The sequence below is a fragment of the Musa acuminata genome, chromosome BXJ3-4 (assembly GCF_036884655.1).
Source record: "Musa acuminata AAA Group cultivar baxijiao chromosome BXJ3-4, Cavendish_Baxijiao_AAA, whole genome shotgun sequence".
In the NCBI taxonomy this organism is placed as follows: Eukaryota; Viridiplantae; Streptophyta; class Magnoliopsida; order Zingiberales; family Musaceae; genus Musa; species Musa acuminata.
This window is the reverse complement of record NC_088352.1, coordinates 14,183,161-14,255,249: the sequence shown is the minus strand read 5'-3', so window position 1 is coordinate 14,255,249 and position 72,089 is coordinate 14,183,161. Positions and strand designations below refer to the sequence as shown.

At 40.8% G+C, this 72,089-nt stretch overlaps 1 protein-coding gene across 1 annotated transcript; it reads left to right on the top strand.

Moving 5' to 3' along the window:
• The first annotated feature begins 43,410 nt into the window (after positions 1 to 43,410).
• LOC103974378 (pentatricopeptide repeat-containing protein At5g11310, mitochondrial) lies at positions 43,411 to 45,721 on the top strand. The gene has a single exon (XM_009389192.3). It carries the CDS (start codon positions 43,637 to 43,639, stop codon positions 45,455 to 45,457), a length of 1,821 nt encoding a protein of 606 aa, XP_009387467.2. The 5' UTR covers positions 43,411 to 43,636; the 3' UTR covers positions 45,458 to 45,721.
• The last annotated feature ends 26,368 nt before the right edge of the window (positions 45,722 to 72,089 follow it).

The window sequence follows — 72,089 nt, the reverse complement described above, 5'->3', positions numbered from 1 at the left end:
AATATGGATTAGATCAATTAACCCATCAATTGATTTCATCATCAAAATCCGAGATTCAACAATCTCCCCTTTTTGATGATGACAATCAATTGATGATGGAGTTAAAAATAACTCCCCCTATCTATATGCCATATTATGAGAAGATAAAAAACACTTGAATTCCATCCCTTTGAATTCAAGCATAAACCGATAAGTTCTAACGGTTAAACTTATCGTTATTCTCTTTAAGCATGAGCAAATACAAAACTTCGTATTTCAGCTATGAAAATCATTTTTAAGTCAAATGATAAGAGACAATTTTCACTACGACGAGAGATAAAAATTTTCAACATGAATTTCATGATATAAATGTGAGGCATGATTTCATATGATCAACCAATCTAAGAACTTGCGATATACTCAAATATTTTGCAAGGCATATTAGACATTTGTATTACACAAGCTTTTGCAAATCATATAAGTCATGCTATCGATGCACATAAGATATTTTCATTAAGTCATACTAAGTCATGCTATCGATACACATAAGACATTTTCATTAAGTCATGCTATCGAAATGGTACAAGTCATCACTTCTCCTCCTTTGTCATCAACAAAAAGGAGATGAGACTTGAAGCACACAAATTGTGATCATAAAATCATTAGAAAAAGAATTCAACATCAAGATTAATCATACAAAATTCATCATTCAAAATTAATCTTGTTGAAAATATTTATCCATAATTTATCTTAAAAAATTCAGCATTCATCTAGAACAAATCAGCATTTTTCCAGAATTTAAAAATACATCTCAAAAGAAGCTTTAGTTTTTGTTCAAAAGAAGATGACAAACTTCTAACTTGACATTAAGAGTAAACAGAACAGAATAAGAAGATACATTGATTAATCCTTAGGAGGTAATTCACAGTGCTGATACATGACATCTATTTTTTGATTCATTTGTCGTAGTTCCTTCAAAATTTCAATTTGTTGGATTTGAATTTGTTCTTGCTGCGATTTGAGTTGGTCTTGCTGTGATTTGATCTGATACAATTATGCCATAATGAGTTTTTCGGAGGATGAAATAGGAGCTGAAGTTGTTGCGCCAAAGGGACAAGGAGGAGGAGATTCATTTGCCCTAAGAATTGGTTTTTCGGGGTGTTATACTGGTGGGGGAATTAGATCAGTCCTTCTAGGTTGCCTAACCCATATACCATTGTTAAATGTGCACCTAAGTCTTTTCAGCATATTTCTATTAATAATGTTATATCGATCACTTTGAATTGTTTCTTCATCGGGTGGGATACAAATGTCATGGGTAAGTAGGAATCGAGTGATTAACCCTCCATATGGTAACATAGTGTCTTTAGCTATAATATCCTGCATGTGTTGCCAGATTGAGTATCCAAAACAATTATGTTGACCGATCATAATTCAATACATGGTGCTTATCTCTAATTGACTCATTTCATCAAGATAAAATTGCTTAGGGAATAGTATACTTGTTATGATATGATAAAGAATTTTAGAGTTAAACGATAGTAAGTGCTCGCAACTCTTGGGTATTATGCTGAGGTCCGGATTTGCAAAAATAGTTTCGACAGCTTCGGAGTAAGTTGCTCTGATTGTATTGACATCCCATTTACCTCTAAAATAACAGCCCCTATCCTTTTTAGTGATTCCAATTAGTTCACAGATAGTACTATCAAAAATTCTAATTTGTGTTCCTAGTAGGTAAGTACTTAGGCTATCGTTATCCACATATAAATTTACATAAAATAGCCTAACTAACCTAGGATAAATTGGTTCATTTATTTGTAGGAGAGGTAGGGCATCTAGATGTACAAACCACCTAATGGGTTCTAGGTTTCCTAGTTCATTGAGATCAACGTGTTTACCCTTATGGATACATCTTGTTTCGAAATTTGGAAACTAAGAGCTACTTCTTTGGATCTAAAAAGATCTTGGTCATATGAATCTCCTTCAACCCTTTTCCCTTTTGATCTCTTAGGAGCCATTATCTAGACAAGATGATAGATGAAACTGTAAAGAGTAGGCAAAATAATGAGAAGAGAGGGAAGATTTCAGATTTTACCTTATAGATAATTTCTTAGAAGATGGAGAGCTTGGACCAATAAGAATTCCTCTCTAAGGCTTCTAAAGGTTGGAATGCTGGTTTAGAGAGGTTGTGGGAGAGCTTGAGCCAGTTTCTCATGGGTTGGGGGCAGTGTCACCGTCGGCCCTAACCCTTCGGCTTATAAAGAGGCTCTCAAGCAGTGCCACCGCCAAAACGAGCAGTGCCACCGCTTGGCGCCCGAGCGCTCAGGCGGTGCTACCGCCGGTTCTAGCGGTGCTACTGCCGGTTCTGGCAGTGCCGCCGCTAGCATACCACGGAAGAGAAAAAAATATTCTTTCTTCCCCCCTTTTGTTTTTCAGAGATGTTTGACTCAAGATAGGTTAAGATTGTTGAATCTCGTATTTTGATGATGAAACTACTTGATATATGTTTATGATTTAATCTGCGTTTTGAGTGACGCAGGATGCCTTGATCAGGATGAGACAATTAAAGCAGGAAAATCATGTTGTGCCGGAGGAACATGTCAGAAGATTGGACGTCGGGCCGGTGGATCGGTCGACGTATCGACAGAAGGCTTCGGGCCGTGGACTCGGGCATCGGGCCAAGAAGAGCGGGTATTGTGCTAAGGATATCGGAGTTGCGGAGTCAACTGGCCGATTGGGCAATAGGCCGCAGGAGAGGACGATGCGCCGAAGAATCAGACGAAGCGTCGAGGGACCAATGACATGCCGGACAACTTGGTTAATTGCTTAGGATTAATTGTCTCGATCGAAGTTTTGTTTTAATTGTGCAGGATTAACTATGATAACGATGAAGACATAAAGCGAAACAAAGTGTCGGAGTCAAGCGCGAAGGATTTGTTGCGAGTTTGAGAGTTCGACGGAAGTCCGAAGATTCGTTGGGAGTTCGCGGAGCTCGCCGAGAAAGATCGGAGCTTGCCGAAGAAGCTCGTTGGAACTCGCTAAGAACAAATCGTGAAGTCTAGGAGCTTGCCGGGAGTCCGCAGAATGGTTTCCGAGAGTTCATCGGAAGACCGCCGGAAGTTTGCCGGAAGCTCGCTAGAAGAAGTCTTGACTTACGGACTTTGTAATAGCTTAGAAAATGTCTTTAAATTCATAGTTAGCACGTTAATTAGGGTTAGGATTAGGTGTTAATCCTATAACCCAAGTAGGGGCCAATTAGGCCCAAGTTCGGGCTGGTTTGGACCAAGTTTGGAGCCAAACCAAGTGAGCTGGAATAGTGAAGAGGTGCCACCGCCAGGGTTGGAGGTAGCACCGCCCAGGCTATGTCTTGCTGTGAGGTTGGGAGGTGCAACCGCCCCAGCCAGGAGGTGCAACCGCCAGGGCTGCGAGGCTGGGAGGTGCAACCGCCCCAGCCAAGAGGTGCAACCGCCCAGAGCTCAGTCTTCGAGCTAGACTGGGCGGTGCAACCTCCTCTGCCAAGAGGTAGCACCGCCAGAGCTCAAGTTTCGAGCTCTGCCAGGCGATGCAACCACCGAGCTTAGTCTTCGAGCTCTGGCAGAGAGGAGCATCAGCCTGAGCTCAGTCTCGAGCTCTACCAGGTGATGCAATCACCGAGCTCAGTCTTCGAGCTCTGGCAGAGAGGTGCATCAGCCTGAGCTCAGTTTCGAGCTCTGGCAGGTGATGCAACCACCGAGCTCAGATTTCGAGCTCTGCCAGGTGATGCAACCACCGAGCTCAGTCTTCGAGCTCTGCCAGGTGATGCAACCATCGAGCTCAGTCTTCGAGCTCAGGCAGAGAGGAGCAATCGCCTGAGCTCAGTCTTCGAGCTCTGCCAGGCGGTGCCACCTCTCCAGTCAAGAGGTGCAACCGCCTGATCCCAGAATTCTGGGATTTGATCGATTTGATCATTTTGAGCTCGAATTTTGAATTGGGTTGGGGCCTATAAATACCCCACCCATTCAGCACTGAAAAGAGACAGACCTACACCGAAATCTTGATCTTTTCTGTGATTCTAAGAAGCTCAAAAGTGTTGTAAAGCCTTTAAGTCTCCTCCTTCTGTTCTTCATGTTTTCAATTGTAAAGTGAGGAGAGAAAGGTCTGTAAAGGTTGTCTCCTGAGCCTGTCAAAAGGAGAGAAACTGTAAAAGGGCAGTTAGCCTTCGCCCATTGAAGGAAGGCACCTAGTTGACGTCGGCAACCTCGTCGGTGGAGGGAGCCAAAAGTGGAGTAGGTCAAGGCTGACCGAACCACTCTAAATCTCTGGTTTGCGTTTATTTTCGAGCACTTTATCATTACTGCAAACCTCCTCCATTGCTACTGCTCTCTGCGCTTTCACGAACAAGTTCTAAGTGCTATTCTTCCGAATCTGCATTCTGTTAGGATCAAGAGCACTAAGAGGGGGGGGGTGAATTAGTGCAGCGGAAATCTTATAATAATTTAAAAACCAAAAGCTGCGTTCGTTCAAAAACTATTATGATGCAAAAGCAAATTCTCAGTTTGTATCTAAGTGCAGTTTGCGTCTAAGCGCAGATTGCGTTTAAGCGCAGTTTTGCGTCTAAGCGCAGTTTTGCGTCTAAGCGCAGTTTTGCGTTTAAACTCAGATTTACGTCTAAATGCAGATTTACGTCTAAAAGCAGATTTACGTCTAAACGCAGTTTTACGTCTAAACGTAGTTTTACGTCTAAACGTAGATTTACGTCTAAACGCAGTTTTACGTCTAAACGCAGTTTTACGTCTAATGACTTGCTACCCACTTCTTTTGGGAGCATGACCCTTGTTTGTAAGGATCATGTTTAATGACTTGCTACCAACCTCGAATTTCTTCAAGGTGTCCTTAAGTAGCAAGTTTTCTTTTTGTATAGTTTCTAAATCATGACATTTGATACATGACTTTAAACTATCATGATGTTCGACTTTTAATTTATCAAACTCACAAGTAAGATTATCATGTACCTTTTTTAGCAACTTGTATTTCTTATTTATAGCTTTGCATTCATCAAATAAATCATGGAAGGCATTTAATAATTCATCGAAAGATAAATCAGCATCTAATAAATCCGTTACCTCCTCTTCGATGGCCATAAAGGCGTAATGAGCAACTTGCTCGGTGTTGGACTCCTCTTCCTCAGATGCGCTCGAATCATCCCATGTTGCTTGGAGCGCCTTCTTCTTTGTTGTTCTTTTCTTGACTTGGGGACAATCACTTTTGTAGTGTCCCGGCTTTTTACATTCGTAGCAGATTACTTGGTCCTTCTTGGGTTCAAGTTTATTTTTCACATCGTTTTTAAACTTGTTTCTTTTGAAGAATTTCTTAAACTTTCTTGTCAAAAGTGCCAAGTCATCGTCACAATCCTCATCACTTGAGTTTTCTCTCAAGTGGCATTCAGAAGTTTTAAGTGCCATATCCTTCCTGTTCTTTGGAAGGATGTCTTCTTGCTCTTCATGAGCTTTGCAGGTCATTTCGTAGGTCATTAATGACCCGATTAGTTCTTCAAGAGGGAAATTTCGCAGATCTTTTGCCTCTTGAATGGCGGTGACTTTAGGATCCCAACTCTTAGGAAGGGATCTTAGTATCTTATTAACAAGCTCAAAATCCGAAAAGCTCTTTCCGAGTCCTTTTAGACCGTTGACGACATCCGTGAAATGGGTAAACATGTCGCCAATGGTTTCACTCGGTTTCATTCGGAAAAGTTCAAAAGAATGCAGCAACAGATTGATTTTTGACTCTTTCACTCTACTTGTGCCCTCGTGGGTCACTTCAAGTGTGTGCCAAATATCAAAAGCAGTTTCGCAAGTTGAAACACGATTAAACTCGTTTTTATCAAGTGCGCAAAATAAGGCATTCATAGCCTTTGCATTAAGAGCGAAAGCCTTCTTCTCCAAATCGTTCCAATCGATCATTGGAAGAGAAGATTTTGAAAATCCATTTTCAACAAGGTTCCACAGTTCAAAATCCATAGAAATAAGAAAGATCCTCATTCGGGTCTTCCAGTAAGTGTAGTCCGTTCCACTGAACATGGGTGGACGTGTAATCGAATGCCCCTCTTGGTTTCCGGCGTATGCCATCTCTCTTGGGTTTTAATCCTTTAGAGAGTTAACCTTGCTCTGATACCAATTGTTAGGATCAAGAGCACTAAGAGGGGGGGGGTGAATTAGTGCAGCGGAAATCTTATAATAATTTAAAAACCAAAAGCTGCGTTCGTTCAAAAACTATTATGATGCAAAAGCAAATTCTCAGTTTGTATCTAAGTGCAGTTTGCGTCTAAGCGCAGATTGCGTTTAAGCGCAGTTTTGCGTCTAAGCGCAGTTTTGCGTCTAAGCGCAGTTTTGCGTTTAAACTCAGATTTACGTCTAAACGCAGATTTACGTCTAAACGCAGATTTACGTCTAAACGCAGTTTTACGTCTAAACGCAGTTTTACGTCTAAACGCAGATTTACGTCTAAACGCAGTTTTACGTCTAAACGCAGTTTTACGTCTAAACGCAGTTTTACGTCTAAACGCAGATTTACGTCTAAACGCAGTTTTACGTCTAGACGCAGATTTACGTCTAAACTTTGAAACTCGTTTGTATACTCGCAGAAGGCAGTATGCAGTTGAAATCAAGACGTAAACGTGAACTGAAATCTGATGATTGAGCGAGGAAAGCCGATTTACGTCTGAATGCAGTTTTACGTCTAAATGTTGAAACTCGTTCGTAAAATCGTAGAGGACAGATTGCAGTTATTAATAGGATTAAAATGTAAGCGTAAACTGCAAAGAAGCTCGTTCGTAAAAGCACGGAAAACAGTTCTGCAGAATCAAACGAAAACGTAAACTGTAATGTATGAAAATACGAGTTTACGTCTGAATGCAGATTTGGAAGAACAGCACTTAGAACTTATTCGTGAAAGCGCAGAGAGCAGTAGTGATGAGGGAGGTTTGCAGTAATGATAAAGTGCTCGAAAATAAACGCAAACCAGAGATTTAGAGTGGTTCGGTCAGCCTTGACCTACTCCACTTTTGGCTTCCTCCACCGATGAGGTTGCCGACGTCAACTAGGTGCCTTCCTTCAATGGGCGAAGGCCAAACTTCCCTCTTACAATTTCTCTCCTTTTGACAGGCTTAGGAGACAACCTTTACAGACCTTTCTCTCCTCACTTTACAATTGAAAACTTGAAGAACAGAAGGAGGAGACTTAAAGGCTTTACAACACTTTTGAGCTCTTTAGAATCACAGAAAAGATCAAGATTTCGGTATAGGTCTGTATCTTTTCAGTGCTGAATGGGTGGGGTATTTATAGGCCCCAACCCAATTCAAAATTCGAGCTCAAAACGATCAAATCGATCAAATCCCAGAATTCTGGGATCAGGCGGTTGCACCTCTCGACTGGAGAGGTGGCACCGCCTGGCAGAGCTCGACGACTGAGCTCTGCCGATTGCTTCTCTCTGCCAGAGCTCGAAGACTGAGCTCGATGGTTGCATCACCTGGCAGAGCTCGAAGACTGAGCTTGGTGGTTGCATCACCTGGCAAAGCTCGAAATCTGAGCTCGGTGGTTGCATCACCTGGCAGAGCTCGAAATTGAGCTCAGGCTGATGCACCTCTCTGCCAGAGCTCGAAGACTGAGCTTGGTGAATGCATCACCTGGCAGAGCTCGAGACTGAGCTCAGGCTGATGCACCTATCTGCCAGAGCTCGAAGACTGAGCTTGGTGGTTGCATCGCCTGGCAGAGCTCGGAACTTGAGCTCTGGCGGTGCAACCTCTTGGCTGGGGCGGTTGCACCTCCCAGCCTCGCAGCCCTGGCGGTTGCACCTCCTGGCTGGGGCGGTTGCACCTCCCAACCCCACAGCCCAGGCGGTTGCACCTCCTGACCCCACAGCCCAGGCGGTTGCACCTCCTGGCTGGGGCGGTTGCACCTCTCAACCCCACAGCCTAGGCGGTTGCACCTCCTGGCTGGGGCGGTTGCACCTCCTGGTGCAATCAGGGTCCGAATGGTTCACTCCATTCGGCCCACTTTGAATCTTTTCAGGGGCCCAATTGCCCCAAGATTAAGCTAATGGGATCACCTCCCATTTTCATGCTTAATCATCATGCTAACTACGATTAACTCTAAGACAACTTCTGCAGCTTTGCTCCGATGCGTCAATCGCTTCTTCCGGCGAGTTTCCTGCCAACTTCCGTCGATCAACCGATAACCCTCGGTGATCCTTCTGCGGACATCCGGCATACTCCTGGACTTTGCGACGATCCACTTGGCGAGTTCCGATGAGCTTCGCTTGGCAAGCTTCTGGACTTCTCGGATCTGTTCTCTCTGAACCTCCGACGACCGTCCGAACTTCCGTCGAACTCTCGAACTCCCAACGTGATCATGATCTTGACTCCAGTGCAACTCCTGCTGCTTGTCTTACTCTCATCGTAGTTAATCCTGCACACTTATCTCAACACATAGATTAGATAACAAATGACAATTGACTTCATCATCAAAATCCGAGATTCAACAATCTCCCCCTTTTTGATGATGACAATCAATTGATAAAGGAGTTGTCCTTAACTCCCCCTATCTATATGCCATAGTTGAGATAAGTCAACCTTGAATTCAAGACCTAAGAATTCAAGTGACGTATTGATAAGTTAGATCAGTTAAACTTATCAATGCTCCCATCATGATGCCTATCATGATGTATCTCTTCAAGAATTATGTCAAGGCATGACATATATCATCAAGTTTGTATGATAGTGTTTGTAACCATTCATCATGTAATCATATAAAGCTACGAAGGACTTTTTACATGATGCTCACATTTGAGATTTTCTAGTAATTTTGCATTTTCTTCACAATATCAAATCAAGATATGATGCAAACTATAGTACATGTTCACATATCTCTTGGTGATGCAAGGATGGCATAACATTGTTTATAGCATCACTCAAGTATTTGCAACTATGACATAGATATGATTATGGCAGTTCAGCTATGACATAGTGTTTATCAATTCATATTTTTCTCCCCCTTTGTCATCAACAAAAAGCATGATAGCATTATCAAGCATATAAAGGAAGTCATGACACATATATCTCTTTATTGTTTTTGCTTGACGGAGGAAAGTCATTTTCCAAAGAGTTTTCATAAGAGTGTACGGGAACATCCCATTTTTAGCATACAACCCGAAAAATGAACTTCTTACATGCATTTGGTTAAAAATATTTGTCACATAATTTGCAACATGTTATTTGATCAAGCGTTGTCAAGGCATGTAATAGTAATAACATTCGAAAAATAATTTTGATGTAGTAACACAATTATTTCAAGTGCAGCATTATATCATATTGCATAGCAGGATTTTTATTTCAGTAAGTGCAGCATTGCATCACATGGTAAGATATCAGCTCGTATGATGCAAATTTTTGTTTGATACATGGCATGATAGCAATCATATTAGCAATAGCAACCATATCAATGTCATACTGCTGACTTATCAACTTACATTGGTATGTTGCTTCATATTTTCAAGGCATAGGCTTTTAAACCTTTTTAGTTTCAGTGCAAAAACCGAGATAAACAACAAGAGATGTTTGCAAATATGCTTACACAGACAAAGATAACCATATCAGGGTAACATATGTACAGCATATCAGGTAACCATAAAGACAAAGTCCTTCATGAATAACATAAGGAGTTTACAACATGTCATATCAGATGTTTATACAAGCTTATTCATGAGGTGGAAGATTAAAGTGCCTAAGTAAAGAGTCAAATTGTCGATGGATTTGTTGTAGCTCGGTTAGGATTTGATCTTGTCGAAGTTCAAGCCGTTCTTGTCGTTGCTCAAATCGGTCCATCCGAATCCCGATATCTTCGATGGATGATGTGTGAGTTTGCTTAACCGGATGTGTTTCCTCAAAGGGACAGATCGGAGGAGAGTGGGTACTCCTAAAGACTGGGGTTTCCGGCTCTGGTTCAGGTTCAGGTTGAGGGGGATCAGTTCTTCTAGGCATTCTAACCCAGTTACCGTTTCTATAGTGACATCTTAGTCGGTGAAGTAGATTTTTGTTTATTATGCTGAATCTATCTGATTTCATTACTTCTTCTTCTAGTGGTATTTGAATGTCGTAAGCTTTCATTATTCTAGTAATAATTCCACCATATGGGAGCATCATATCTTTCGTAGATAATTCCAACATGTTTTGTTGGATCAGATAGCCAAGACAAATGTCACGTTCTTTCATAATTAGGTACATAATTCCTAATTCCAATTGACTCACTTCATCATGATGGTATTGCTTAGGAAGAATTATACTAGTCATGATATGATGAAGTATCTTAGTGTTAAAGGGCATTAGATGTTCACAACTTTTAGGAATAGATTCTACGTTAGGATTGGCAAGGATTGTTCCTAAGGCTTCAACATAGGATGTTTCAATAGTTTTTTCATCCCATGATCCTTTGAAGTAAAGTCCTATGCTTTTCATGGGAATACCTATCATATCACAAATGAATCTATCAGTGATTGAGATGTGTTGTCCTAAGAGATAGGTTGATATCCTTTCTTCATCATCTTTTTGCATGTTGTTATAAAACAATCTAACTAGTCTAGGATAAATGGGTTCGTTGATCTGCAAAATGGGAAGTAGATTTAGGTTTGCAAACCAATGGATAGTCTCTACATCTCTTAGTTCATTCAGATCTACGTATTTTCCCTTATTGATGCTTCTTAGTTCGAAGGAGAGAAATTTTTCAGCATGGTTTTTGGAATCAAAAAGAGTGAGATCAAACTCTTCTACTACTCTCCTCTTTCCCTTGTCCCTTGAGGATCTTCTAGATCCCATTACTACTGCTGTTTAGAGGGATGATGATGAGCTAAAGTAAATGAAGAACAAAACAGAATTTAAGAGCTTCTTAGAGAGTACCTTTGTGAAATCTTCAAGAGAAGGAAGGATTCTTGATGTTTTGCTCCGAAATAAGAGGTATTTGGAAGGCTTAGAGGAGTGAAATGGGAATGGAGGAGACTTGGAAGAGTAGAGGAGGAAATGGGGGTGAGTTGGGGTCGGTTCCTCAGCCGGCCCTAGCGTGATTTTAAAGAGCAGAGCTGCTGGCGGTTGCACCTCTGGCTGGAGCGGTGCAACCTCTGGCAACCCGTGATAGCTGGAGGTGCAACCGCCAGCTGGAGAGGTGCCACCGCCTGCAGCAGGTGAGCTCTTAAGATGATTTGATTAGGGAGTCTTTGCCTTGAGGAGAGTTTCAGAGCAATTGATGTTTGTTACATGATTTCGTATGAGTTTTTATTTAAGGAAGAAGCTCTTTGTAAGATAGATCTTTTAACGTGCGTACGTATGTTTGTTTGGTGTCCCTTTTAAGATCATGACATATTTAGTTTCTACAAGAATTAATTCGTAGATGAACAGGTTTTGAAGATCAGGGGGGTATGTGAATTTGGATATGATATATTTCTAATTGTATCGTATTTGTGATTTCATAGCTTCCACTTGTTACTTAAGCGTTGCGAGTCCCTTTTTGATTCTTGGTTTATGACCATTGAGAGTCAAGGAGCAGAACATTATTTCTTGCTCCGGCCTAATGTTTTTATAGGAACGAATGATCTTTAGGAACCCATTTGCTTTTGGGTGCCTCATAAATAGATCTACATTTTCTATCATGTTGCATAGAGTTTATCATGGTTCCTTTAGGAACCCAAATCAATTTGTTTGGACTTATTTTCTTGAATGGACAACAATGTGTCTTGTGTCCAGATTTGCAACAAAAGTTGCACTTGGTTTGGTGTTGAACGTGTAAGATGGGGCCTTTTACAAAGGTAGTTGGATTTCGGTGAGGACTCCTCACAAATCCAATCCCACTTCTTTTGGGAGCATGACCCTTGTTTGTAAGGATCATGTTTAATGACTTGCTACCAACCTCGAATTTCTTCAAGGTGTCCTTAAGTAGCAAGTTTTCTTTTTGTATAGTTTCTAAATCATGACATTTGATACATGACTTTAAACTATCATGATGTTCGACTTTTAATTTATCAAACTCACAAGTAAGATTATCATGTACCTTTTTTAGCAACTTGTATTTCTTATTTATAGCTTTGCATTCATCAAATAAATCATGGAAGGCATTTAATAATTCATCGAAAGATAAATCAGCATCTAATAAATCCGTTACCTCCTCTTCGATGGCCATAAAGGCGTAATGAGCAACTTGCTCGGTGTTGGACTCCTCTTCCTCAGATGCGCTCGAATCATCCCATGTTGCTTGGAGCGCCTTCTTCTTTGTTGTTCTTTTCTTGACTTGGGGACAATCACTTTTGTAGTGTCCCGGCTTTTTACATTCGTAGCAGATTACTTGGTCCTTCTTGGGTTCAAGTTTATTTTTCACATCGTTTTTAAACTTGTTTCTTTTGAAGAATTTCTTAAACTTTCTTGTCAAAAGTGCCAAGTCATCGTCACAATCCTCATCACTTGAGTTTTCTCTCAAGTGGCATTCAGAAGTTTTAAGTGCCATATCCTTCCTGTTCTTTGGAAGGATGTCTTCTTGCTCTTCATGAGCTTTGCAGGTCATTTCGTAGGTCATTAATGACCCGATTAGTTCTTCAAGAGGGAAATTTCGCAGATCTTTTGCCTCTTGAATGGCGGTGACTTTAGGATCCCAACTCTTAGGAAGGGATCTTAGTATCTTATTAACAAGCTCAAAATCCGAAAAGCTCTTTCCGAGTCCTTTTAGACCGTTGACGACATCCGTGAAATGGGTAAACATGTCGCCAATGGTTTCACTCGGTTTCATTCGGAAAAGTTCAAAAGAATGCAGCAACAGATTGATTTTTGACTCTTTCACTCTACTTGTGCCCTCGTGGGTCACTTCAAGTGTGTGCCAAATATCAAAAGCAGTTTCGCAAGTTGAAACACGATTAAACTCGTTTTTATCAAGTGCGCAAAATAAGGCATTCATAGCCTTTGCATTAAGAGCGAAAGCCTTCTTCTCCAAATCGTTCCAATCGATCATTGGAAGAGAAGATTTTGAAAATCCATTTTCAACAAGGTTCCACAGTTCAAAATCCATAGAAATAAGAAAGATCCTCATTCGGGTCTTCCAGTAAGTGTAGTCCGTTCCACTGAACATGGGTGGACGTGTAATCGAATGCCCCTCTTGGTTTCCGGCGTATGCCATCTCTCTTGGGTTTTAATCCTTTAGAGAGTTAACCTTGCTCTGATACCAATTGTTAGGATCAAGAGCACTAAGAGGGGGGGGGTGAATTAGTGCAGCGGAAATCTTATAATAATTTAAAAACCAAAAGCTGCGTTCGTTCAAAAACTATTATGATGCAAAAGCAAATTCTCAGTTTGTATCTAAGTGCAGTTTGCGTCTAAGCGCAGATTGCGTTTAAGCGCAGTTTTGCGTCTAAGCGCAGTTTTGCGTCTAAGCGCAGTTTTGCGTTTAAACTCAGATTTACGTCTAAACGCAGATTTACGTCTAAACGCAGATTTACGTCTAAACGCAGTTTTACGTCTAAACGCAGTTTTACGTCTAAACGCAGATTTACGTCTAAACGCAGTTTTACGTCTAAACGCAGTTTTACGTCTAAACGCAGTTTTACGTCTAAACGCAGATTTACGTCTAAACGCAGTTTTACGTCTAGACGCAGATTTACGTCTAAACTTTGAAACTCGTTTGTATACTCGCAGAAGGCAGTATGCAGTTGAAATCAAGACGTAAACGTGAACTGAAATCTGATGATTGAGCGAGGAAAGCCGATTTACGTCTGAATGCAGTTTTACGTCTAAATGTTGAAACTCGTTCGTAAAATCGTAGAGGACAGATTGCAGTTATTAATAGGATTAAAATGTAAGCGTAAACTGCAAAGAAGCTCGTTCGTAAAAGCACGGAAAACAGTTCTGCAGAATCAAACGAAAACGTAAACTGTAATGTATGAAAATACGAGTTTACGTCTGAATGCAGATTTGGAAGAACAGCACTTAGAACTTGTTCGTGAAAGCGCAGAGAGCAGTAGTGATGAGGGAGGTTTGCAGTAATGATAAAGTGCTCGAAAATAAACGCAAACCAGAGATTTAGAGTGGTTCGGTCAGCCTTGACCTACTCCACTTTTGGCTTCCTCCACCGATGAGGTTGCCGACGTCAACTAGGTGCCTTCCTTCAATGGGCGAAGGCCAAACTTCCCTCTTACAATTTCTCTCCTTTTGACAGGCTTAGGAGACAACCTTTACAGACCTTTCTCTCCTCACTTTACAATTGAAAACTTGAAGAACAGAAGGAGGAGACTTAAAGGCTTTACAACACTTTTGAGCTCTTTAGAATCACAGAAAAGATCAAGATTTCGGTATAGGTCTGTATCTTTTCAGTGCTGAATGGGTGGGGTATTTATAGGCCCCAACCCAATTCAAAATTCGAGCTCAAAACGATCAAATCGATCAAATCCCAGAATTCTGGGATCAGGCGGTTGCACCTCTCGACTGGAGAGGTGGCACCGCCTGGCAGAGCTCGACGACTGAGCTCTGCCGATTGCTTCTCTCTGCCAGAGCTCGAAGACTGAGCTCGATGGTTGCATCACCTGGCAGAGCTCGAAGACTGAGCTTGGTGGTTGCATCACCTGGCAAAGCTCGAAATCTGAGCTCGGTGGTTGCATCACCTGGCAGAGCTCGAAACTGAGCTCAGGCTGATGCACCTCTCTGCCAGAGCTCGAAGACTGAGCTTGGTGAATGCATCACCTGGCAGAGCTCGAGACTGAGCTCAGGCTGATGCACCTATCTGCCAGAGCTCGAAGACTGAGCTTGGTGGTTGCATCGCCTGGCAGAGCTCGGAACTTGAGCTCTGGCGGTGCAACCTCTTGGCTGGGGCGGTTGCACCTCCCAGCCTCGCAGCCCTGGCGGTTGCACCTCCTGGCTGGGGCGGTTGCACCTCCCAACCCCACAGCCCAGGCGGTTGCACCTCCTGACCCCACAGCCCAGGCGGTTGCACCTCCTGGCTGGGGCGGTTGCACCTCTCAACCCCACAGCCCAGGCGGTTGCACCTCCTGGCTGGGGCGGTTGCACCTCCTGGTGCAATCAGGGTCCGAATGGTTCACTCCATTCGGCCCACTTTGAATCATTTCAGGGGCCCAATTGCCCCAAGATTAAGCTAATGGGATCACCTCCCATTTTCATGCTTAATCATCATGCTAACTACGATTAACTCTAAGACAACTTCTGCAGCTTTGCTCCGATGCGTCAATCGCTTCTTCCGGCGAGTTTCCTGCCAACTTCCGTCGATCAACCGATAACCCTCGGTGATCCTTCTGCGGACATCCGGCATACTCCTGGACTTTGCGACGATCCACTTGGCGAGTTCCGATGAGCTTCGCTTGGCAAGCTTCTGGACTTCTCGGATCTGTTCTCTCTGAACCTCCGACGACCGTCCGAACTTCCGTCGAACTCTCGAACTCCCAACGTGATCATGATCTTGACTCCGGCGCAACTCCTGCTGCTTGTCTTACTCTCATCGTAGTTAATCCTGCACACTTATCTCAACACATAGATTAGATAACAAATGACAATTGACTTCGTCATCAAAATCCGAGATTCAACAATCTCCCCCTTTTTGATGATGACAATCAATTGATAAAGGAGTTGTCCTTAACTCCCCCTATCTATATGCCATAGTTGAGATAAGTCAACCTTGAATTCAAGACCTAAGAATTCAAGTGACGTATTGATAAGTTAGATCAGTTAAACTTATCAATGCTCCCATCATGATGCCTATCATGATGTATCTCTTCAAGAATTATGTCAAGGCATGACATATATCATCAAGTTTGTATGATAGTGTTTGTAACCATTCATCATGTAATCATATAAAGCTACGAAGGACTTTTTACATGATGCTCACATTTGAGATTTTCTAGTAATTTTGCATTTTCTTCACAATATCAAATCAAGATATGATGCAAACTATAGTACATGTTCACATATCTCTTGGTGATGCAAGGATGGCATAACATTGTTTATAGCATCACTCAAGTATTTGCAACTATGACATAGATATGATTATGGCAGTTCAGCTATGACATAGTGTTTATCAATTCATATTTTTCTCCCCCTTTGTCATCAACAAAAAGCATGATAGCATTATCAAGCATATAAAGGAAGTCATGACACATATATCTCTTTATTGTTTTTGCTTGACGGAGGAAAGTCATTTTCCAAAGAGTTTTCATAAGAGTGTACGGGAACATCCCATTTTTAGCATACAACCCGAAAAATGAACTTCTTACATGCATTTGGTTAAAAATATTTGTCACATAATTTGCAACATGTTATTTGATCAAGCGTTGTCAAGGCATGTAATAGTAATAACATTCGAAAAATAATTTTGATGTAGTAACACAATTATTTCAAGTGCAGCATTATATCATATTGCATAGCAGGATTTTTATTTCAGTAAGTGCAGCATTGCATCACATGGTAAGATATCAGCTCGTATGATGCAAATTTTTGTTTGATACATGGCATGATAGCAATCATATTAGCAATAGCAACCATATCAATGTCATACTGCTGACTTATCAACTTACATTGGTATGTTGCTTCATATTTTCAAGGCATAGGCTTTTAAACCTTTTTAGTTTCAGTGCAAAAACCGAGATAAACAACAAGAGATGTTTGCAAATATGCTTACACAGACAAAGATAACCATATCAGGGTAACATATGTACAGCATATCAGGTAACCATAAAGACAAAGTCCTTCATGAATAACATAAGGAGTTTACAACATGTCATATCAGATGTTTATACAAGCTTATTCATGAGGTGGAAGATTAAAGTGCCTAAGTAAAGAGTCAAATTGTCGATGGATTTGTTGTAGCTCGGTTAGGATTTGATCTTGTCGAAGTTCAAGCCGTTCTTGTCGTTGCTCAAATCGGTCCATCCGAATCCCGATATCTTCGATGGATGATGTGTGAGTTTGCTTAACCGGATGTGTTTCCTCAAAGGGACAGATCGGAGGAGAGTGGGTACTCCTAAAGACTGGGGTTTCCGGCTCTGGTTCAGGTTCAGGTTGAGGGGGATCAGTTCTTCTAGGCATTCTAACCCAGTTACCGTTTCTATAGTGACATCTTAGTTGGTGAAGTAGATTTTTGTTTATTATGCTGAATCTATCTGATTTCATTACTTCTTCTTCTAGTGGTATTTGAATGTCGTAAGCTTTCATTATTCTAGTAATAATTCCACCATATGGGAGCATCATATCTTTCGTAGATAATTCCAACATGTTTTGTTGGATCAGATAGCCAAGACAAATGTCACGTTCTTTCATAATTAGGTACATAATTCCTAATTCCAATTGACTCACTTCATCATGATGGTATTGCTTAGGAAGAATTATACTAGTCATGATATGATGAAGTATCTTAGTGTTAAAGGGCATTAGATGTTCACAACTTTTAGGAATAGATTCTACGTTAGGATTGGCAAGGATTGTTCCTAAGGCTTCAACATAGGATGTTTCAATAGTTTTTTCATCCCATGATCCTTTGAAGTAAAGTCCTATGCTTTTCATGGGAATACCTATCATATCACAAATGAATCTATCAGTGATTGAGATGTGTTGTCCTAAGAGATAGGTTGATATCCTTTCTTCATCATCTTTTTGCATGTTGTTATAAAACAATCTAACTAGTCTAGGATAAATGGGTTCGTTGATCTGCAAAATGGGAAGTAGATTTAGGTTTGCAAACCAATGGATAGTCTCTACATCTCTTAGTTCATTCAGATCTACGTATTTTCCCTTATTGATGCTTCTTAGTTCGAAGGAGAGAAATTTTTCAGCATGGTTTTTGGAATCAAAAAGAGTGAGATCAAACTCTTCTACTACTCTCCTCTTTCCCTTGTCCCTTGAGGATCTTCTAGATCCCATTACTACTGCTGTTTAGAGGGATGATGATGAGCTAAAGTAAATGAAGAACAAAACAGAATTTAAGAGCTTCTTAGAGAGTACCTTTGTGAAATCTTCAAGAGAAGGAAGGATTCTTGATGTTTTGCTCCGAAATAAGAGGTATTTGGAAGGCTTAGAGGAGTGAAATGGGAATGGAGGAGACTTGGAAGAGTAGAGGAGGAAATGGGGGTGAGTTGGGGTCGGTTCCTCAGCCGGCCCTAGCGTGATTTTAAAGAGCAGAGCTGCTGGCGGTTGCACCTCTGGCTGGAGCGGTGCAACCTCTGGCAACCCGTGATAGCTGGAGGTGCAACCGCCAGCTGGAGAGGTGCCACCGCCTGCAGCAGGTGAGCTCTTAAGATGATTTGATTAGGGAGCCTTTGCCTTGAGGAGAGTTTCAGAGCAATTGATGTTTGTTACATGATTTCGTATGAGTTTTTATTTAAGGAAGAAGCTCTTTGTAAGATAGATCTTTTAACGTGCGTACGTATGTTTGTTTGGTGTCCCTTTTAAGATCATGACATATTTAGTTTCTACAAGAATTAATTCGTAGATGAACAGGTTTTGAAGATCAGGGGGGTATGTGAATTTGGATATGATATATTTCTAATTGTATCGTATTTGTGATTTCATAGCTTCCACTTGTTACTTAAGCGTTGCGAGTCCCTTTTTGATTCTTGGTTTATGACCATTGAGAGTCAAGGAGCAGAACATTATTTCTTGCTCCGGCCTAATGTTTTTATAGGAACGAATGATCTTTAGGAACCCATTTGCTTTTGGGTGCCTCATAAATAGATCTACATTTTCTATCATGTTGCATAGAGTTTATCATGGTTCCTTTAGGAACCCAAATCAATTTGTTTGGACTTATTTTCTTGAATGGACAACAATGTGTCTTGTGTCCAGATTTGCAACAAAAGTTGCACTTGGTTTGGTGTTGAACGTGTAAGATGGGGCCTTTTACAAAGGTAGTTGGATTTCGGTGAGGACTCCTCACAAATCCAATCCCACTTCTTTTGGGAGCATGACCCTTGTTTGTAAGGATCATGTTTAATGACTTGCTACCAACCTCGAATTTCTTCAAGGTGTCCTTAAGTAGCAAGTTTTCTTTTTGTATAGTTTCTAAATCATGACATTTGATACATGACTTTAAACTATCATGATGTTCGACTTTTAATTTATCAAACTCACAAGTAAGATTATCATGTACCTTTTTTAGCAACTTGTATTTCTTATTTATAGCTTTGCATTCATCAAATAAATCATGGAAGGCATTTAATAATTCATCGAAAGATAAATCAGCATCTAATAAATCCGTTACCTCCTCTTCGATGGCCATAAAGGCGTAATGAGCAACTTGCTCGGTGTTGGACTCCTCTTCCTCAGATGCGCTCGAATCATCCCATGTTGCTTGGAGCGCCTTCTTCTTTGTTGTTCTTTTCTTGACTTGGGGACAATCACTTTTGTAGTGTCCCGGCTTTTTACATTCGTAGCAGATTACTTGGTCCTTCTTGGGTTCAAGTTTATTTTTCACATCGTTTTTAAACTTGTTTCTTTTGAAGAATTTCTTAAACTTTCTTGTCAAAAGTGCCAAGTCATCGTCACAATCCTCATCACTTGAGTTTTCTCTCAAGTGGCATTCAGAAGTTTTAAGTGCCATATCCTTCCTGTTCTTTGGAAGGATGTCTTCTTGCTCTTCATGAGCTTTGCAGGTCATTTCGTAGGTCATTAATGACCCGATTAGTTCTTCAAGAGGGAAATTTCGCAGATCTTTTGCCTCTTGAATGGCGGTGACTTTAGGATCCCAACTCTTAGGAAGGGATCTTAGTATCTTATTAACAAGCTCAAAATCCGAAAAGCTCTTTCCGAGTCCTTTTAGACCGTTGACGACATCCGTGAAATGGGTAAACATGTCGCCAATGGTTTCACTCGGTTTCATTCGGAAAAGTTCAAAAGAATGCAGCAACAGATTGATTTTTGACTCTTTCACTCTACTTGTGCCCTCGTGGGTCACTTCAAGTGTGTGCCAAATATCAAAAGCAGTTTCGCAAGTTGAAACACGATTAAACTCGTTTTTATCAAGTGCGCAAAATAAGGCATTCATAGCCTTTGCATTAAGAGCGAAAGCCTTCTTCTCCAAATCGTTCCAATCGATCATTGGAAGAGAAGATTTTGAAAATCCATTTTCAACAAGGTTCCACAGTTCAAAATCCATAGAAATAAGAAAGATCCTCATTCGGGTCTTCCAGTAAGTGTAGTCCGTTCCACTGAACATGGGTGGACGTGTAATCGAATGCCCCTCTTGGTTTCCGGCGTATGCCATCTCTCTTGGGTTTTAATCCTTTAGAGAGTTAACCTTGCTCTGATACCAATTGTTAGGATCAAGAGCACTAAGAGGGGGGGGGTGAATTAGTGCAGCGGAAATCTTATAATAATTTAAAAACCAAAAGCTGCGTTCGTTCAAAAACTCTTATGATGCAAAAGCAAATTCTCAGTTTGTATCTAAGTGCAGTTTGCGTCTAAGCGCAGATTGCGTTTAAGCGCAGTTTTGCGTCTAAGCGCAGTTTTGCGTCTAAGCGCAGTTTTGCGTTTAAACTCAGATTTACGTCTAAACGCAGATTTACGTCTAAACGTAGATTTACGTCTAAACGCAGTTTTACGTCTAAACGCAGATTTACGTCTAAACGCAGTTTTACGTCTAAACGCAGTTTTACGTCTAAACGCAGTTTTACGTCTAAACGCAGATTTACGTCTAAACGCAGTTTTACGTCTAGACGCAGATTTACGTCTAAACTTTGAAACTCGTTTGTATACTCGCAGAAGGCAGTATGCAGTTGAAATCAAGACGTAAACGTGAACTGAAATCTGATGATTGAGCGAGGAAAGCCGATTTACGTCTGAATGCAGTTTTACGTCTAAATGTTGAAACTCGTTCGTAAAATCGTAGAGGACAGATTGCAGTTATTAATAGGATTAAAATGTAAGCGTAAACTGCAAAGAAGCTCGTTCGTAAAAGCACGGAAAACAGTTCTGCAGAATCAAACGAAAACGTAAACTGTAATGTATGAAAATACGAGTTTACGTCTGAATGCAGATTTGGAAGAACAGCACTTAGAACTTGTTCGTGAAAGCGCAGAGAGCAGTAGTGATGAGGGAGGTTTGCAGTAATGATAAAGTGCTCGAAAATAAACGCAAACCAGAGATTTAGAGTGGTTCGGTCAGCCTTGACCTACTCCACTTTTGGCTTCCTCCACCGATGAGGTTGCCGACGTCAACTAGGTGCCTTCCTTCAATGGGCGAAGGCCAAACTTCCCTCTTACAATTTCTCTCCTTTTGACAGGCTTAGGAGACAACCTTTACAGACCTTTCTCTCCTCACTTTACAATTGAAAACTTGAAGAACAGAAGGAGGAGACTTAAAGGCTTTACAACACTTTTGAGCTCTTTAGAATCACAGAAAAGATCAAGATTTCGGTATAGGTCTGTATCTTTTCAGTGCTGAATGGGTGGGGTATTTATAGGCCCCAACCCAATTCAAAATTCGAGCTCAAAACGATCAAATCGATCAAATCCCAGAATTCTGGGATCAGGCGGTTGCACCTCTCGACTGGAGAGGTGGCACCGCCTGGCAGAGCTCGACGACTGAGCTCTGCCGATTGCTTCTCTCTGCCAGAGCTCGAAGACTGAGCTCGATGGTTGCATCACCTGGCAGAGCTCGAAGACTGAGCTTGGTGGTTGCATCACCTGGCAAAGCTCGAAATCTGAGCTCGGTGGTTGCATCACCTGGCAGAGCTCGAAACTGAGCTCAGGCTGATGCACCTCTCTGCCAGAGCTCGAAGACTGAGCTTGGTGAATGCATCACCTGGCAGAGCTCGAGACTGAGCTCAGGCTGATGCACCTATCTGCCAGAGCTCGAAGACTGAGCTTGGTGGTTGCATCGCCTGGCAGAGCTCGGAACTTGAGCTCTGGCGGTGCAACCTCTTGGCTGGGGCGGTTGCACCTCCCAGCCTCGCAGCCCTGGCGGTTGCACCTCCTGGCTGGGGCGGTTGCACCTCCCAACCCCACAGCCCAGGTGGTTGCTCCTCCTGACCCCACAGCCCAGGCGGTTGCACCTCCTGGCTGGGGCGGTTGCACCTCTCAACCCCACAGCCCAGGCGGTTGCACCTCCTGGCTGGGGCGGTTGCACCTCCTGGTGCAATCAGGGTCCGAATGGTTCACTCCATTCGGCCCACTTTGAATCTTTTCAGGGGCCCAATTGCCCCAAGATTAAGCTAATGGGATCACCTCCCATTTTCATGCTTAATCATCATGCTAACTACGATTAACTCTAAGACAACTTCTGCAGCTTTGCTCCGATGCGTCAATCGCTTCTTCCGGCGAGTTTCCTGCCAACTTCCGTCGATCAACCGATAACCCTCGGTGATCCTTCTGCGGACATCCGGCATACTCCTGGACTTTGCGACGATCCACTTGGCGAGTTTCGACGAGCTTCGCTTGGCAAGCTTCTGGACTTCTCGGATCTGTTCTCTCTGAACCTCCGACGACCGTCCGAACTTCCGTCGAACTCTCGAACTCCCAACGTGATCATGATCTTGACTCCGGCGCAACTCCTGCTGCTTGTCTTACTCTCATCGTAGTTAATCCTGCACACTTATCTCAACACATAGATTAGATAACAAATGACAATTGACTTCATCATCAAAATCCGAGATTCAACACATTCAGACGTAAATTCGTATTTTCATACATTACTGTTTACGTTTACGTTTGATTCTGCAGAACTGTCTTCCGTGCTTTTACGAACGAGCTTCTTTGCAGTTTACACTTACATTTTGATCCTATTGATAACTGCAAACTTTCCCCTACGATTTTACGAACGAGTTTCAACATTTAGACGTAAAACTGCATTCAGACGTAAATCGGCTTTCCTCGCTCAATCATCAGATTTCAGTTCACGTTTACGTCTTGATTTCAACTGCATACTGCCTTCTGCGAGTATACAAACAAGTTTCAAAGTTTAGACGTAAATCTGCGTCTAGACGTAAAACTGCGTTTAGACGTAAATCTGCGTTTAGACGTAAATCTGAGTTTAAGACGTAAATCTGAGTTTAGACGTAAATCTGCGTTTAGACGTAAAACTGCGTTTAGACGTAAATCTACGTTTAGACGTAAATCTGCGTTTAGACGTAAATCTGCATTTAGACGTAAAACTGCGTTTAGACGTAAATCTGAGTTTAGACGTAAACTGCGCTTAGACGCAAAACTGCGCTTAGACGCAATCTGCGCTTAGACGCAAACTGCACTTAGATACAAACTGAGAATTTGCTTTTGCATCATAATAGTTTTTGAACGAACGCAGCTTTTGGTTTTTAATCGCTGTAAGATTTCCGCTGCACTAATTCACCCCCCCCCTCTTAGTGCTCTCGATCCTAACAATTGGTATCAGAGCGGGGTATTTCTCATTTCGGATTTACACCCGAGAGAAATGACTTTTCAAGAGGGCTGTTCGGTCTTTCGTCCACCGTTCTTTAACGGATTGGACTACACTTATTGGAAAACTCGAATGAGAGTTTTCTTAATTTCTCTAAATCTGGATTTATGGAATATCATTGAAAACGGTTTTCAACTTCCCTCCAAACCGATGAACGAATGGTCGGTTTTGGAGAAGAAGAATTTTTCTTTAAACGCAAAGGCTATGAATGCCTTATTTTGCGCATTGGACAAAAATGAGTTCAATCGGATTTCTACGTGTGAAACGGCTTTCGATATTTGGCGCACTCTTGAAATCACGCACGAGGGAACTAGTAGAGTCAAAGACTCGAAAGTTAATATTCTACTGCTTGATTTCGAGCTTTTTCATATGAAACCAAGCGAAACCGTTGTTGACATGTACACCCGTTTTACGGATGTCGTCAATGGTTTAAAATCACTTGGTAAAAGCTTTTCGGATTTTGAACTCGTTAACAAAGTTTTGCGCTCACTTTCTAAAACTTGGGATTCAAAAGTAACTGCTATTCAAGAATCGAAAAACTTGAACCATTTTCCACTTGAAGAACTAATTGGTTCATTGATCACATATGAAATGACGTGCAATGCACGTGAAGAACTTGAGAACCACCTTCCAAAGAACAGGAAGGATTTGGAACTCTGGACAAATGAATGCCACTTGAGCGATGACTCAAGTGATGAGGACAATGATGAACAAACCAACCTTCCAAAGAACAGGAAGGATTTGGGACATAGAACATTTGAAGACCACTCGAGCATAAGCTAAAGTGATGGTGAACTTAAACTACAAATGAAACGAAAATTAAAAAGCAAAAAGAATCAAACTACTTGCTTTAAACGCAAGAAGAAGAACAAAAATTGGGATGAATCGAGCTCCTCCGAAGAAGAGAAAGTCAACAAAAGCAAGGCGGCAAACTACGCCTTAACAGCCTACAATGATGAGGTAATCGAAATCCCCCTTATTTACTTCGAAATTACATGATGCTTTTCATGATGCATTTTTCTTTTTCTTTAAATTTTCTTGAAAATTATATTTTTAATAATTTAATAATGAAAATGCAAAAATATGATCATGCTTGTAATCTTGAAAATGATAATGAAAATTGCATGTCTTATGTTAATGCAAGATAGAAATCTAATGATTTTACACCTAGTGAGATTAATCTTATTTATGTGCTTGAGAAGCAAGAATGTATATTTTGATGATTTTCATATTGCTTTTCAATGACGATACATGGCTTTTGTCTGGAAGGCTTGATATTTTTCATTGTCTTTGTTTATGAAATATAATGTATGGTTTTGACATAAAAATAAAGATTTGAGCATGCTATTATAAAGTCAATCATAGATTAAAACTAAAGAGGTTTTAGGCATCTATAAGAATCATTCAAAATTATGTTCAATGAAACCTTGCTTAATGTTGCAATGAAAATATTAAAGTTATACTTGATGATTTCAGATTTGACAAATGCTACACTTTAAATATGAATCATTCTTCAATCAGATTAAATGCTTCAATCATTTTCTATCTCTAAGAGTTCTCGATTTTGGTGAAATACAAGTGATAAATTCATTTATGATATCTTGTAAATCACTTGAATTATGAATGAGTTTTTCTTTTTTATGATGTGTTAAAAGAATCACTTAAAAAGAAAATGTTTTTCCCATTTTATCGAGATTAATGATTTCATGATATTATGTGAATCTCGAAACTGATTTTGATGAAATAGTAATAACGTTATTCATGTTATGAATCTTAAAAATGATAATATGCTTCATGTGATAATATGAATACATGAAACACTTATGATATTCTGTGTATTCATAAAATATTTATCTCATCATCCAATAACTCTTCTTGATATTCCTTATGAGATGAAATGAAATAATGCATGAAATACAAATGAGGAGTTAATGATCATGCATAATAGGATGTAATGAATTCTAGATATCATCATTTGAATATCTATGATCATGCTGCCAAAATGATATATCATGAATGCTTGAATATCATGTTTGATATGCTCATGATGATGATTGATTTTTCAGTATCATGCATAAATTTTTTGAAATGTAATGTTAATGAATTTGTGCATTGAAACTATAATGATGCACAAATAAGAATGATTACTTACCTTTGTCATGATTTAGAAATTGATGTAAAGGGTTTTTCCCTTGTTGACAATGACAAAGGGGGAGATAGCTAGTTTGCACAAGTCAAGAAGATGCAAAAACTTGATTGCCAGCTTGCCTATCGTAAGTAGCAAAGATTGCTAACTTGCTTATTTCAAGAAGCAAAAGTTGTCTTCTTGAACATCACCATCTTGAATATCTCAAGAAGCAAGACTTGCAACTTGCACATTACAATAGGAAGCAATAATCATGAGCCTACACAAGAAAGTTATCTTGCATTTGCTTTCAAAGTTTTTTGCTAGCTTGTATATTGTGAAACTTGTACATCGTAAAAATTGCTAGCTCGTAGTCTAAAGAGAAGCGAAAAGCTGCTATCTCAAAAGAAGCAAATGTGCTATCTTGCCTATCTCAAGAGGCAAAAATGCTAACTTGCACTTCTAGCAAAACTTGACAAATTTGCATATATCAAGAAGCAAGAGTTGCTTTCTTGAACATCTCTAGTTTGCTAGCTTGCATGATATAGAACTTGCTATCTTGAACATTACCAAAAGTGCTATCTTATATGTTATAAAACTTGAATATCTAAAACTTGATAGCATGAATGTCCTAAGCATGATATAACACCTGCTAAATCTTCTAGCTCCAAGATTGCATGATGATAAAACTTGATACTATGTTTTTCATGCAAAGAGAAGAACCAATATCACACACAAACACTTGATTATAGTACTTCTCCTTTTTGTTGATGACAAAGGGGGAGAAGTATGTTGATGACATGACATGTGATGCATAAGTTTATGCATAAGTTCATGTTGACGTGTTGCAAGTATTCATGATGAATATTGCAATGACTTGAATTCAGTTTGAATTCAAGGTTCTATCAATATGGCATATTGATAGGGGGAGTTTGTTTAAACTCCGGGAGTTAAGGTTAACTCCGTCATCAAGTAGTTGTCATCATCAAAAAGGGGGAGATTGTTGAATCTCGTATTTTGATGATGAAACTACTTGATATATGTTTATGATTTAATCTGCGTTTTGAGTGACGCAGGATGCCTTGATCAGGATGAGACAATTAAAGCAGGAAAATCATGTTGTGCCGGAGGAACATGTCAGAAGATTGGACGTCGGGCCGGTGGATCGGTCGACGTATCGACAGAAGGCTTCGGGCCGTGGACTCGGGCATCGGGCCAAGAAGAGCGGGTATTGTGCTAAGGATATCGGAGTTGCGGAGTCAACTGGCCGATTGGGCAATAGGCCGCAGGAGAGGACGATGCGCCGAAGAATCAGACGAAGCGTCGAGGGACCAATGACATGCCGGACAACTTGGTTAATTGCTTAGGATTAATTGTCTCGATCGAAGTTTTGTTTTAATTGTGCAGGATTAACTATGATAACGATGAAGACATAAAGCGAAACAAAGTGTCGGAGTCAAGCGCGAAGGATTTGTTGCGAGTTCGAGAGTTCGACGGAAGTCCGAAGATTCGTTGGGAGTTCGCGGAGCTCGCCGAGAAAGATCGGAGCTTGCCGAAGAAGCTCGTTGGAACTCGCTAAGAACAAATCGTGAAGTCTAGGAGCTTGCCGGGAGTCCGCAGAATGGTTTCCGAGAGTTCATCGGAAGACCGCCGGAAGTTTGCCGGAAGCTCGCTAGAAGAAGTCTTGACTTACGGACTTTGTAATAGCTTAGAAAATGTCTTTAAATTCATAGTTAGCACGTTAATTAGGGTTAGGATTAGGTGTTAATCCTATAACCCAAGTAGGGGCCAATTAGGCCCAAGTTCGGGCTGGTTTGGACCAAGTTTGGAGCCAAACCAAGTGAGCTGGAATAGTGAAGAGGTGCCACCGCCAGGGTTGGAGGTAGCACCGCCCAGGCTATGTCTTGCTGTGAGATTGGGAGGTGCAACCGCCCCAGCCAGGAGGTGCAACCGCCAGGGCTGCGAGGCTGGGAGGTGCAACCGCCCCAGCCAAGAGGTGCAACCGCCCAGAGCTCAGTCTTCGAGCTAGACTGGGCGGTGCAACCTCCTCTGCCAAGAGGTAGCACCGCCAGAGCTCAAGTTTCGAGCTCTGCCAGGCGATGCAACCACCGAGCTCAGTCTTCGAGCTCTGGCAGAGAGGAGCATCAGCCTGAGCTCAGTCTCGAGCTCTACCAGGTGATGCAATCACCGAGCTCAGTCTTCGAGCTCTGGCAGAGAGGTGCATCAGCCTGAGCTCAGTTTCGAGCTCTGGCAGGTGATGCAACCACCGAGCTCAGATTTCGAGCTCTGCTAGGTGATGCAACCACCGAGCTCAGTCTTCGAGCTCTGCCAGGTGATGCAACCATCGAGCTCAGTCTTCGAGCTCAGGCAGAGAGGAGCAATCGCCTGAGCTCAGTCTTCGAGCTCTGCCAGGCGGTGCCACCTCTCCAGTCAAGAGGTGCAACCGCCTGATCCCAGAATTCTGGGATTTGATCGATTTGATCGTTTTGAGCTCGAATTTTGAATTGGGTTGGGGCCTATAAATACCCCACCCATTCAGCACTGAAAAGAGACAGACCTACACCGAAATCTTGATCTTTTCTGTGATTCTAAGAAGCTCAAAAGTGTTGTAAAGCCTTTAAGTCTCCTCCTTCTGTTCTTCAAGTTTTCAATTGTAAAGTGAGGAGAGAAAGGTCTGTAAAGGTTGTCTCCTGAGCCTGTCAAAAGGAGAGAAACTGTAAAAGGGCAGTTAGCCTTCGCCCATTGAAGGAAGGCACCTAGTTGACGTCGGCAACCTCGTCGGTGGAGGGAGCCAAAAGTGGAGTAGGTCAAGGCTGACCGAACCACTCTAAATCTCTGGTTTGCGTTTATTTTCGAGCACTTTATCATTACTACAAACCTCCTCCATTGCTACTGCTCTCTGCGCTTTCACGAACAAGTTCTAAGTGCTATTCTTCCGAATCTGCATTCAGACGTAAATTCGTATTTTCATACATTACTGTTTACGTTTACGTTTGATTCTGCAGAACTATCTTCCGTGCTTTTACGAACGAGCTTCTTTGCAGTTTACACTTACATTTTGATCCTATTGATAACTGCAAACTTTCCTCTACGATTTTACGAACGAGTTTCAACATTTAGACGTAAAACTGCATTCAGACGTAAATCGGCTTTCCTCGCTCAATCATCAGATTTCAGTTCACGTTTACGTCTTGATTTCAACTGCATACTGCCTTCTGCGAGTATACAAACAAGTTTCAAAGTTTAGACGTAAATCTGCGTCTAGACGTAAAACTGCGTTTAGACGTAAATCTGCGTTTAGACGTAAATCTGAGTTTAAGACGTAAATCTGAGTTTAGACGTAAATCTGCGTTTAGACGTAAAACTGCGTTTAGACGTAAATCTACGTTTAGACGTAAATCTGCGTTTAGACGTAAATCTGCATTTAGACGTAAAACTGCGTTTAGACGTAAATCTGAGTTTAGACGTAAACTGCGCTTAGACGCAAAACTGCGCTTAGACGCAATCTGCGCTTAGACGCAAACTGCACTTAGATACAAACTGAGAATTTGCTTTTACATCATAATAGTTTTTGAACGAACGCAGCTTTTGGTTTTTAATCGCTGTAAGATTTCCGCTGCACTAATTCACCCCCCCCCTCTTAGTGCTCTCGATCCTAACAAAGATATTGGGTTGTACTTTAATATATCATTTGGAATCAAAAGAGAAGGATGAAATCAAATCCACAAAAGAACGGAACAAGGATGAGACATTTTTTGGAAAATACATTCAAACAAGCTTATTTTTAGGGACAATTTAACATGCCTAGTTCCCTTCTAATGAATTCAAATTGGTCTTTATTTAAGGCTTTTGTAAAAATGTCTGCTAATTAATATTTTGTGTCAATAAATTCTAGAACGACATTATTATTAAGGACATAATCGCGTATGAAATTATGCCTAATATTGATATGCTTGGTTCTACAATGCTGAATTGGATTTTTGATAAGACATATGGCACTTGTATTATCACATTTTATGGGAATATTTTTCAAGTGAATTCCATAGTCTTCTAATTTATTTTTCATCCAAACAACTTGTGCACAGCATGCACTTGTAGCAATGTATTCGGCTTCCACCGTAGATAGTGCAACTGAATTTTGTTTCTTGGAAGTCCAAGAAACAAGTGTATGTCCTAAAAATTGGCATGTTTTGGATGTACTTTTTCTATCTATCCTGCATCCGCCAAAATCAGCATCTGCATAAGCTATTAAATCGAATTTATCAGATTTTGGATACCATAATCCTAAATTTGGAGTTTATTTAATATATCAAAATATTCTTTTAACACTCTTAAGATGAGATAATTTAAGATTAGATTGAAATCTAGCGCAAAGTCCTACACTAAACATGATATCCGGTCTAGTTGCGGTGAGGTAGAGTAGACTACCTATCATTCCCCTATATGTTTTTTGATCAAAATTTTCACTATTTTCATCCATATCTAACTTAGTCGAAGTACTCATAGGGGTGTTTATCACTTTTGAATTATTCATGTTAAATCATTTTAACAATTCTAATGTATATTTAGATTGGTTAAGAAATATACCATCACTAAGTTGTTTGATTTGTAATCCTAAAAAGAAGGTTAATTCACCCAATAAACTCATTTCAAATTCATGACTCATACATTTGGCAAATGATTCATATAGTGATTCATCCGAAGAAACAAAAATAATATCGTCAACATAAATTTGCACAATAAGAAAATTGTTTTCAAAGTGTTTGATAAACAATGTAGTATGAACCTTGCCTTTGGTTAAATTATTTAAAATAAGAAAGGAACTAAGCCTTTCATACCAAGCTCTAGGAGCTTATTTCAAGCCATAGAGAGCCTTAGTCAATTTGAATACATGATTAGGAAGAAGAGAGTTTTCAAATCTGGGAGGTTGTTCGACATATACTTCTTCGAAAATAAAACCATTCAAGAAGGAACTTTTGACATCCATTTGAAATAGTTTAAAATTATTACTACTAGCATAGACAAGGAGCATCCTTATGGCTTCTAATCTTGCCACAGGAACGAAGGTTTCTTAGTAGTCGATACCTTCTTCTTGGTTGAAACCTTTGGCCACTAATTTAGCCTTGTTTCTAATCACGATACCGCATTCGTCTTACTTGTTTCTAAAGACCCATTTAGTACCAATGACTAAATGGTCACTAGGTCTAAGAACAAGCTTCCATACCTCATTCCTCTCAAATTGGTTCAATTCTTCTTGTATTGTAATGACCCAAAAATCATCTTTTAAGGCCTTGTCAATACATTTAGGTTCGATTTGAGAAAGGAAGGCGGTGTTAGCACAAAAATTCTTGAAATAAGGTCAAGTTTGAACCCCTTTTGATGTATCTCCTATAATTAGCTCCTTTGGATGAGCATCTATATACTTCCATTCCTTGGGTAAGGAATTTTCGGAAGAAGATGCATCCAAGTTGTTATTTTGAGGAGGGGGTTCATTTAAATTCAAATTATCAAAACCAAAATCATCATCAAAATCATTTTTCTTTAAATAAAAAATTTCATTAAAAACTACATGAATAGACTCTTCTATAACTAAGGTTCTCTTATTAAAAACACGAAAAGCTTTAGAAACGGAAGAGTAACCAAGAAAGATGCCTTCATCAGATTTAGCATCAAATTTTCCTAAGGCATCCTTTTCATTCAAAATAAAGCATTTGCAACTGAAAACTTTAAAATAAGAAACATTTAATTTTTTATTATTCTATAATTCATAGGGAGTTTTTGATGAAGACGGTCTTATTAGAACCCTATTCATGATGTAGCAAGTCGTATTCATGGCTTTGGCCCAAAAGTACTTGGGTAGACTATGTTCATTTAACATAGTTCTTGTCATTTCTTGTAGGTTTCTATTTTTTCTTTCAACTACTCCATTTTGTTGAGGATTTCTTATAGTGGAGAAGTTGTGATTGTATCCATTAACTTCACAAAGATTTTGAAAATCACAGTTTTGAAATTCGCCACCGTGATCACTCTGAATTGATGAAATCATGAAGCCTTTTTCGTTTTGAGTGAGTTTACAAAATTTAAAGAAACACTTGAAACAATCACTTTTGTGAACTAAGAAATAGGTCCAAGTGTACCTAGTATAGTCATCCACAATTACAAAAGCCTATTTGCTTCCTCCTAGATTTGTCGTGTCAATTGGTCCAAATAAGTCCAAATAGATCAATTGTAATGGTCTAGTGGTGCTAATTTGATTTTTTGGTTTGAAACTAGTTTTTATTTGTTTACCTAGTTGACATGCATCGCATACTTTGTCCTTAATAAACTTCATATTTGGAATCCCTCGTACTAATTCTCTAGATGAGATTTTAGATATTAGTTTCATGCTTGCATGGCCTAATCTCTTATGCCAAAGCCAAGCATCATCATTTAGAACAGAGAAGCACATTTCATTACTTAGTTCATCAAGATTAATGGTATAGATATTATTTTGTTTTAATGCAATCATAGTCATGTTATTGTTTGGTTTTTCAATAATACACATATTTGATTCAAATCAAACGATATAACCTTTATCGTATAATTGACTAATACTCAAGAGATTGTTTCAATCCATCAACTAGTAATATATTATTAATAGAAAAACTTAATTTGTTACCTATGGTTCCCTTGCCAATGATTTTGCCTTTGTTGTTGTCTCCGAAGGTGACGTACCCTTCTTCTTTGCTAGTGAGCATAGAAAAATGAGATGGATCTCCAGTCATATGTCTTGAGCATCCACTATCGAGATACCATCTCTTGCTCCTAACTTGTGGGTTTGTCTACAAAAGAGGATGATTTTTTGGTGCCCATTTGATTTTGGGTGCCTCAAAAATTGATCCACTAATTTTGTTATTCATTATTGAATTATTTATAGTTCCTTTAGGAACCCATATTAATTTATGTGGACTAACTTTCCTAAACGGACATTTGTAGGTAATATGTTCGGATTTGCAACAAAAGTTGCATTTCATATAGGATGAAACATGCAATGTGGGTCCTTTTATGAAAGTGGTAGGATTTTGATGTGATCCTTTTACAAATCTAATTCCACTTCTATTTGCGACGTGACCCTTGTTTGGAAGGATCATGTCTAATCCTTTGCTACCGCTTGTTTAAGGTTTCTTTAAGTAGCAAATTTTCATTTTTTATTGCTTCTAAATGCTCACACTTAGAGCATGGAGGATTTTGAAGACTATCAAACTTATTTTGTAGTAAGACATGCTCTTTCTTTAAGATATTTAACTTCTTACTAATAGTTCTACGTTCATCAAATAATTCATGAAAAGCGATAGAGATCTTCAAAAGATAAATCTTCATTAATTAAATCACATACCTCTTCTCCTAAAGCCATTAGCGTGAAGTTTGCCTCCTCTTTGTTGCTAGCTTCTTCACTTTCGGAATCACTTGAATCGTCCCAAGTTGCTTTTAGAGCTTTCTTCTTCTTCGGTTGCTTCTTCTTGGCTTGGGGGCGTTCATTTTTTAAATGCCCCAGCTTCTTGCATTCATAGCATATCACTTGGTCCTTTTTATATTCAAGTCTATTTTTTATGTTATTTTTAAATTTGTTCTTTCTTCAAATAATTTTAAATTTTTGAGTAAAAAGTGTAATGTCATTTTCACTGTCCTCATCACTTGATGTTCCTTTCAAGTGATCTTCTTGTGATGTGAGTGCCATATCCTTCCTGTTCTTTGGAAGGGGGTTCTCGAGCTCATCATGATCTTAACACGTCATTTCGTAGGTCATTAGAGACCCAATAAGTTTTTCAAGAGGGAATGTTTTAAAGCCCTTGGCCTCTTGAATGGCCGTAACTTTTGGATCCCAACTTTTAGGAAGGGATCATAAGATTTTATTTACTAGTTCAAAGTTAGAAAAATCTTTACTAAGAGCTTTAAGTCCATTAATGACATTCGTGAAATGGGTGTACGTGTCTCCGATAGACTCACTTGGTTTCATTCGGAAAAGTTCATAAGAGTGCACAAGGATGTTGATTTTGGACTCTTTCACTCGGCTAGTGCCTTCATGAGTGACCTCAAGAGTTCTCCAAATATCAAAAGCTGAATCACAAATTGAAACACGATTAAACTCATTTTTGTTTAGTGCACAAAATAAGGCATTTATAGCCCTTGCATTTAAAGCAAAAACCTTCTTCTCCGATTCATTCCATTCGCTCATCGGAAGAGAAGAATTTTGAAATCCGTTTTCGACAATAGTCCAAACCTCGAAATCCATAGAAATGAGGAAGATCCTCATACGAGTCTTCCAATACGTGTAGTCCGACCCATTAAACATAGGTGGACGTATGATAGAATGACCCTCATGTATGCCGAAGTAAGCCATCTCTCTTGGGTATTAAACCAAATATGAGAGTGAGCCTTGCTCTGATAACAATTGTTAGGATCGGAGCGGCACTAAGAGGGGGGGGGGTGAATTAGTGCAATGGATTAAAACTTGTAAGTTCGAAAATGATTCCGTAAAATGTAAGGAGATTTCGCTTTGATTGTAACTTGAGTAAAGTAAAGACCGGAAACTTGCGGTTGTGTAGATAACGATTGCAGAAAAGTAAGTACTCACACATTAATGAACACGCCAATTTAAAATAGTTCGGTCTAATGACCTATATCCACTTACGAAGCCTTCTTCAACGAGGCTCCCAACTTCTACTAGCAAATCTCTTTGAAGGGGAAGGACAAATACCCCTCTTACAACCTTTTACAAGTGGTTCACACTCTTACAATTTTTGAAGAGGAAAACAGAGGTGAACACTCAAGCAATTTAAGACAAGACTTGCTAAAGACTTTTCTAAGACCTTTTTCTCAATCTATTGCTTTCACAAAAGTTGTAATCTCAACTGAGAATTGAGGGGTATTTATAGGCCCCAAGATGATTCAAATTTGGGCTCCAAATTTTGAATTCTCTTGGGTTTCCAAGGCTGGCGGTGCCACCGCCTATCAATGTCTGACACTGACAGTATACTAGCGGTGCCACCGCCGGACCTCTCGGGTGCTGGGTAGTGCCACCGCTCAGTCCAGTGGTGCCACCACTCAGTTCTCGGGTTCTGGGCGGTGCCACCGCATAATCTGGCGGTGCCACCGCCTATATCATTTCAGCTCACTGGTTGGGCTCCAAACTTGGCCCAAACTAGTCCAAACTCGGGCCCAATTGGCCCCTACTTGGGTTATAGGATTAACGCCTAATCCTAACCCTAATTAACATGCTAACTACGAATTTAAAGACAATTCCTTAGCTATTACAAAGTCCGAAAGTCAAGACTTCTTCCAGCGAGCTTCCGGCGAACTTCCGGTGGTCTTCCGATAAACTCTCGGAAAACATTATGCGGACTCCCGGCAGGTTCCTAGACTTCACGATTTGATCTTGGCGAGTCCCGACGAGCTTCTTCGGCAAGCTACGATCTTTCTCGGTGAGCTTTATGAACTTCCGACGTACCTTCCGGCGAGCTTCCGAAAACCCTTCGGCAAGCTCCCTACTCATTTTCAGCTAGTTCCGGCAACATTCCTGACGAATCTTCGGACTCTCAAACATCCATCAAACTTGACTCCGGTATCCTTGCTTTATATTTTCAAGCTATCATAGTTAATCCTGCACACTTAACTTCAATACTATGGATTAGATCAATTAACCCATCAATTGATTTCATCATCAAAATCCGAGATTCAACAGATAGTGCAACCGAGTTTTGTTTCTTGGATGACCCGGAAACAAAGGCATGTCCCAAAAATTGACATGTTCTTGATGTACTTGTTGAATCTTGGATTTTGATGATGAAACTAATTGATTGTGTTTATATGTTTAACTACATTTTGAGTGATACAGGTCTACTCGATTAGGATTAGACAGTTAACGCAGGAGGAATTGATGTTGCGCCGGAGGAGATCACGTTAGGATATTGGATGGCAGAAGGCTTCGGACCTCAGGCATTGGGCCAAGAGCGGAATTGCGCCAAGGATACCGGGGTTGCAGAGGTCAACCGCCGATTGGGCAACAAGCCGCAAGAGAGGACAATACGCTGAAGAATCGGACGAAGCGCCAACCAATGACGTACCGGGCAATAAAATGTCATTTCACGTTGTAATAATTGTCTAAATCGTAGTAGAGTTTTGGCTTGTGTGTGCAGTATTAACTACGATAACGATTAAGACATAAAGCAAAACAAAGTGTTGAAGTCAAGCACAAAGGATTTGTTGCGAGTTCGAGAGTTCGATGGAAGTCCGAAGGTTCGTCGGGAATGTTGTCGGAACTAGCCGAGAATGAGTAGGGAGCTTGCCGAAGGATTTTTCGGAAGCTCGCCGGAAGGTTCGTTGGAAGTTCGCGGAGCTCACCGAGAAAGATCGGAGCTTGCTGAAGAAGCTCATTGGAACTCGCCAAGATCAAATCGTGAAGTCTAGGAGTTTGTCGGGAGTCCATAGAATGGTTTCTGAGAGTTTATCGGAAGACCGTCGAAAGTTCGCCGGAAGCTCACTGGAAGAAGTCTTGAATTATGGACTTTGTAATAGCTTAGGAAATGTCTTTAAATTCATATTTAGCACGTTAATTAGGGTTAGGATTAGGTGTTAATCCTATAACCCAAGTAGGGGCCAATTGGGTCCGAGTTCGAACTAGTTTGGGCCAAGTTTGGAGCCCAACCAGTGAGCTGAAATAGTGTAGGTGATGGCACCGCTAGATTAGATAGTGGCACCGCCTATAACCCGAGAACTGAGCGGTGGCACCACTGGACTGAGCGGTGGCACCACCCAGAACCCGAGAGGTCAAGCGGTGGCACCGCCAGCCTCGGGAACCCAAGAGAATTCAAAATTTGGAGCCCAAATTTAAATCCTCGTGGGGCCTATAAATACCCCTCAATTCTTAGTTGAGATTAGAACCTTTGAGAACCATTAGATTGAGACAAAAGCCTTTGTAAAGTTTTTGGCAAGCCTTGTTTTCAATTGCTTGAGTGTTCACCTCCTTCCTTTTCGTTGAAGATTTGTAAGAGTGTGAACCATTTGTAAAAAGGTTGTAAGAGGGGTATTTGTCCTTCCCCTTCAAAGTGATTTGCTAGTAGAAGTTGAGAGCCTCATTGAAGAAGGCTTCGCAAGTGGATGTAGGTCATTTTAACTGAACCACTTTAAATTGGTGCGTTCCTTGAATGTGTGAGTATTTACCTTCCTGAAATTGTCATCTACACTACTGCTAGCTTTCGGATTTCATTTTCTCATTTTACTCAAGTTACTATCAAAATGAAATCTCCTCATATTTATGAATTTATTTTCAAACTTACGAGTTTTAATCCGCTACACTAATTCATCCCCCCTCTTAGTGCCGCTCCGATCCTAACAGTACTTTTTCTATCTAGTCTACACCCAACAAAATCCGCATCAGCATAAGCAATTAACTCAAAATTCTCAAATTTTGGATATCATAATCCTAGATTTGTGGTACCTTTAAGATATCTAAGTATTCTTTTAACTGCATTGAGATGAGATATCTTAGGGTTCGATTGAAACCTAGCACAAAGTCCTACATTGAACATGATATTTGGTCTAGTTGTAGTGAGATAAAGTAAACTTTCTATCATACCCGTATAAGTCTTTTGATCGAAGCTCTATCCACTTTCATCAATTTCTAACTTAGTGGAGGTGCAAATAAGAGTGTTGATAGCTTTTGAGCTATCCATATTAAATCTTTTTAGCAAATCTAAAGCATATTTAGTTTGACTAATAAAGATGTCATTGCTTAGTTATTTAATTTATAAGCCGAGGAAGAAGGTTAATTCTCCCATCAAACTCATTTCAAATTCAAGGCTGATAGTTTTAGCAAAAGATTCACAAATGATTCGTTCGTAGAACTGAAGAAAATATCATTAATATAAATCTAGACAATGAGAAAATTAATTTTAAAATTCTTGATAAACAATGTAGTATCGACCTTGCATTTTAAAAAATTATTTTCAATAAGAAAAGAACTAAGTCTCTCATACCAAGCCCTTGGGGCTTGTTTTAAACTATAAAGAGCTTTAGTTAATTTAAACAAATGATTAGGGAGGCTATTATTTTTAAATCCAAGAGGTTGTTCAACATAAACTTCTTTGGAAATAAAGCCATTAAGAAAAGCACTTTTGACATCCATTTGAAACAACTTGAAATTATTACTACTAGCATAGGTAAGGAGCATCCTTATAACTTCTAATCGAGCCACAGGATCGAAGGTTTCTTCATAATCGATACATTCTTTTTGGTTAAAACCTTTGGCCACTAATCTAGCCTTATTTCTAACCACGATACCAGATTCATCTTGCTTGTTTCTAAAGACCCATTTAGTACCAATAACTAAATAGTCATTTGGCCTAGGAACAAGCTTCCACACCTCATTTCTCTTAAATTGATTTAACAAATCTTGCATTGCGATAATCAATGAATTATCTTTTATTGCTTTATCAATACATTTAGGTCCAATTTGGGAGAGAAAAGCAGCGTTGGCACAAAATTTTTTAAGAGAAGAACATATTTGAACCCCCTTAAATGTGTCTCCTAAGATTAGCTCCTTAGTATAAGGATCTACATACTTCCAATCCTTGGGTAAGGATATTTCGGAAGTGGATGCATCTAAGTTACTAGTTAGAGAAGGGGTTTCATTTAAATTCAAAGAATCGAAATTAATATCATTGTCAAAATCATTTTTCTTGATTTCTGAAATCTCATTGAAAACAACATGAATGAATTTTTCAATCATTAAAGTTCTTTTATTGAAGATATAAAATGCAAATCAAAGAATAACAAAGAAAAATTCTCTCATCCGATTTAACATCAAACTTTCCTAAGGCATCGTTTTCATTCAAGATAAAACACTTACATTCAAAAACTTTAAAATATCAAACATTGAGCTTTTTGTTGTTCTATAACTCATAGGGAGTTTTGGTGAGTAAGGGTCTTACTAGAACTCTATTCAAAATATAGTATATAGTGTTTACGACTTCAGCCTAAAAATATTTGAGTAGGCTATGTTCATTCAACATGGTTCTTGCCATTTTTTGTAAATTTCTATTTTTCCTTTCTACTACTCCATTTTGTTGAGGATTTCTTGGAGTAGAGAAGTTGTGATTGTATCCATTCAATTCATAAAATTCTTAGAAATCATGGTTTTGAAATTCACCATCGTGATCACTTCTAATTGATGAAATCATAGAACCCTTTTTATTTTGAACAAGTTTACAAAACTTGGTGAAATATCTAAAGCATTCATTTTTGTGTTGCAAGAAATAGGTCCATGTGTATCTACTATAATCATCTACAATAACAAAGGCGTATTTGTTACCTCCTAGGCTTGATGTAGAGATTGGTCCGAATAAATCAATATGGATCAATTGCAAGGGTCTAGAGGTGCTTATTTGATTCTTAGATTTAAAGCTACCCTTAATTTATTTTCCTAATTAACAAGCATCACACACATTATCTTTGATGAACTTGATATAAGGAATTCCTCTTACAAGTTCTTTGGATGAAATTTGAATGATTAGTTCTATGCTAGCATGACCTAATCTCCTATGCCAAAGCCAAGTATTGTCATTCAAAACCAAGAAACATATTTCATTGAAAAGATCATTGATGTCAATGGTATATACATTATTTTATTTTAATGCAATCATAGATGTATTTTTGTGTGGTTTTTCAATGATGCACGCATTAGATTCGAATTTGACAATATATTATTTATCACACAATTGACTAATGCTCAAGAGGTTATGTTTTAAACCATCTAACTAACAAAACATCTTCAATAAAGAAGTTGGATTTGTTACCTATGGTTCCTTTCCCAATAATTTTACCCTTATTGTCTCCAAAGGTGACATAGTCTTCGTCTATACTAGTGAGCTTAGAGAATTGAGATGGATCTCTGGTCATATACCTTGAGAATCCACTATCAAGGTACCATCTCTTGCTCCTAGCTTGTGATGGTATATGTTTATATAAGAAAGGATGATTTTTAGGTACCCATTTAATCTTTGGTGCCTCAAAAACTGATCTAAATTGTTTGTCATGTTGCATGAAATGTATCATGGTTCCTTTAGGAACCCAAATCAATTTGTTCAGACTTATTTTCTTGAATGGATAATGATAAGTTCTATGTCCATATTTGCAACAAAAGTTGCACTTGTTTTGGTCCGAAACATGCAAGATAGGACCTTTAATGGAAATGGTTGGATTTTGGTAAGGACTTCTCACAAATCCAATTCCACTTTGTTTAGGAATGTGACCCTTATTTGTAAAGATCATATTCAAATACTTGCTACCAACCTCGAATTTCTTCAAGGTGTCTTTAAGTAGCAAGTTCTCCTTTTAGAGAGTTTTTATATCATGACATTTCATACATAGAGCTAAACTATCATTATGTTCAGTTTTAAATTTATCAAAATTACTGATAAGAATATAATGCTCCTTTTTTAATAATATATATTTTCTACTAATTATTTTATATTCATTAAATAAGTCATGGAAAGTATTTAATAATTTATTAAATGATAAATCTATATCAATTAAATTTGTTACCTCCTCTTCGATGGCCATTAGGGCGTAGTGAGTAACTTGCTCGGTGTTGGACTCCTCTTCTTCAGACGTGCTTGAATCATCCCATATTGCTTTGAGCGCCTTGTTTTTTGGTGTTCTCTTCTTGGCTTGGGGACAATCACTTTTGTGGTGTCCCGACTTCTTATATTCGTAGCAAATAACTTGGTCCTTTTTGGGTTCAAATTTATTTTTAGTGTCATTTTTAAATTTATTTCTTTTAATGAATTTTTTTTAATTTCCTTGTTAGAAGTGCCAAGTCATTGTTAAAGTCCTCATCACATGAGGTTTCTCTCAAGTGGTCTTCTAGAGTTCTAAGTGTCATATCCTTCCAGTTCTTTGGAAGGATGTCTTCTTGCTCTTCATGAGCTTTGCAAGTCATTCCGTAGATCATTAATGACCAGATTAATTCTTTAATAGAGAAGTTGTTTAAATCTTTAACCTCTTGAATAGTAGTGACTTTAGGGTCCCAACTCTTTGGAAGGGATCTTAGAATTTTATTGACGAGCTCAAAATCTGAAAAACTTTTACCAAGTCCTTTTAGACCATTGATGACATCCGTGAAACGGGTGAACATGTCACCTATGGTCTCGCTCGGTTTCATTCGAAAAAGTTCATAAGAATGTACTAAAAGATTGATTTTTGACTCTTTCACTCTACTTGTGCCTTTGTGAGTCATTTCGAGTGTATGCCAAATATCAAATGCAGTTTTACAAATCGAAATACGATTGAACTCATTTTTATCAAGTGCACAAAATAAGGCATTCATAGCCTTTGCATTAAGAGCGAAAGTCTTCTTCTCCAATTCATTCCAATTGATCATTGAAAGAGAAGACTTCGAAAATCTATTTTCAACAATATTCCAAAGTTTAAAATCCATGGAAATAAGGAAGATCCTCATTCGGGTCTTCCAATAGGTGTAGTTCGTCCCATTGAACATGGGCGGACATGTAATAGAGTGGCCCTCTTGGTTTCCGGCGTATACCATATTTTTTGGGTTCTAATTCGATTGAGAGTTAACCCCGCTCTGATACCAATTGTTATGATCAAAAGCACTAAGAGGGGGAGAGGGGGGGGGGGGTGGGGGTGAATTAGTACAGCGAAAAACTTTCGTCGATTAAAACGACGTTCGTACGATGAAATCGTTTTCGATGAAAACTGTTTCGAAAAGTTCTTCAACTTAAGAGTAAACGGAAGTATAGTTGACGTAAAGCAACAGAGGCAGTTTGTAGTTAAGATAGAGAACAGAATGTAAATGCAAATTGAGATTTAGAGTGGTTCGATCAATCTTGACCTACATCCACTTTTGGCTTCCTCCTCCAATGTGGTCACCAACGTCCACTAGAGTTCCTTCAATAGGCGAAGGCCAACCACCCTTTTATAGCTTTACTCCTTTTGACGGGCTTAGGAGACAACCCTTACATATTTCCACTCCTCTCTTGAATGATCAAAACTTAGAAAGAGGGAGAAGAACTTCTAGCCTTTTACAATACTTTTAAGCTCTCAAATTTTCAGAATAAATGTAAGCTTTCGGTGCCCTTTCATACAGGAAAGGGTAGGGTGTATATAGGCCCCAATTGGTTTGAATTTGAACTCAAAAGTATCATCTCCCAGATTTCCGGGGTCCTAGCGGTACCACCGTCATAACTAGGCAGTACTACCGCCTGGCATCTGACACTGGGCGGTACTATCGCTCAATCTGGGTGATACCACCGCTTGGCAGAGCTCGGAGACCGAGCTCTGGCGATACCACTACTTGATTGGGGTGGTACCATCGCCTGATAGGGGCGGTACCACCGTCCAGAACTCCTAGGAAACCAAGTCTCCTGGGTGGTGCCACCGTTGGCCAGAAATTCTAGGTCTGAATAGGCTGATCCATTCGGCCCAATTTGGGTCTGATTAGGGTCCGGTTGGCCCCAGATTAAGTTAATAGGATCACCTCCCAATTCTAACTTAATCTACCTGCTAACTACGACACTTAAGATATTAATGCTGCAAATCGTGTTCCGGTGCATCAATCGCTTCTTCCGACGAGCTTCCAACGAACTTCCAACGAACATCCGACGAAGCCTCGGCGATGCTCTAGCGGACTTCCGACAAACTTCTGGACTTGCGACGATCCTCTTGGCGAGTTCCGATGAGCTTCTTTGGCAAGCTTATGGACTTCTCGGATTGTTCTTGTAGAACATTCGACGACCGTCCGGACTTTCGATAAACTCTCGAACCCCCAACGTGATCTTGGTCTTGACTCCCGCTCAACACCTGCTGCATGTCTTATTGCCATCGTAGTTAATCCTACACACTTATCTCAACATATGGATTAGATAACCAAATGATAATTGACTTCATCATCAAAATCCGAGATTCAATAGTCAAAGCGGCCTAGGGGAAGACTCCTCTCGATCTGGATGGTCGCGCCTCGATGGGTGACCACTCTCCTACACAGAAGGCCCTCATCGGGTGGTTATTGACTTTGGCCCCTCGATGAGTAAGTTAGTGCTTGGTTCTCGATTTTTTCATGCCTCTCTCTGGTCAGGTGTCGATCATGGGTTTTTATACTATTGTATGAGGTTGGTCATACGCAGGTTTGGTGTGGTGACCGATCATCGAGGGGTGAGGAGGTACCTTTGTGCATTCGCCGTCCTGGAACACGCGGAACGGCACCATACGACATCGTCCCGAGCTTTCCGGGATGGGACGTACTGAGGAATGCCTCGGTACGGATCCCGGCTCGACGTGTGGGAATTCTCCTCTTGCTGACCTAGCAAAGACGTGGCGTGCATCGATCGTGACATGGCCAGAACCCAAAATATATCTTATCAAGTGTAACTCAACATAACTCTGTTTGACAGTATAGAACGCAAACTATTCAAATATTATTTCTATACCTTGCAATTGTAATGTATTCTCTAGTTTTGTAAAACTTAATTGAACAAGTACACGTTGGGCCAACTTAAATTTGGATTTAGCTAAAATGAGAAAATTTTCAAATTGAGGATGCATGGGTTGCGAAACTATAGTGTGGCGTTGGATCTTGATTGACCTCGACCACAAATAAATCTGGCTCAGCTGTTGCCGGACAATTCCATGCGTCATGTTTTGTTGCAATTGTTAGAATATGAAGGGAGTAGAGATATGGAATTCGATTCGTCATGTATCTGGTTCGCAATTGGATTGACCCAACGAATGGATTGACCCAACGAACAGACCAATGCAGATCCAAATTAGATGTGGTTCGACCGCAAACTTGAAGGAATTGAACATTAATTTCTTTGTCGAACAATATACGAGTAATGCGTGCAAAATGGACCGACTGAGGGCGAGGGCGAGGGCGAGGGCGTAATGTCGAGGCGCATTTGTTGACGCAGCTCGGCCGCCTCCGTCGCGGCCCCTTAGGATCAGAGCATGCTGCATTTCTCCACCCGGTACGCTTAGTAAAACCCAACCTGGGAGGGGGAAGCGCTTTGCTGGTCCCAGTGGGTGGTATTCGGCAAAATCAACACGATCCAAGTATGTTTCCCTGCCTGCTCCGGCGAGCCATCATCGCCACCACCGCCACAACTAACAGCCGGAGCATTCTCCTCCGCTCCCTTTCGGCCGCCTCTGGTTCTCCCTCCTCCTCGTGGCTCTCCATCCCGGGCAATCCTCTCATGCGCTGGCCTTCTCCGCCAGACCTCAAACCCGGGCCTGCGGCGTTAAATTTTCCTTGCCAATCGCCAAATCCACCTCCGTCGTGGGCCTCCTTCGGACAAGAAGAATGCGAAGATGATATCGCCGCTACCGCCACTGCCATCGCCCACCTCCTCCGGACTGCAACCAATACCTACCACCTGGACTCCGCCCTCCTTCGCTGCGGCATCTCCCCCTCCGCCCCCATCATCGCCGCCCTCCTCCGCGACGGCGACCTTCCTTCGGCCGCCCTCGTCGTCCTCTCCCGTTGGGCCCGCCTCCACCTCACCCCTTCCCTCCTCGTCTCCCTCGTGGACCTCCTCGCCAAGTCCCGCGCTTTCGACTCCGCCTGGTCTCTCCTCCTCGACGTCGCCCCCGCCCCCCTCTCGGCCTTTGCTGCGCTCTTCCGCCGCTACGCACGCGCCGGAATGCCCTCTGCAGCCATCCGCACCTTCCAATACATCCGCCGCCATCCAGAAGCCATCACCCCGGAGGAGGAAAACGGGGAATCCTTTGAGCTCGTCATCGACGCCCTTTGCAAAGAAGGTCACCCTAGAGCAGCCGCGGAGTTTGTCGACCGCACAAGAAAGGAGGCCGCTGCTCCTTCCATCCGGGTCTACAACATGCTCCTTCACGGCTGGTTTCGATCTCGGAGGCTCCGCGAGGCCGAGCGCATATGGAACCGGATGAAGCGTGAGGGTGTGCGCCCCACCGTCGTCACTTATGGAACTCTCATCGAGGGCCTCTGCCGGATGCGTCGCCCCGATCAGGCGGTCAACCTGCTGGAAGAGATGAAGGCTGCTGGGATCGAGGCCAACGCTCTCACTTGTAATCCCATAGTCGACGCGCTCTCGGAGGGCGGTAGGTTCAAGGAGGCCCTTGGCATGCTGGAAAAGTTCCCTCTTTATGGTGTGTCTCCCAATATCTCCACCTTCAACTCTCTCGTGAAAGGCCTCTGCAAGAACGGGGACCTCGTGGGCGCAAGTAGGGTTCTGAAGATGATGGTGGGAAGGAGCATTCTTCCCACGCCGAGCACCTATAATTATTTCTTCAGGTTTTTCTCCAAGTTTGGAAAGATTGAAGAAGCAATGAATCTCTACACCAAGATGATTCATTTGGGATATTTCCCTGATCGACTCACGTACCAGCTACTGATCAAAATGTTATGCGAGAAAGAGAAGTTGGATTTGGCCGTGCAACTGATCAGGGAGATGAACAGGAACGGTTTTGATCTGGACTTAGATACTTGCACTATGTTGGTGCATTTGCTTTGTCGAACGCACAGGTTTGAGGAGGCCTCTGTGGAGTTTGAGAGCATGATCAAGAGAGGGATTGTGCCCCAGTACGTCACGTATCAAATGCTTGTGAAAGAACTAAATAGCTTGGGGATGCTAGAACTGGAGAGGAAAGTTTCGAATCTGATGAACACAGTGCTGCATTCTACAAAGTTGCCAGATACTTATAGAGAAAGGGAATATGATCAGACTGTTGAGCAGCAGAAGTCTATCTTAAGGAAGGCTGAAATGATGTCTGATGCTTTGAAATCATATAAAGATTCAAAGGAGTTCAGTAATTTAAGGAGCTCAAATGAGATAGCTGTCGAGAGTGCAAGTATGTTAATAACTGATATTAGAAGAAGAGTGTATGCTATGCAAAGTGAATAGTATATTTGATTACTCATTAGGGGCCAAGTTATATTTATAGTGATATGCAAGCAGATCCTTTTCTTAGTCTGGTGGTTTCTTTGTGGCATCGATTGGTCCAAATAGTTTTCAGAAACTGAATTATTTGAGTGTTTCAGTCATCACTGATAAGGTGAAGTGACCTTTTTATTCCCTTCAGACATGTATTCCTGTTGTAAATGTTGGTGATTGCTTACTTGACGACTTTCTTCCTATGAAATGCTCCATTCATAGTATTGTATCCAATTTAGCTAATTCACACTGATGTACACTTTGAATTTGTTAGCTGCCATACCTCTGCACATATTTTGTGTTATATTTCTTTTGACCATCTGTGGAGAGTTCTATATGAGAATGTCAATCTTTCACAGTAACAAAAAATAGTATGAGAATTAAGCTTCTATGACATGTATAACATTGGCCACTGATAAAACATATTGTTGGAATTGTAAAGGAAAAAAGGATGTTATATGATCTATTTGGATCCAGGAGACTGTTGAAGTTTATTGTCAGAAGCTCTTTTCACTAATCAAGCACATCAGTTATCATAGTTTCCCTAAAGAAATTATGCAGCAGGTCATTAAACTGCATGTGAAAAAAATCTCTAGCATGGAAATTTTAATAGAGCAAGAGCTCTCTTTTGTATGTATTCAGATATTTCTCTTCTTGTGTGACATTATCTGCTGATTTAAGACCCACAGGCCGTTCCTGGAATTGCCATTGCACTGACTAGACTAAGTTTGTGAACTTTTTGCTTCATGATCCTGACATCTAGATATTGACATAGCATCAAGCTTTGAATTGGCTCACAAATACTACTGGTCTTCATATGAATAATACAAGACGCTGGTTAAAGCAAGAAACTGTAGTAGGCCACTGCTTTCAATAGAAGAACCTAGCTTAAGTGGATAGGATCCATCTTGTATATTTAAGTGAAAACCAGAATGATTTGCTACCTTTAATTATTATTATTTTTTTCCATACGTGGGCATCTTGATCTGGTTACAGTAAGGTCTCTTTGGGATATTGTTCTTATTGGCATGTTATTGGACCTTGCAAGCCTCGGAGTTCAAATTCTCCAAAAAGTACTATGTTTTCGGGGTGTATATTGACATATCTATATAATAGTATTCTGATGCATAAGCTTCATGTGCTTAGCCATTTCATATAAATTTTCTTACCCACATTTTTTTGTGCTCTTAAATTTCTATAGCTTATGGTTCAGAGGTAGATAAGATAGTCAAATTCTGAAGCCACTATAAAATTTTTGACTTAGCATATCCTAAAACCTAGAATTTATTGGTTTATCGTAAGAAAGATTATTTTATTACAAAAAATATATGCTTGCATGTCTAGCAAATAATAATTATTGGTGAAATATCTTCAAATTATTTTACAGAATATTTATCTCAGGTCTGTAAATTTTCATGGATTTGGGCTCCTGAAATGGAGATCTATCACTTGATATGTTTTTTGTAGAGAATGAAGTACAAAAGATTTTTGTCCAGTTCATTTGTTTTGTTTATTTATGAATACAAAATATCTATCAAGTATCTCTGATACTTTAGGATTATCAATTTTGTTAGGATATTTTTGCTTTGTGTGCCTGTATCCAATCCTTTCATCTGCATGTGCACTCATATTAGCTCATTTTACGTCTTCTTGACATTTAGGAAAACTTGTTTGTATTTGAAAGTTGGAGGTAATGGCATAGTGGTATAATGGTTACAAAACATTTTAATCTTTTATTACTTAATTTATATTTGATTAGGGTGAGCCTTGGTATAATGGTTAGGTTGTGCCTTTCTAATTTGGGTGACCAGGATTCTAGCTATGAAAATAGCCTCTATTTGTTGCTAGGGATAAATCATGTACATTGACCCGTCAACCTGGTGGATTATATTTGCTTTGTTAGTAGACCACGTTATAGTGAAATACATTTTTATTCAAGAGATTCAATTTTGTCAGCATAATATGTGTTGATAATGTGCCAGCATGACATCTGAGTTGGCATGCATTAGCATTGAGTTCATTCTGATCGACACAATCACTGTGCCCACTAACAAGTGCAATGATATGCCCTTAACATGATAGCGTCTGGTGCTATACTTCCAGTCACTTAATGTGCAACCTTATCTGACTATTGAAGTCTGATATTTAACTTATGGAACATCATCCAATTATTTTTTATTGCCTGTTTTGGCCAGTGGCCACAATTAAAAATGACATTGGAGTGGAGAAATTTAGTGGTACTTGAGTGGAGAAATAAAAATTATCTGGTTCCTGAAGTAGGGCACTCTTGAGAAGCTGGAAATACAAGAAGCATCACTTCAAGGAAAGGTAATGATAGCTCATCTTCAACGAAGTATTTGGAGTGAGATTATCATGAGTGTTTTTAAAAGATAACCTATGACCAGTCATCTTTATATTTTTCTGATCCACTTGATGATGCAGTTAATTTCTTATAGTTATGTTGGTGGACAGTTACATGAAGATATAAAGGGGATACGAACAGAGTTACAAACAATACCACAGAATCAATTTTTCTGTGTGTACCGATTGCTTGTGTCCACCATTTATCACACCAGAATGATATGATAATCTTCTAATTTCTTATAGTTATTGGGGCCATGGGGACCCATTTGTCCACCATCAGAAAGTCCCAAGGTTGAATGCTCTGAGCCATCATAGTCTATGGCTCCTCCTTCATGGCCCGTAGTTCTGATAACCAGAGAAAGACTTCTCAACCTTGGGCCGATTCCCAAGGTTTAATGGTATCAGAGCTTTATTCATCCTGTGTGTTTTAGTCTATCTTGTTGCTAGATTCTACCCACAACTTAGAATCAATTGAGAAAGCCTAAATAGCTGTCAAAATATCTTTGCTTATAACCTGACTATGATTGTCAACAGACGTAAGGTGTAATTGGGCAAGAAGTCCCTAAAGAAACACTGAAAAGGTGAGACAATCTAAGAAAGAAATAAGCAAGGGGAAACCTGATGGTTAGAAAGGCCTAAGATTGATGTCTGAAAAATGGGAAGAGTCTATACAACAATGGTATATTAACTCTCACACCTCTAAGTTAGATTACCTAGACCTTACCGAAAGCAAGAATCCAACTCGGAAAGAACTAGCCCAGAACCTTGCTGTCATTTATGACTGAACCTGCCTATCAAGTAGAGTTCATCTGAAAAACTTCAAAATTCTGATAGAAAAGAACCAGTCTCTCGAAAAAGAAATCAAAGCACTAAAATCCTCAGTCGAGATACTTTCAGCCTTGCTCTCCGAAAACAACCCAATATCAAGACAGGAGATAAAAGGCCTGATAATAGAACTATCAAAGGAATTTCAAGAAAGAGGACTCAACCAGAAACTCTCAAAAATAGAAACTCTCCTAACAAAAATAGAGAGGCAGATCTGCGGATGAGCCACTTATTCACTAGGAGTACCGAGTCCTACAGAGAAGCACTCAAAGCCACAGAATCTATTGATTCTCCATCCCTTGGATTCCTGAAATCTGACGATTACCCAGGAACCCAAAGCCATCAGGCAGCCATAATCAAACAGCATAATACCCAAATACAGCTACTAGTACAAATCGCTGAAGATATAAAGGGGATACGAACAGAGTTACAAACAATACGAGAAATCCAGCAGCAAAAGACTAGACCTACTCAGGGTCTTCCAGAAGACTTGATCACCAAATTATCAAATCTAAGCCTAGGATCTTCGGAAAGACCTAAAGAAGCTCAAGGAAGAATCCTTGTGTTCAAGGATCCTATTCAAATCCTCAAGCAAGTTCAACAATGATGACCCGAACCTCTAGGCAAGAAGCGTCAACATCTGCCCCTCTCGTCGAGGACCAGATCCGCGATTACAGGAGGAGCCATAGAAGGCTATTCAACGCGCAACAAGCGACAAGGAGAATCGGGCAAAGACTACTGGGAGGACCAACCATTTCCCAGCAAGTACTTGAGCAACAGATAAACCCCCAAGTACAACTGAGGCTCTCCATGAGGGAAAGGGCAACAATAGCACCTGCAGAGGTGTTATACCACTCCAGATGTGATGATGCCCACCATCGCTTGTACACACACCGATCGGAAGAAGCCATGCTGGTTACTAACAACCAGGAAGATAGAGCTTTCATTATGGAAGAAAGCTACGATCAATTGCAGAGAAGCCATATGCAATACATCCACTTGGGAATACTACAAGTCAGGGTGCAAACCCTTCACAGACAGGAGGAAGGGACACTAGCACTACTGGTGTTCAGGGACAACGGATGGACAGATGACAGATCCATCATAGCCACCATGGAAGTAGACTTAACTCGAGGCAGCCAACTGGTCTACGTGATCCCAGATATAATGATGACAATTAGGGATTTTTTTCACAACATCCAACTATCAATCCTCGCTAGAGGCTACGACACATGGCGGGATGGTGAAGCAAATCTGCTAATCACACGAGGCATGGTGGGGCGACTTTCAAATACCCCGAATGTCGCCTTCGCGCACGAAATATCAGGGATGGTGGACTACCTAACAAGCCACGGTGTCCGGGCACTCCCCGGAAGAAGGTACTCCACAGCTGAGCTACGTGGCAGAGACTGGGTTATTCGACCAACCCAGATTATGGTACCAATGCAGCCTGCAGAAATAAGGAGTCGCAACCTTATTGATGGAAGGATATCCATAAGTTTTGACACCTACAAAGCTGCATCAACATCCAGCCGAATCAACTATAATAACGCAGACGACGAGGCACTCAGTGATGAAGAAGAAATTCAGAACCACACCATAGCCGTCAGCATTCAACTATATGATGACAGCGAAGATGAAGCTAATGAATTACGTCAATATCTAAATTCTTATCAGGAAGTTGATGTTTCTGAAGATGGAGGGGAATTACCATACCCTCAAAAATACCAAAAGGAAGTGGTTGCAGCCGGATTGGAAGAAGATCTAGAGATGGAATACCCCCACCTGGCTAGATTATCTCAACAGGTATATGCATCGTCGGTAGTATCAAAATTACAGACCACCCATCGACTCAACAATGGGACCAGCCAACTACCCCCTAGCTGTAAACATAGAATCAACAAGCCAGAAGCCTGCGTACGAAGGCTACTCCAGGCAGCCAAGGTTTAAATCAAAAGACCTGTCTGAAGCATGGAATCTCCCATCAGCATTTCAACAGCAAGGGGCGATGTTCATAATCCCATCCCAACTTGGGATGTTTGAGGAGGTATTTATGAGATGGGAGTCAATAACAAAGAATTTGGTCTCCCTACAAGGATTCACCGATCCCCAAGCCAAAATGGAGTTTATCGAAAATCTGCTTGGTGAAGCAGAAAAACTAGCATGGATCCAATGGCGGATGGCGTACCCTGAAGAATACCAGTTATTAATGACCAACGCGGATGGTTCAGGAGGAACACAAAACATCCTCTCACAACTGAGGACAATTTTTATTTTAGAAGACCCCTTCCAAGGATCCACCACAGCACAAGAAGAGGCCTACCGGGACCTTGAAAGGTTATCTATCATGCACAAACCTCAAACATATTATCCAATTCCTAAATGACTATATGAGGCTTGCATCAAAAACAGGAAGGCTATTCACAAGCCCAGAACTCTCAGAGAAATTATGGTAAAAAATGCCTGGAGAACTAGGCAAAAGGATCAAGGAGGCATTCGAAACAAAATACAGGGGAAACACAATTGGGGTAATCCCAAGAGTATTATTTTCCTACAAATACCTAGAGGCTGAATGCAAGGACGCGGCTTTCAGAAGGGCCCTTAAAGATCTATCCTTTTGCAGTGAAATTCCCATTCCAGGATACTACAATAAACCAGAAAGAAGGTATGGCGTAAGGAGATCAACAACCTACAAAGGAAAACCACACTCCTCCCATTCTAGAATTGAGAAAAGGAAGCACTTGATTAGAAACAAGAAGTGCAAATGCTACCTATGCGGGGAAGAAGGGCACTTTGCAAGGGAATGCCCCAATGATCGCAAAAATATTAAAAGGGTAGCCATGTTCGAACAGCTTGACCTCCCAGATGATTATGAAATCCTATCAGTACAAGAAGGAGAGAATCAAAGCGATGCAATTTACTCCATCTCTGAGGGAGAAGACGTGGAAAGTCTACATCATGGTATCCATTCCTTTACTCATAGAATATTTGCCCTCATTGAAGATAGCAGAACCTGGTGGATCGGGCCTGACACGGGATATAGGGCCCGGGTGCAAGTCTCCCAAACACAAGCCGAATGCAAACATATATGGGAAATTAACACGGAACTACCAGCCAGCATGGAAATATGTAATTGCTGCAAAAGGACAACCCAAAGGAAGCATAGGAGGCACTGCCCTCTATGTGAAATTACTTCATGCGGAATGTGCAGCATCTATTATTTCAGAAAAAGAACCCCAGTAATGACCGAGGAACCACCGAGGTATGAGCCCAAGAATTTGCTTCAACAACAGCAAGATTACTTTAACCATTGTGAAGCAGAAATTAGAAGACTGAAGATGGCTGTAGAATCTGAACAACAGAAGGCAAAGGAATTAGAAGAAATACAAATACAAGCCATAGCAACCGCCCAAGAAAACCTCCGGTTACAGCATGAGATATGCGAATGGAAGAAAAGGTATGATCAGCTGGAAGGAGAGGCAATGGAAATTGATCGACTAAGGTTAGAGAAAGCTGATTTACTAAAAGAAATGCAAGAATTTAGGACAAAAGAAGCAGAGGAAAATGAAGAAATGTTCGTCCTACTGGCCGAAGAAACACAGAAGGCTTTATCTATAGAAACAAAGGAAACAGGAGGACCCAGAAAAGCCAAAAACATGCTCAACCTAGAGGTACGAATTGAAATCCCAAGTATCCCCTCCTTTAAGATAAATGCCATATTAGACACAGGAGCCACGACCTGCTGTATAGATGAAAATTCCATACGAAAAGCAACAATGGAGGAAAATCCCTACATTGTACATTTCAGCGGGATAACATCCAAGACAACGGCCAACCAAAAACTAAAAGGTGGCAAGATGACTATAGGGGATAACACATTCAGGATCCCCTATACATATGCTTTCACAATGAAGCTGGGAGATGATATCCAAATGATAATAGGGTGCAACTTCATACGGGCCATGCAAGGAGGAGTAAGGATAGAAGGTAACACCGTTACTTTCTACAAAAATCTTACTACAGTCAACACGCTACCCTATGTCCCAGTATCAGCAGCAATAGAAGAACTGGATCTTGAAGAGGATGAGTATATCCAGATCCAGGAATCTGTCCTCTTCTCTGCAGCTCAGCAAGGCAGTAACCTGATCAAAGAAAGGTTCGGAGGCCTACTGAATCAGCTGAAGGCCCAGGGATACATAGGGGAAGACCCCCTAAAACACTGGGAAAAGAATAAAATTATATGCAAACTAGAGATTAAAAACCCAGACTTCGTAGTAGAAGACAAGCCCCTTAAGCATCTTACACCACGAGCAAAGGAGGCTTTCTCTAAACACATAGACGCCCTTCTAAAGATTGGAGTAATAAGGCCAAGCAAGAGCAGACATCGCACAACTGCCATAATAGTCAACTCCGGAACAACAGTAGACCCAGACACCGGAGTGGAAAAAAAGGGCAAGGAAAGGATGGTATTCAATTACCAAAGGCTGAATGACATCACGGAAAAGGACCAGTATAGCCTACCAGGGATAAACACCATCCTACGAAAGGTCAGTAATAGCAAAATTTACTCAAAATTTGACCTCAAATCAGGATTTCACCAGGTAGCCATGCATCCTGACTCAATTGAGTGGACCGCCTTTTGGGTTCCCGACGGACTATATGAATGGCTAGCAATGCCATTCGGATTAAAAAACGCACCCGCAGTATTTCAGAGAAAAATGGACGAATGTTTCAAAGGTACGAGAGAATTTATCGCAATATACATTGACGATATTCTAGTATTCTCGAAAAACGAGAAAGACCACGCCAGGCACCTGGCCCAAATGTTGGAAATCTGTTAGAAACATTGCCTGGTACTTAGCCCATCAAAGATGAAGGTGGCGGTCAAAGAGATAGAATTCTTTGGGCAATCTTGGGAAACTCAAAAATTAAGCTACAGCCCCACATCATCAAAAGAATCACAGAGTACCAAGAGGAAAATCTCACCACAAAGAAAGGTCTAAGATCGTGGCTAGGCATACTAAATTACGCCCGTAATTATATCCCTAATCTGGGAAAACTCCTAGGACCACTTCATGCCAAAACAAGCCCGACTGGTGAGAAGAGGTTTAACGAGCAAGATTGGGAGCTGATCCGAAAGAGCAAAAGCTTGGTTAAAAATCTTCCAGACCTAGAAGTACCACCAGAGGAATATTTTATCATTCTAGAAACGGATGGCTGCATGGAAGGATGGGGGGGGATCTGCAAGTGGAAGAAAATGAAGAACGACCCCCGGAATACTGAGAAAATCTGTGCCTATGCAAGTGGAAAATTCAACCCCATCAAGTCCACTATTGATGCAGAAATGCATGCAGTAATGAAGACTTTGGAAAGCCTGAAGATCTACTTTCTGGATAAGGAGGAAGTCATAATCAGGACAGAGTGTCAAGCCATCATAAGGTAGGATGGTGGCTTATTTCTTTCAGTGTGATAAAGCTCTCCAATTATCTCTGATACCAAACACACAGGATGAATTGAGAAAGCCGTCAGCATTCAACTATGGCCTGGATATATAAACCAACATCTGTCCGGAGAAAAATGGACGAATGTTTCAAAGGTACGGGAGAATTATCGCAATATACATTGACGATATGCTTAAGGGGCTTGTCTTCTACTACGAAGTCTGGGTTTTTAATCTCTAGTTTGCATATAATTTTGTTCTTTTCCCAGTGTTTTAGGGGGTCTTCCCCTATGTATCCCTGGGCCTTCAGCTGATTCAGTAGGCCTCCGAACCTTTCTTTGATCAGGTTACTGCCTTGCTGAGCTGCGGAGAAGAGGACAGATTCCTGGATCTGGATATACTCATCCTCTTCAAGATCTAGTTCTTCTATTGCTGCTGATACTGGGACAAAGGGTAGCGTGTTGACTGTAGTAAGATTTTTGTAGAAAGTAACAGTGTTACCTTCTATCCTTACTCCTCCTTGCATGGCCCGTATGAAGTTGCACCCTATTATCATTTGGATATCGTCTCCCAGCTTCATTGTGAAAGCATATGTATAGGGGATCCTGAATGTGTTATCCCCTATAGTCATCTTGCCACCTTTTCGTTTTTTGTTTGCCGTTGTCTTGGATGTTATCCCGCTGAAATGTACAATGTAGGGATTTTCCTCCATTGCTACTTTTGGTATGGAATTTTTATCTATGCAGCAGGTCGTGGCTCCTGTGTCTAATATGGCATTTATCTTAAAGGAGGGGATACTTGGGATTTCAATTCGTACCTCTAGGTTGAAGAGCATGTTTTTGGCTTTTCTGGATCCTCCTGTAACCTTTGTTTCTATAGATAAAGCCTTCTGTGTTTCTTCGGCCAGTAGGACGAACATTTCTTCATTTTCCTCCGCTTCTTTTGTCCTAAGTTCTTGCATTTCTTTTAGTAAATCAGCTTTCTCTAACCTTAGTCGATCAATTTCCATTGCCTCTCCTTCCAGCTGATCAAACCTTTTCTTCCATTCGCATATCTCATGCTGTAACCGGAGGTTTTCTTGGGCAGTTGCTATGGCTTGTATTTGTATTTCTTCTAATTCCTTTGCCTTCTGTTGTTCAGATTCTACAGCCATCTTCAGTCTTCTGATTTCTGCTTCACAATGGATAATGTAATCTTGCTGTTGTTGAAGCAAATTCTTGGGCTCATACCTCGGTAGTTCCTCGGTCATTACTGGGGTTCTTTTTCTGAAATAATAGGTGCTGGACATTCCACATGAAGTAATTTCACATAGAGGGCAGTGCCTCCTATGCTTCCTTTGGGTTGTCCTTTTGCAGCAATTACATATTTCCATGCTGGCTGGTAGTTCCGGGTTAATTTCCCATATATGTTTGCATTCGGCTTGTGTTTGGGAGACTTGCACCCGGGCCCTATATCCCGTGTCAGGCCCGATCCACCAGGTTCTGCTATCTTCAATGAGGGCAAATATTCTATGAGTAAAGGAATGGATACCATGCTGTAGACTTTCCACGTCTTCTCCCTCAGAGATGGAGTAAAGTGCATCGCTTTGATTCTCTCCTTCTTGTACTGATAGGATTTCATAATCATTTGGGAGGTCAAGCTGTTCGAACATGGCTACCCTTTTAATATTTTTGCGATCATTGGGGCATTCCCTTGCAAAGTGCCCGTCTTCCCTGCATAGGTAGCATTTGCACTTCTTGTTTCTAATCAAGTGCTTCCTTTTCTCAATTCTAGCATGGGTGGAGTGTGGTTTTCCTTTGTAGGTTGTTGATCTCCTTACGCCATACCTTCTTTCTGGTTTATTGTAGTATCCTGGAATGGGAATTTCACTACAAAAGGATAGATCTTTAAGGGCCCTTCTGAAAGCCGCGTCCTTGCATTCAACCTCTAGGTATTTGTAGGAAAATAATACTCTTGGGATTACCCCTATTATGTTTCCCCTGTATTTTGTTTCGAATGCCTCCTTGATCCTTTTGCCTAGTTCTCCAGGCATTTTAGACCATAATTTCTCTGAGAGTTCTGGGCTTGTGAATAGCCTTCCTGTTTTTGATGCAAGCCTCATATACTCATTCAGGAATTGGATAGTATGTATGAGGTTTGTGCATGATAACCTTTCAAGGTCCCGGTAGGCCTCTTCTTGTGCTGTGGTGGATCCTTGGAAGGGGTCTTCTAAAATAAAAATTGTCCTCAATTGTGAGAGGATGTTTTGTATTCCTCCTGAACCATCCGCGTTGGTCATTAATAACTGGTATTCTTCAGGGTACGCCATCCGCCATTGGATTCATGCTAGTTTTTCTGCTTCACCAAGCAGATTTTCGATAAACTCGATTTTGGCTTGGGGATCGGTGAATCCTTGTAGGGAGACCAAATTCTTTGTTATTGACTCCCATCTCATAAATACCTCCTCAAACATCCCAAGTTGGGATGTGATTATGAACATCGCCCCTTGCTGTTGAAATGCTGATGGGACATTCCATGCTTCAGACATGTCTTTTGATTTAAACCTTGGCTGCCTGGAGTAGCCTTCGTACGCAGGCTTCTAGCTTGTTGATTCTATGTTTACTGCTGGGGGGTAGTTGGCTGGTCCCATTGTTGAGTCGGTGGGTGGTCTATAATTTGATACTGCCGACGATGCATATACCTGTTGAGATAATCTAGCCAGGTGGGGGTATTCCATCTCTAGATCTTCTTCCAATCCGGCTGCAACCACTTCCTTTTGGTATTTTTGAGGGTATGGTAATACCCCTCCATCTTCAGAAACGTCAACTTCCTGATAAGAATTTAGATATTGACGTAATTCATTAGCTTCATCTTCGCTGTCGTCAGATAGTTGAATGCTGACGGCTATGGTGTGGTTCCGAATTTCTTCTTCATCACTGAGTGCTTGTCGTCTGCGTTATTATAGTTGATTCGGCTGGATGTTGATGCAGCTTTGTAGGTGTCGAAACTTATGGATATCCTTCCATCAATAAGGTTGCGACTCCTTATTTCTACAGGCTGCATTGGTACCATAATCTGGGTTGGTCGAATAACCCAGTCTCTGCCACGTAACTCAGCTGTGGAGTACCTTCTTCCGGGGAGTGCCCGGACACCGTGGCTTGTTAGGTAGTCCACCACCCCTGATATTTCGTGCGCGAAGGCGACATTCGGGGTATTTGAAAGTCGCCCCACCATGCCTCGTGTGATTAGCAGATTTGCTTCACCATCCCGCCATGTGTCGTAGCCTCTAGCGAGGATTGATAGTTGGATATTGTGAAAAAAATCCCTAATTGTCATCATTATATCTGGGAACACGTAGACCAGTTGGCTGCCTCGAGTTAAGTCTACTTCCATGGTGGCTATGATGGATCTGTCATATGTCCATCTATTGTCCCTGAACACCAGTAGTGTTAGTGTCCCTTCCTCCTGTCTGTGAAGGGTTTGCACCCTGACTTGTAGTATTCCCAAGTGGATGTATTGCATATGGCTTCTCTGCAATTGATCGTAGCTTTCTTCCATAATGAAAGCTCTATCTTCCTGGTTGTTAGTAACCAGCATGGCTTCTTCCGATCGGTGTGTGTACACGCGATGGTGGGCATCATCACGTCTGGAGTGGTATAACACCTCTGCAGGTGCTATTGTTGCCCTTTCCCTCATGGAGAGCCTCAATTGTACTTGGGGGTTTATCTGTTGCTCAAGTACTTGTTGGGAAATGGTTGGTCCTCCCAGCAGTCTTTGCCCGATTCACCTTGTCGCTTGTTGCGCGTTGAATAGCCTTCTATGGCTCCTCCTGTAATCGCGGATCTGGTCGTCGACGAGAGGGGCAGATGTTGACGCTTCTTGCCTAGAGGTTCAGGTCGTCATTGTTGAACTTGCTTGAGGATTTGAATAGGGAATCGTCATAACCATATAGGGGTTTGGATAATAAATGCCTAATCAAGTCAAGGCGACATTCGGGGTATTTGAAAGTTAATTGTTGGATATTCGGGGTATTCCTTTTAATGGTAATGGCAAGCCCTTCTGGTGTGTTAATACGAGCACTATAAACCATATACGGTCACTAAAAACCATATACGGTCAGCCCAATTAACCTTTTATTGGTTAATTAAACTTGGGAATTCCACATAAGGATATGTTTAAATTGTAGGATATTCGGGGTATTTAATAGAACATATTTGAAATGCCTTTAAATAGAACAATCGTATTAATTAAACTTGACCGTATTAAATAGAACGACACACTATTTGAAATGCCTTTAAATATGTTTATAATGCACGCTTTCCTCGTCGTCTGATCATTATCCATATCATATCATAATCATGCCTAATCATTAACCTAATAGGGAATCGGCCACTATTAGGCTTTCTCAATTGATTCTAAGTTGTGGGTAGAATCTAGCAACAAGATAGACTAAAACACACAGGATGAATAAAGCTCTGATACCATTAAACCTTGGGAATCGACCCAAGGTTGAGAAGTCTTTCTCTGGTTATCAGAACTACGGGCCATGAAGAAGGAGCCATAGACTATGATGGCTCAGAGCATTCAACCTTTGGACTTTCATGATGGTGGACAGATGGGTCCCCATGGCCCCAATAACCAAAAAAAAAAGATAGCTGACTGATATGGTGCACTATTTGGTTGTCTTGTGTCATTCTATGATTCTGGATGAAGAAATAATCTAATTTTGATCAACCTGGAAAATGTAACATTGGTACTGTATGTCTTAATTTATATTTAAGGTCTATGTAGTTGTTTCTCTTGCTTTGGAAGTTCAAATTCTCCTGTGATGATGATTTTTCCAGTACATACATCAATAAAGTATTACTTTCTTTCCTGGTCCTTGGCATGCATAATGCCATAATCTATCAAAATGTTTGTACACAATTTTGTATATATCTAGGTTTTTTAGTATGCAATCCACAATATTTCTTGTGGCCTATGGGTTTCCACAAGAGGGTTATTCTAAATTCCTTTGGACCGCTTTGAACTTCAGTTTCATTGACGTATCCAAGTACAGGTGATGTTCTGCTCATTGTGTTTCTCTGGCTTTGGTTTCTGAAAGTGATTAGTGGTAATCATTTGGATTTCTGTACGTATCCAAGTACAGAACAAACATATGGCATTTCAATATGCCTTTCCCTATTTAAACACACAGAACAAACATCCGAGTTAAGTCAAAAGTATGAATAAAGCTCTAATACCATTAAAAGGAAAGGAAAGCGTGCTTCAAGATTTAAAGGCAGAGATATGGTATTAAGAACTAGTAAGAAACTTACAGACTCTGGATTAAAACCTTTGAAAGACTTCTCAAAGTAGAACTTCAGAATTTTTCTGTGTGTCCTGCAATGAGAGATGCAGTTGTTTATATAGAGAACTGAAGGCATAGGGTCGGGTGATCTCTGGTCCCCATCGACAACCTTTATCCAGCCGTTCCCTTTAAAAACCAGGGGCGCCCTTTTGTGGGTGCCGACGCTAAAAACCAAGGGCGCCCTTCTGTGGGCCGACGCTAGACTCCAGATTTTTTAAAAGGCGAAGAACGCCGACGCTAGACTCCAAGCTTTGCACGGCTCCCCGGGGCTCAGTGCGACAGCTAGTGACCTAAAAATGCCATAACTATTAAAAGTTGAAGCTTTCCAGCCTGTGGGCAGCATCTTGTGTTAGTGTGAGGGCCCTCTCTAATTGCTGCTGCTGCTGAAGGACAGCTGGTAGCCAGTCTTTGTACCAATTGTCTTTTCCTCCACTCCTCCTTTGGTATTCTTCCGTCTTTGCTGAGTGGATGCTGAGGAGGCACCGTAGTGTGACGCAGGTTTGTCGTGCGGCCTCTCTTTGAATAATTTTGAGCTCTTTTTCAACAGTTTCGAGATCTCGAAGGGGGATTCCTGATCAGAATCCTGCCCTGAGCTTGGCGATCCCCTTTAGGTATTGTTCTGCCAGGTCGTCACGAATTGGTTGAGGTAGGCTGCAGCTCTTGGGCTTGGTTTCGCTTGGACCTCCTTGGTAGCCTCCAGCATTAGGATTGCTTGCTCGTCCGGCCATCCTGCGACTAGAATATTTATTAGTCTAGATAGGGAATCGGCGAGAATGTTACTGGTTCCATCGATGTGCTCGAATTTCACTTCAACGCCGCATCCGGTTATATAGTCGACGAAGGCCATCCACCGGACCCTAGAAGGTTTGTACTGGGCAGACTTGATGAAGAAGCTTATGATGGCTTGACAGTCTGTCCTGATTATGACTTCCTCCTTATCCAGAAAGTAGATCTTCAGGCTTTCCAAAGTCTTCATTACTGCATGCATTTCTGCATCAATAGTGGACTTGATGGGGTTGAATTTTCCACTTGCATAGGCACAGATTTTCTCAGTATTCCGGGGGTCGTTCTTCATTTTCTTCCACTTGCAGATCCCCCCCCCATCCTTCCATGCAGCCATCCGTTTCTAGAATGATAAAATATTCCTCTGGTGGTACTTCTAGGTCTGGAAGATTTTTAACCAAGCTTTTGATCTTTCGGATCAGCTCCCAGTCTTGCTCGTTAAACCTCTTCTCACCAGTCGGGCTTGTTTTGGCATGCAGTGGTCCCAGGAGTTTTCCCAGATTAGGGATATAATTACGGGCGTAATTTAGTATGCCTAGCCACGATCTTAGACCTTTCTTTGTGGTGAGATTTTCCTCTTGGTACTCTGTGATTCTTTTGATGATGTGGGGCTGTAGCTTAATTTTTGAGTTTCCCAAGATTGCCCCAAGAATTCTATCTCTTTGACCGCAACCTTCATCTTTGATGGGCTTAGTACCAGGCCATGTTTCTGACATATTTCCAACATTTGGGCTAGGTGCCTGGCGTGGTCTTTCTCGTTTTTCGAGAATACTAGAATATCGTCAATGTATATTACGATAAATTCTCCCGTACCTTTGAAACATTCGTCCATTTTTCTCTGTAATACTGCGGGTGCGTTTTTTAATCTGAATGGCATTGCTAGCCATTCATATAGTCCGTCGGGAACCCAAAAGGCGGTCCACTCAATTGAGTCAGGATGCATGGCTACCTGGTGAAATCCTGATATGAGGTCAAATTTTGAGTAAATTTTGCTATTACTGACCTTTCGTAGGATGGTGTTTATCCCTGGTAGGCTATACTGGTCCTTTTCCGTGATGTCATTCAGCCTTATGTAAATGAATACCATCCTTTCCTTGCCCTTTTTTTTCCACTCCGGTGTCTGGGTCTACTGTTGTTCCGAAGTTGACTATTATGGCAGTTGTGCGATGTCTGCTCTTGCTTGGCCTTATTACTCCAATCTTTAGAAGGGCGTCTATGTGTTTACAGAAAGCCTCCTTTGCTCGTGGTGTAAGATGCTTAAGGGGCTTGTCTTCTACTACGAAGTTTGGGTTTTTAATCTCTAGTTTGCATATAATTTTGTTCTTTTCCCAGTGTTTTAGGGGGTCTTCCCCTATGTATCCCTGGGCCTTCAGCTGATTCAGTAGGCCTCCGAACCTTTCTTTGATCAGGTTACTGCCTTGCTGAGCTGCGGAGAAGAGGATAGATTCCTGGATCTAGATATACTCATCCTCTTCAAGATCCAGTTCTTCTATTGCTGCTGATACTGGGACATAGAGTAGCGTGTTGACTGTAGTAAGATTTTTGTAGAAAGTAACGGTGTTACCTTCTATCCTTACTCCTCCTTGCATGGCCCGTATGAAGTTGCACCCTATTATCATTTGGATATCGTCTCCCAGCTTCATTGTGAAAGCATTTGTATAGGGGATCCTGAATGTGTTATCCCCTATAGTCATCTTGCCACCTTTTAGTTTTTTGTTGGCCGTTGTCTTGGATGTTATCCCGCTGAAATGTACAATGTAGGGATTTTCCTCCATTGCTGCTTTTGGTATGGAATTTTCATCTATGCAGCAGGTCGTGGCTCCTGTGTCTAATATGGCATTTATCTTAAAGGAGGGGATACTTGGGATTTCAATTCGTACCTCTAGGTTGAAGAGCATGTTTTTGGCTTTTCTGGATCCTCCTGTTTCCTTTGTTTCTATAGATAAAGCCTTCTGTGTTTCTTCGGCCAGTAGGACGAACATTTCTTCATTTTCCTCCGCTTCGTTTGTCCTAAGTTCTTGCATTTCTTTTAGTAAATCAGCTTTCTCTAACCTTAGTCGATCAATTTCCATTGCCTCTCCTACCAGCTGATCACACCTTTTCTTCCATTCGCATATCTCATGTTGTAACCGGAGGTTTTCTTGGGCAGTTGCTATGGCTTGTATTTGTATTTCTTCTAATTCCTTTGCCTTCTGTTGTTCAGATTCTACAGCCATCTTCAGTCTTCTGATTTCTGCTTCACAATGGTTAATGTAATCTTGCTGTTGTTGAAGCAAATTCTTGGGCTCATACCTCGGTGGTTCCTCGGTCATTACTAGGGTTCTTTTTCTGAAATAATAGATGCTGGACATTCCGCATGAAGTAATTTCACATAGAGGGCAGTGCCTCCTATGCTTCCTTTGGGTTGTCCTTTTGCAGCAATTACATATTTCCATGCTGGCTGGTAGTTCCGTGTTAATTTCCCATATATGTTTGCATTCGGCTTGTGTTTGGGAGACTTGCACCCGGGCCCTATATCCCGTGTCAGGCCCGATCCACCAGGTTCTGCTATCTTCAATGAGGGCAAATATTCTATGAGTAAAGGAATGGATACCATGCTATAGACTTTCCACGTCTTCTCCCTCAGAGATGGAGTAAATTGCATCGCTTTGATTCTCTCCTTCTTGTACTGATAGGATTTCATAATCATCTTGGAGGTCAAGCTGTTCGAACATGGCTACCCTTTTAATATTTTTGCGATCATTGGGGCATTCCCTTGCAAAGTGCCCTTCTTCCCTGCATAGGTAGCATTTGCACTTCTTGTTTCTAATCAAGTGCTTCCTTTTCTCAATTCTAGCATGGGAGGAGTGTGGTTTTCCTTTGTAGGTTGTTGATCTCCTTACGCCATACCTTCTTTCTGGTTTATTGTAGTATCATGGAATGGGAATTTCACTGCAAAAGGATAGATCTTTAAGGGCCCTTCTGAAAGCCGCGTCCTTGCATTCAGCCTCTAGGTATTTGTAGGAAAATAATACTCTTGGGATTACCCCTATTGTGTTTCCCCTGTATTTTGTTTCGAATGCCTCCTTGATCCTTTTGCCTAGTTCTCCAAGCATTTTAGACCATAATTTCTCTAAGAGTTCTGGGCTTGTGAATAGCCTTCATGTTTTTGATGCAAGCCTCATATAGTCATTCAGGAATTGGATAATATGTTTGAGGTTTGTGCATGATAACCTTTCAAGGTCCCGGTAGGCCTCTTCTTGTGCTGTGGTGGATCCTTGGAAGGGGTCTTCTAAAATAAAAATTGTCCTCAGTTGTGAGAGGATGTTTTGTGTTCCTCCTGAACCATCCGCGTTGGTCATTAATAACTGGTATTTTTCAGGGTACGCCATCCGCCATTGGATCCATGCTAGTTTTTCTGCTTCACCAAGCAGATTTTCGATAAACTCCATTTTGGCTTGGGGATCGGTGAATCCTTGTAGGGAGACCAAATTCTTTGTTATTGACTCCCATCTCATAAATACCTCCTCAAACATCCCAAGTTGGGATGGGATTATGAACATCGCCCCTTGCTGTTGAAATGTTGATGGGAGATTCCATGCTTCAGACAGGTCTTTTGATTTAAACCTTGGCTGCCTGGAGTAGCCTTCGTACGTAGGCTTCTGGCTTGTTGATTCTATGTTTACTGCTGGGGGGTAGTTGGCTGGTCCCATTGTTGAGTCGGTGGGTGGTCTGTAATTTGATACTGCCGACGATGCATATACCTGTTGAGATAATCTAGCTAGGTGGGGGTATTCCATCTCTAGATCTTCTTCCAATCCGGCTGCAACCACTTCCTTTTGGTATTTTTGAGGGTATGGTAATTCCCCTCCATCTTCAGAAACGTCAACTTCCTGATAAGAATTTAGATATTGACGTAATTCATTAGCTTCATCTTCGCTGTCGGCAGATAGTTGAATGCTGACGGCTATGGTGTGGTTCCGAATTTCTTCTTCATCACTGAGTGCCTCGTCGTCTGCGTTATTATATTTGATTCGGCTGGATGTTGATGCAGCTTTGTAGGTGTCGAAACTTATGGATATCCTTCCATCAATAAGGTTGCGACTCCTTATTTCTGCAGGCTGCATTGGTACCATAATCTGGGTTGGTCGAATAACCCAGTCTCTGCCACGTAGCTCAGCTGTGGAGTACCTTCTTCCGGGGAGTGCCCGGACACCGTGGCTTGTTAGGTAGTCCACCACCCCTGATATTTCGTGCGCGAAGGCGACATTCGGGGTATTTGAAAGTCGCCCCACCATGCCTCGTGTGATTAGCAGATTTGCTTCACCATCCCGCCATGTGTCGTAGCCTCTAGCGAGGTTGATAGTTGGATATTGTAAAAAAAATCCCTAATTGTCATCATTATATCTGGGATCACGTAGACCAGTTGGCTGCCTCGAGTTAAGTCTACTTCCATGGTGGCTATGATGGATCTGTCATCTGTCCATCTGTTGTCCCTAAACACCAGTAGTGCTAGTGTCCCTTCCTCCTGTCTGTGGAGGGTTTGCACCCTGACTTGTAGTATTCCCAAGTGGATGTATTGCATATGGCTTCTCTGCAATTGATCGTAGCTTTCTTCCATAATGAAAGCTCTATCTTCCTAGTTGTTAGTAACCAGCATGGCTTCTTCCGATCGGTGTGTGTACACGCGATGGTGGGCATCATCACGTCTGGAGTGGTATAACACCTCTGCAGGTGCTATTGTTGCCCTTACCCTCATGGAGAGCCTCAGTTGTACTTGGGGGTTTATCTGTTGCTTAAGTACTTGCTGGGAAATGGTTGGTCCTCCCAGCTGTCTTTGCCCGATTCGCCTTGTCGCTTGTTGTGCGTTGAATAGCCTTCTATGGCTCCTCCTGTAATCGCGGATCTGGTCCTCGACGAGAGGGGCAGATGTTGACGCTTCTTGCCTAGAGGTTCGGGTCATCATTGTTGAACTTGCTTGAGGATTTGAATAGGATCCTTGAACACAAGGATTCTTCCTTGAGCTTCTTTAGGTCTTTCCGAAGATCCTAGGCTTAGATTTGATAATTTGGTGATCAAGTCTTCTGGAAGACCCTGAGTAGGTCTAGTCTTTTGCTGCTGGATTTCTCGTATTGTTTGTAACTCTGTTCGTATCCCCTTTATATCTTCAGCGATTTGTACTAGTAGCTGTATTTGGGTATTATGCTGTTTGATTATGGCTGCTTGATGGCTTTGGGTTCCTGGGTAATCGTTAGATTTCAGGAATCCAAGGGATGGAGAATCAATAGATTCTGTGGCTTTGAGTGCTTCTCTGTAGGACTCGGTACTCCTAGTGAATAAGTGGCTCATCCGCAGATTTGCCTCTCTATTTTTGTTAGGAGAGTTTCTATTTTTGAGAGTTTCTGGTTGAGTCCTCTTTCTTGAAATTCCTTTGATAGTTCTATTATCAGGCCTTTTATCTCCTGTCTTGATATTGGGTTGTTTTCGGAGAGCAAGGCTGAAAGTGTCTCGACTGAGGATTTTAGTGCTTTGATTTCTTTTTCGAGAGACTGGTTCTTTTCTATCAGAATTTTGAAGTTTTTCAGATGAACTCTACTTGATAGGCAGGTTCGGTCATAAATGACAGCAAGGTTCTGGGCTAGTTCTTTCCGAGTTGGATTCTTGCTTTCGGCAAGGTCTAGGTAATCTAACTTAGAGGTGTGAGAGTTAATATACCATTGTTGTATAGACTCTTCCCATTTTTCAGACATCAACCTTAGGCCTTTCTAACAATCAGGTTTCCCCTTGCTTATTTCTTTCTTAGATTGTCTCACCTTTTCAGTGTTTCTTTAGGGACTTCTTGCCCAATTACACCTTACGTCTGTTGACAATCATAGTCAGGTTATAAGCAAAGATATTTTGACAGCTATTTAGGCTTTCTCAATTGATTCTAAGTTGTGGGTAGAATCTAGCAACAAGATAGACTAAAACACACAGGATGAATAAAGCTCTGATACCATTTGAAATGCGACATTCGGATGGTGTGTTAATACGAGTTAAGTCAACAAACGTTTGGTATTATAAACACACAGAACAAACATATTTAAAGGCATTTCAATATGCCTTTCAATATGTTTTTAAAGGGAACGGCTGGTGTTCCCAAACATATTCATACCTTTGACATTCGGATGGTGTGTTAACACAAGTTTATAAGGCGACATTCGGATATTGGTTTGAAATATGTTAATTAAACTTGATCGTATTAAATAGAACGACACACTATTTGAAATGCCTTTAAATATGTTTATAATGCACGCTTTCCTCGTCGTCTGATCATTATCCATATCATATCATAATCATGCCTAATCATTAACCTATGATATGCTCCCATTTACCTTTCTTCAATTGTTATGAACAAAACATATTTCGAACGAAACGACATTATAATTTTACATTCGATGAGTAGCTATCTTTGAACTCTTGTATCTCTGCCTTGTATTTTGATATATTATTTGTTTAAAACTATTCTTTTTGCCATGAATATGTTAGTTACTTGCTAAGCTTTATATGCTTACTCCGTTACTATATAAATTTTTCAAGATAGCTTATTACTCGCTAAAATGTTTAAATTGGGCTGATTAAGTAGAAAGCTATAAGATTTTTGGAGCAAATCTTTCGTAGTTGAAAGATGGTTGATCTATAAGTATATTTTGTATGTAATGAAATATTAATGACAAATCTGGATTGATGTATCTTGTAAATGTTTGAAAAGTACCTCTCATATCGGGATTTTGACAATGTTAAGTTTAAATTGTGTAATGATATAAACATATGGTACATGTTGGTTTTGTGATTATATAGATTTCCATGCTTATGGATTTATGATGTGGTTATGGTATAGTTGAGTTGGCTTTGGATTTTGTGAATCATTAAGTAAGATGCTGTATGATTATAAACTGCACAAGTTTTATGAATTATGGATTATATAGGTAAATTTTGACTTAAATTTTTTTTTATAGCCTCAAATGTGTGTTTAGATCCTGAATTGTTTATTGAATTATAATATTATCAATTTTGAATTAGGTTCACACATCTTGAATGAGAATTAAATTCAGGGGGCGTGACACTATTTGTTATCTTAGTTTGCCCATCGATTTATAGATGATGTGAGCTGTTGAAATTCAAAGAAATACTCGGCTTCCTCCAAAGGGTTCTCCAAAAATGACTAAGAAATTTTGAATCTCGATCAGATACCATAGTTCTTAAAATACCATGTAATCTGACAATCTCCTTGAAATACAAATCAATAATTTGAGATGTATCATTTGATTTATTATAATGAATAAAGTGAGACATTTTTAAAAATCTATTAGCAATAACCATGATAGAATCTTTGTTTCTTTGAGTTCTTGGCACTCTCCGAACGAAATCAAGACTCACTTCCTCCCATGAAGTAGTAGGCAATGTTAATGAAGTGTAAAATCAGAATTTTGACTTTTTATTTTTGTCAAATGACACACTTGACATTGCTTTATATGTCTCTTCATATCTCTGAACATATTAGACCAATAGAAATTTGATTGAACTAGAGTTAAAGAGTCTTGTCCTTACCAAAATGTCCTCCCAAAATACCACCATGAGCTTTAGCTATAATTACTTATATAAAAGAACAAGATGGAATGCACAAGGTATTAGCTCCAAAAAGAAAATCATCAAAGATAAAAAATTACTGAAAATAACCTAATTTTCAATTCTACCATATTGAGCTAAAATTTACATCATTCTTATAGAGATCTTTGAATGTCTCAAATTTAACCACTTTAACGTCCAACTACGTTTTGAACATCAGATTTGTGCTTGATTGTAAAGTTATAAGTTTACAAGAACTCCACCCAAGCTGTATGCCTCTTGTTTAGCTTGTGTTGGTGATTAATGAACTTCAATACTTCATGATCAGAATATAGTGCTAGTCATAGGTGCCCTGCAAGCTAATCACGTGAGTGATGACACGTGTGACTTGACATACAATCTTTTTATATATTATTATTATTTGACATTTTATTACTTTATATTACCTATTGCTTGAATATATTATGATATCCATGGATCTATACAATGGGAATCGGATCATGATGAGATCACGATAATGAGACTGATTCACTTTTAAACACAAATCCTAAAAAATCTCGGTCATAGGTTACTTGAGAGGGACATCAAGATAACCGGACAGACTAGTGTGCTGTATACTCGTCCATATGATGGATGCAGATGGTCTCATAGCTACTCGTGTGGGGACACTAGATATATAGTATAAGTGCTCATTGGAGAATGAGTTCACTGATTGATCCGCTTACGGAATGCTGGATGGTTGATGATGCCTTATTGTCAAACAACGTTTTTGTAGTCCCGGTGGTATATCTGGTCTTTAGACTTGAGGTACCAAGAATGCCTTGTATGAGTACTCCACTCTTTGATACCAGACTTATAGGTCTGGAGGTTCTAAATCTAGCATAATCGGCCATCGGGAGTGGTAGCCAACCTTACAAGGACTATTGAGTGTTGATTGAGGATCATTCGCTTTCGGTGTCATGAAAGGAATATCTCATATGTTCTTGCTCAGACAAATCCCTAGCTAAGGTCATTCGGATAGAGAGAGAAAGAGTTCTCCGTGAGGATCTAATAAGAGCGAGACTCAAGAGGAAACCATATGGATCTGATAGCACCATGCCCGGTATATAATCTTTGGGATGTTAGATGGATGAGGGACTATAGGTATATAGTCATTGAGGATAAACAGGTCCAATGGATTGGATTCCCCTATAACGTCTAAGGATTGTGGCGTAGTGGCCTAGTATATCCATAGTCGATGAATCGAGTGAATTATTATAGAGATAATAATTTACTAAGCTAGAAGGAGTTATGATAGGTATGACTCATGACCAGCTCGATATTGAGCCTAGAGGGTCACTGTTAGAACCCTTGCAGATTCTAAACTTGGGGTTGATCGCTTTAGGGGATCGGCCTCCTTGGAACTCTATAGGGGTTCCTCCCTCCAAGTTGTTACTCAAAGGCTGCAGAAAAGATTCATCTATTGCTTAAGAAAAGAGAAGGAATACATGGCTATTTATAGGGCTTCTAAACCCTAACTCCTAATAGGACTCCTACTTAAGACTCTTACTTCTAACCAACTCCTAATAGAACTCCTACTCAAGACTCATATTCCCTTACAACTCCTAATTCTTTTCTAAGAAAAAACCTCCTACATGAATGCCCCTCAAAATTAGGACTCTCCTAGCTAGAGTCCTAACAGAATGTCCCTCTCAATTAGGACTCTCCTAGCTAGAGTCCTAACATTTTTACATGAATGTCCCTCTCAATTAGGACTCTTCAAGCTAGAGTCCTAACAGACCCGCCCTCTTCAAATCAGCCTTGTCCTCGAGGCTGATGATTCATGAATTCTGGGAATTTGATCTTCAAGTCGTCATAGTTCTCCCAAGTGGCATCTTCTTTTGGTAGGTTCGCCCACTGTATTAGCACTTCATTAGTGGGTCGTTGTCGTCGAGTCACGATCCGTCGATCAATAATGGCACTTGGCTGGGTCTCGAGTTCTCTTTGGGTAGTCATATTTGGTGGGTGGCTTTGGGCTATCTCCAAGCACCTGTTTAAAACTTCCGGTTGGCTGTTGGTTTGTGGGTGATATGTCGTACTCCTTTTCAATTTAGTACCCTGCATATAGAATAACTTTGTCCAAAATCTGCTATTGAAGATGCAAGTAGAATTTGTCACAAGCACAATGCGTCCCTTATAGTGTAATTCTTTTGAGTCCCAATTGTAATGAGCCATGGGGCTTGGTGCTTCCTCCAATTTTTTTATAATCTTACTAGTATCTGAATCTTCCTGCCATTCCATCTTAATATCCTCAAGGAAGTCGCTAGTCGGAAGTGAAACAGTCGAAACTTCAACTTGCTCGGGTAGCTGCGAAAGCGCATCTGCAAGAACATTCTCTTTCCCCTTTTTGTAAGTTATTTCAAAATCAAATCCAAGAAGTTTTGTTACCCATTTTTGCTGCTCGGGGGAAGATATCTTCTGCTCCAAGAGATATTTTAGGCTTTTATGGTCGGTCTTGATTTGAAAGTATCGCCTGATCAAGTACAATCTCCACCTCGTTGCTGCGCGCACAATGGCGAGCATCTCCTTATCGTATGTTGACATATTTTGATCGGAGGGAGATAATGCCTTGCTAGTGTATGTGAGTTGTCGACCATCTTGCATGAGAATGACTCCAATTCTGACTCCAGATGTGTCGGCCTCAATAATGAAGGGTCGGTTGAAATCTGGTAGTGTTAGCACCGGCGTCGTCGTCATGGCTGCCTTAAGTTTGTCGAAGGCAGCGGAGGCTCTGTCCAACCATTGGAAGACATCTTTTTCTAGTAAGGAAGTAAGTGGTGCACTGATCTTTCCATAGTTTTTCACGAACTTGCGGTAGTAGCCTGTTAAACCCAGAAAGCCATGTAGCAATTTTATGTTTCTCAAGGTCGGCCAGTTTTGCATTACTCTAATTTTGAAGGGGTCCACTGCCACACCTTACTCTAATATGATATGCCCAAGATATTCCACCTTTTGTTGAAGAAAGCAAAAATTCATGGTTGTTGTGTGTTCAAAAGGTGGTTTTCCGTATGTCTTCTTCGCATGCTCGTATTTGATGATACCCGGATCAAAGGTCTAGCTTTGTAAAGATTTGTGCTCCCTTTCATCTAGCAATTTATCTACTATTGGAATAAAGTATTTGTCCTTGATGATTATGCCATTGAGAGCTCGGTAATCAACACATATTCACCTTGTTCCGTCCTTCTTGTGTACAAGTAGCACCGGCGAAGAGTAGAGGTTGCAACTTGGCCGAATAACTCCTGTTTCGAGCATCTCTTTTATAATCCTTTCTATTTCATCCTTCTGGAGATGTGGATACTGATATGGCTGAGCATTTGCTGAAGATTTGCCTGGAAGAATCATTATACAATGATAATGCCGACAGGTAAGTGGTAGGTTGCGCGGTTCATCAAATATATTTAAAAATTCAGTAAGCAAAGGAAGTAGATTTGGATCTTCAAATTCTATTGGCTCTCCCTTAGTTTGCTGCTCAAGTTGTACCAAAAAGCCGCTGCATGCTTTATGCAAAACATTCTCCATTTGTTGTGTGCAAATCGTTGTTATGTCGCCCCCACGTTTCCCGTGCAATGTCACCTGTTTCTCCTTACTGTAAAATTTCATAATTAGTTTCATAAAATTCCAAGAAATATCACCTAATGTTGTCAACCATTTAATTCTGAGCATGGCCTCATGATTGTTAAGAGGGAGAAGGAAGAAATCTGTAATTATCTCTTGGTCCTGCAGCAATAGTTTCTCCTGCAAGCGCCTATGATCACAATTCAAAATCTGTCCGTCGGTGACCTTAACATCAAACCTGCAGCGATTCTCGATAGGTAATGATATCCGAACAGCAAGCTTACTATTTAGGAAGTTAGTAGTACTGCCCGTGTCGATGAGAACAGTGATTGCTTGTTGTTTGAGAAGGCCTCCAATTTTCATCGTTTGCGGGTTTGAGTAGCTAGCTAGTGTATGTACCGTAACTTCGGTCGGTTGTGGCTCTTCTTCTGCATCTTCTTCTTCATGTTCAAAGCTCTCTTTTGGATGTTCAATGACCTCTTCTTCTATCGGTTCAATCATAAGAAGTCCCCCTTTACTACAGCGATGCTCACGGCTCCACGGCTCGTCACAATGCCAACATAACCCCTTCACATATCGCTCCCGAAGCTCTTCTCTTGTTAACCTCTTTAGTGTAGGGACTTGGTCGACAGTAGGGGGGGCTAAGGGCTTCAATATTACTGGTTGAGGAGAGACCCTAG

Excerpts from the sequence above, each read along its gene's own strand:
- LOC103974378 (XM_009389192.3), top strand. The coding sequence starts at position 43,637 with ATGTTTCCCTGCCTGCTCCGGCGAGCCATCATCGCCACCACCGCCACA.